The sequence below is a fragment of the Ruditapes philippinarum genome, unplaced genomic scaffold (assembly GCF_026571515.1).
Source record: "Ruditapes philippinarum isolate M1 unplaced genomic scaffold, ASM2657151v2 ctg5347_1_1_1_1, whole genome shotgun sequence".
Taxonomy (NCBI): Eukaryota; Metazoa; Mollusca; class Bivalvia; order Venerida; family Veneridae; genus Ruditapes; species Ruditapes philippinarum.
The window spans coordinates 13,612-67,456 of NW_026853221.1; the positions used below are offsets into that span (position 1 = coordinate 13,612).

At 33.0% G+C, this 53,845-nt stretch overlaps 2 protein-coding genes and 1 long non-coding RNA gene across 4 annotated transcripts; 2 read left to right on the top strand and 1 right to left on the bottom strand.

Annotated features, from left to right (window-relative positions):
• The first annotated feature begins 11,149 nt into the window (after nt 1–11,149).
• Nucleotides 11,150–15,283, top strand: LOC132736149 (cell adhesion molecule DSCAML1-like). The gene is made up of 3 exons (XM_060723231.1): nt 11,150–11,396; nt 13,961–14,302; nt 14,979–15,283. The coding sequence occupies exons 1-3, from the start codon at nt 11,237–11,239 to the stop codon at nt 15,281–15,283; spliced, it is 807 nt and encodes a 268-aa protein (XP_060579214.1). The 5' UTR covers nt 11,150–11,236.
• A 7,744-nt stretch (nt 15,284–23,027) lies between these two features.
• LOC132736153 (uncharacterized) lies at nt 23,028–44,641 on the top strand. 2 transcript variants are annotated; one of them, XR_009626555.1, is made up of 6 exons: nt 23,028–23,549; nt 33,343–33,434; nt 35,803–35,885; nt 37,059–37,137; nt 42,475–42,655; nt 44,019–44,641. It is a non-coding gene; the product is annotated as an uncharacterized LOC132736153 (long non-coding RNA). The 2 variants fall into 2 exon arrangements; XR_009626554.1 differs by lacking the exon at nt 42,475–42,655 and having other exon boundaries at nt 23,069–23,549.
• LOC132736152 (uncharacterized) lies at nt 33,444–44,459 on the bottom strand. Its single transcript, XM_060723234.1, has 7 exons — nt 44,319–44,459; nt 44,027–44,163; nt 42,494–42,596; nt 40,974–41,833; nt 39,322–39,405; nt 37,196–37,325; nt 33,444–33,760 (listed from the first exon to the last, which is right to left on the bottom strand). Exons 4-7 carry the CDS (start codon nt 41,175–41,177, stop codon nt 33,549–33,551), a joined length of 630 nt encoding a protein of 209 aa, XP_060579217.1. The 5' UTR covers nt 41,178–41,833; nt 42,494–42,596; nt 44,027–44,163; nt 44,319–44,459; the 3' UTR covers nt 33,444–33,548.
• Nucleotides 44,642–53,845: the final 9,204 nt, after the last annotated feature.

Below are 53,845 nucleotides of genomic sequence, written 5' to 3' on the forward strand. Positions count from 1 at the left end.
CGTTATGTACCAATACTCCGCATTGGTTATGGGTTATTCGTGCTCTCCTAGAATATGGACAAAATTAATGAAACCAGTTTTCTCTTACCTGCGGTCAATTGGTCACACGAGCACATATTTTATTGATGACTCATGGCTACATGCAGATACGTATCGTTCGTGTTTAGAGTAAAAATGTCCGAGATACTGTACAGTTATCAATAAATTAGGTTTAACAGTTAGTCTTTCAAAATCGGTACTCGAGCCATGCAATACAATAGTTTTCTTAGGTTTCATCTTGTGTAGCGCTTCATTGACGGTCCGATTAACAAGAGATAAAGTAGAGACTATAATTCAAGATTGCATTGATATGTTACACACTAAACGTACAACAATACGTAAATTTGCAAAACTCATTGGAAAATTAAATGCCGCGGAACCCGGGGTACAATAATTCACATAAAACCGCTCGAAAAAGTGAAAGACCGTTACCTGAAACGTCATAGGGGGAACTTTGACAGATTTATGACAGTTCCACATGCAATTTAACCATCATTAAAATGGTGGATAACAAATTTAAGGGACAGCTACAAACCAATTATTATCAAAGAACCTGATGTTATAATCTTTACCGAAAGCCATGTTCGGCATCTATAATAAAACCAAATAATCTGAAACTAAAGGATATTGGTCAATTGATGAACAAAAATCGCACATTAATGTTCTTGAATTAAGGTCATGCGAAATCGGTATATACACGTTCTTTAAACATTTAACGAACGTGCATGTCAAAATTTTCTCTGACAACACTACAAGCTGCGCGTAATTTTTAACAAATATTGGGGGGGGGAATTGACAACTTAGATAGCATAGCTAGACGTCTGTGGTATTAGTGCATTCATAAACAAATTAATATCTCGGCTTGTCATATCGCAGGAGTTTCAAATGTACATGCTGATAAACTGAGTAGATCGGGCAATGATGGCACAGAGTGGTCAATAGATCAAGATCTTTTTAATGAATTATTTAAATATTTTCCGAATATGAGTATAGATCTATTCGCTTCTAAACTAAACGCAAAAATTAAAAAGTACGTTTCTAGATATCCTGACCCTGATGCTTGGGCTACAGATGCTTTTTCATTTAAATGGTGTGATCATTAATTATATATTTTTGCTCCTTTCAGCTTACTGGGGAAAAAATTAGAAACAATAGAAGAAGATTCGACACATGCGATAATATTAGCTCCAGTATGGCCATCTCAAACATGGTTGCGAACTCTTATATCGCTGATCAAAGGTCCGTGTTATTTACTACCGAAGCCACAAAAAGTCCTATAATTAGAAGACAAAAAAGGAAAATAGTATCCTCTCACAAAAACAAGGTTGATTGCTTTCAATATATCCGAAAATCTTACGAAAACAGGGACTACCTGAATACGCTCAAGAACTTATTATTAACTCCTTGAGAGCCAGCACACGTAAGCAATATAACACGTATATTACGCAATGGTTATCTTATTGCAAGAAACAAGCAAATCCCTTTCACCCGCTTACAGTATAGTTGTACAAATCTCTAACCGATTTGTATCAACGAGGATTAAGTTACACGGCTATTAATACTGCTCGTTCAGCAATTAGCACTTTTGTAAAAATAACGGGGAAAATAAATATTCATAACGACACGATGATAAGCAGATTCATGAAAGGATTATTTAATTTAAGACCATCATTACCGAGATATAAACCAACATGGGATGTACGACCGGTATTAGAATACTTAGAAAAATTAGACACCTCTTTTTTAATGGCTTTAACCTGTAAATTGTGTATGTTATTTTTATTTTTAACTGCTCAACGCTCTCAAACTATACATGTTATCAATTTGAGTGATATTTGCTTCACTGAAAACTGTATTGTTACCAACGTTTCTCAAGTTATAAAACAAACTCGACCAGGTGTACATATTGAACCAATGAAACTTCAAATGTACAAAAATAACAAATTATGCATCGTTGAATCTATCAGACGATACATAGAACGTACAAAAACGTTAAGAAATAATGAGAGATTATTGATATCTACGATTCCACCTTATAAATCGGTTTCAAAACAAACTCTTGTCACTGTGGATAAAACTGACAATGCTTAGAGCAGGCATTCCAAATCAATTGAAACTTCATAGTACTAGAGCTGCTTCGTCTTCCTGTGCATTTCGAAAAGGAATGATATTGACAAATAAAATAAAATATGCAGGATGGAGTAATGTATCAGTATTTGCAAAATTTTATAATAAGCCATTGGTAAACAGGGAGGCAAATACATTTCAGAACAATGTTCTAGAGAGCTACTGTGCAGATTAACCAATAGACTTATGAGCATTATATTATCATATTCAAAAATGTTGTTATATATTTTCGATTGTCATAAATATATTACTACCGAGAAACAATAATTTATATTCCAGAAAAGTATGCATTATATTATTTTTTGTTCACAATATATGACAAGAAATATACTCTGAATTATCTGTGGGGCCCATAAGGGAGTTGATAAATCGAGACTTACCTTTGGAAAAGGGAAGGCGAAGGTTGATCATAATTTTATCCGTCACAAAACTCCCTTAGGGCTCACACACCCACCCACAGCCATCCCGTACTTTTCAATTTCTTATCAATATTGTGACATTATGTCTTTAAAATATGAATAAACCCTAGTCGCTGCTAGCTGCGTCCGTAATCTGTGTGAGCCCTAAGGGAGTTTTGTGTCGGATAAAATTATGATCAACCTTCGCCTTCCCATTTCCAAAGGTTAGTCTCGATTAATCAATAAATTTTTGCATCTTTGATACCAATACCTTTGGTGTTTAGGAATATTTATCACTGACGTAGATTGTATGGGTTGAAGTGATTTTTCTTATAACCAGACTTAATCAAACCGAATTGCAATGTTCCTTTATACTTTGGTTTTCATTCCAATCGAGTGATCAATATTACCAGATAACTTGCTATTTAATATTTGATTTAAAAAATAATAACGGATTATAAATCCAGAAATGTAGATGATTGGCTTTGGCTCTTAACCCATTACCCGATAAACCGGTACACGCCTTTAACGCCTTTTTCATCCCCCCTTGTCTCAAATGGTAAAAAATGCCTTATTTAGGCACCCAACACTTGTTTTTGTTTGAGAAATGTTGTTAAAAAAGTGACCATTTTGTCGGCGCCGTCCCCTATCCAAAAGATACATCAGGGGGTTGCCTTCTGTTCGGTGGTTTGAAGGGGCGGCAGTCCCCCTCATCGCCAAAAAAAAAAATTGGACCTGTGAGAGGCTAAAAAAAAGTAAAAATGACCCCAGGTTGATCATAAGGTAACGTGTGACCAACGCTAAAAAGCCTTTGTCTTTATGTCAATCCTCTGAGAAGTTGCAGAAATTTAAAATCAATTATGATGGAAAAAATCAACGCAAAATAGTGATTTTTGGCAATTTTGAGATGTTCCCTCGTTGCCATAGTAACAGGAAATTTGAGACTGAGCATATTGTTGTCCAGTCAACATCTGTGCCAACTTTGATTAGTTTTGAAGCAGATTTTATAGTTTTATAGCAATTTGAAGTTGTAACGGCAGACATTTCAATGAAAACAGACATTACAAAATGCTCATGCAGTAATGGGTTACATATGTCACAATTATAGTTTTCTGTCTTGAGAAATTCATCAAGTGCAAGAAATGAGAAATTTATTTATTTAGATTTATTTTTATTTGCTACTTATTAAACTATTCAAGTGATATTGTACGTTTATACTTTAGTCTTTTTCAAAAATAATCTTTTTTATGTCCCCACTTCAAAGAAGAGGGGGTATATTGCTTTGCATTTGTCTGTCTGTCGGTCGGTCCGTCGGTTCAAAGACCAAATGGTTTCCGAGTGATAACTAAAGAACCCTTAGGCCAAGGAACGTCAAACTTCGTATGGTGATTGGTCATGACCAGTAGATGACCCCTATTGATTTTGGAGTCAAAGGTCAATGTCACATTGACTTTGTAGGTAAAAACTGTTTCCGATCATTAACTAAAGAACGCTTGGGCCTAGGAACTTCAAACTTGGTATAATGATTGGCCATGACCAGTAGATGACTCCTATTGATTTTGGGGTCAAGGGTCAAAGGTCAAGGTCACATTGACCTTGTAGGTAAAAACGGTTTCCGATCAATAACTAAAGAACGCTTAGGTATAGGACCGCCAAACTTCGTATTGTGATTGGTCATGACCAGTAGATGACGCCAATTGATTTTGGGGTCAATGGGTCAAAGGTCAAGGTCAAATTGACCTTGTAGGTAAAAACAGTTTCCGATCAATAACTAAAGACAATTAGGCCCAGGAACTTCAAACTGGTTACGATGATTGGTCATGACCAGTAGATGACCTCTATTGTTTTTGGGGGTCAAAGGTCAAGGTCACATTGACCTTGTAGGTAAAACGGTTTCCGATCAATAAGAAAAGAACGCTTTGACCTAGGAACTGCAAACTTGGTATGGTGATTTGTCATGACTAGTAAATGACCCCTATTAATTTTGGGGTCAAGGGGTCAAAGGTCAAGTCAAATTGCCCTTGTAGGTAAAAAACGGTTTCCGATCAATTACTAAAGAACGCTTAGGCCTAGGAACTTCAAACTTGATATGGGGATTGGTTATGACCAGTAAATAAACCCGATTGATTTTGGGGTCAAGGGGTCAAAGTTCATGTCACATTGACCTTGTAGGTAAAAACTGTTTCCGATCAATTACTAAATAACGTGTATGCCTAGGAACTTCAAACTTCTTACGATGATTGGTCATGACCAGTAGAAAACCTCAATTAATTTTGGGGTCAAGGGGTCAAAGGACAAGGTCACATTGTCCTTGAAGGTAAAAACGGTTTCCGATCAATAACTAAAGAACGCTAAGGCCTTAGTACTTCAAACTTGATATAGGGATTTGCCATGACCAGTAGATAAACCCTATTGATTTTGGGGTCAAGGGTCAAAGTTCAAGGTCACATTGACCTTGTAGGTAAAAACTATTTCCGATCAATAACGAAAGAAAGCTTAATCCTAAAACCTTCAAACTTGGTATAATGATTGCTCATGACCAGTTGATGACCCCTATTGATTTTGGGGTCAAGGGGTCAAAGGTCAAGGTCACATTGACCTTGAAGGTAAAAACGGTTTCCGATCAATACCTAAAGAACGCTTAGACATAGGAACTTCAAACTTGGCATGGTGATTTGCCATGACCAGTAGATGACCCCTATTGATTTTGGGGTCAAGTGGTCAAAGTTCAAGGTCACATTGACCTTGTAGGTAAAAACGGTTTCCGATCAATAACTAAAGAACGCTTATGCCTAGGAACTTCAAACTTGTTATGGTGATTGGTCATGACCAGTAGATGACTCTACTGATTTTGGGGTTAAAGGTCAAGGTCACATTGACCTTGTAGGTAAAAACGGTTTCCGATCAATAACGAAAGAACGATTAGGCCTAGGAACTTCAAACTTGGTATGATGATTGGTCATGACCAGCAGATGATTTCTATTGATTTTGAAGTCAAGGGGCAAAGGTCAAGGTCACATTGACATTGTAAATTAAAAAGGTTTCCGATCAATTACTAATGAACGCTTAGGCCTAGGAACTTCCAACTTGTTTCGTTAATTGGACATGACCAGTAGATGACCTCTATTGATTTTGGGGTTAAGGGGTCAAAGGACAAGGTCACATTGACCTTGTAGGTAAAAACGGTTTCCGATCAAAAACTATAGAGCCGTTAGGCCTAGGAACTGCAAACTTGGTATGGTGATTGGTCATGACCAGTAGATGACTTCTATTGATTTTGAAGTCAAGGGGTCAAAGGTCAAGGTCACATTGACATTGTTGGTTAAAAAGGTTTACGATCAATTACTAATGAACGCTTAGGCCTAGGAACTTCAAACTTGATGTGGGGATTGATCATGACCAGTAGATAAACCCTATTGATTTTGAGATCAAGGGGTCAAAGTTCAAGGTCACATTGACTTTGTAGGTTAAAACTGTTTCCGATCAATAACTAAAGAACGCTAAGGCCTAAGAACTTCAAACTTGATATGGGGACTGGTCATGACCAGTAGATAAACCATATTGATTTTGGGGTCAAGGGGTCAAAGTTCAAGGTCAAATTGACCATTTAGGTAAAAAAAATTTCCGATCAATAACGAAAGAAGGCTTAATCCTAAGAACCTCAAACTTGGTATGATGATTGGACATGACCAGTTGATGACCCCGATTGATTTTGGGGTCAAGGGGTCAAAGGTCAAGGTCACATTGACCTTGAAGGTAAAAACGGTTTCCGATCAAAACCTAAAGAACGCTTAGACCTAGGAACATCAAACTTGGCATGGTGATTTGCCATGACCAGTAGATGACGCCTATTGATTTTGGGGTCAAGTGGTCAAAGTTCAAGGTCACATTGACCTTGTAGGTAAAAACGGTTTCCGATCAATAACTAAAGAACGCTTATGCCTAGTAACTTCAAACTTGTTATGGTGATTGGTCATGACCAGTAGATGACTCTACTGATTTTGGGGTTAAAGGTCAAGGTCACATTGACCTTGTAGGTAAAAAGGGTTTCCGATAAATACGAAAGAACGCTTTGGCCTAGGAACTTCAAACTTGGTATGATGATTGGTCATGACCAGCAGATGCACCCTATTGATTTTGGGGTCAAGGGTTCAAAGGTCAAGGTCACATTGACCTTGTAGGTAAAATCGGTTTCCGATCCATTATTAAAAACGCTTAGGCCTAGGAACTTCAAACTTGTTACGATGATTTGTCATGACCAGTAGATGACCTCTATTGATTTTGGGGTAAAGGGGTCAAAGTTCAAGGTCACATTGACCTTGCAGGTAAAAACGGTTTCCGATCAATAACTATAGAGCGCTTAGGCCTAGGAACTGCATACTTGGTATGGTTAATGGTCATGACCAGTAGATGACTTCTATTGATTTTGAAGTCAAGGGGTCAAAGGTCAAGGTCACATTGACATTGTAGGTAAAAAAGGTTTCCGATCAATTACTAATGAACGCTTAGGCCCAGGACTTTCAAGCTTGGCATGGTGATGTGCCATGACCAGTAGATGACCCCTATTGATTTTGGGGTCAAGTGGTCAAAGTTCAAGGTCACATTGACCTTGTAGGTAAAAACGGTTTCCGATCAATAACTAAAGAACGCTTAGGCCTAGTAACTTCAAACTTGTTATGGTGATTGGTCATGACCAGTAGATGACTCTATTGATTTTGGGGTTAAAGGTCAAGGTCACATTGACCTTGTAGGTAAATACGGTTTCCGATAAATACGAAAGAACGCTTTGGCCTAGGAACTTCAAACTTGGTATGATGATTTGTCATGACCAGCAGATGCACCCTATTGATTTTGGGGTCAAGGGTTCAAATGTCAAAGTCACATTGACCTTGTAGGTAAAAAATGTTTCCGATCCATTACTAAAGAACGCTTAGGCCTAGGAACTTCAAACTTCTTACGATGATTGGTCATGACCAGTAGATGACCTCTATTGATTTTGGGGTCAAGGGATCAAAGGACAAGGTCACATTGAACTTGTAGGTAAAAACGGTTTCCGATCAATAACTTAAGAACCCTCAGGCTTATGAACTGCAAACTTCGTATGGTGATTGGTCATGACCAGTAGATGACCTCTATTGATTTTGAAGTCAAGGGGTCAAAGGTCAAGGTCACATTGACATTGTAGGTAAAAACGGTTTACGATCAATTACTAAAGAAAGTTTAGGCCTAGGAACTTCGAACTGATATGGGGATTGGTCATGACCAGTAGATAAACCCTACTGATTGTGGGGTCAAGGGGTCAAAGTTCAAGGTCACATTGACCTAGCAGGTAAAAACTGTTTCCGATCAATAACGAAAGAACGCTTAATCCTAGGACCTTGTATCTTGGTATGATGATTGGTCATGACCAGTTGATGACCCCTATTGATTTTGGGGTCAAGGGGTCAAAGGTCAAGGTCACATTGACCTTGTAGGTAAAAACGGTTTCCGATCATAACGAAAGAACGCTTAGGCCTAGGAACTTCAAACTTGGTATGATGATTGGTCATGACCAGCAGATGAATCCTATTGATTTTGGGATCAAGGGTTCAAAGGTCAAGGTCACATTGACCTTGTAGGTAAAAACTGTTTCCGATCCATTACTAAAGAACGCTAAGGCCTAGGAACTTCCAACTTGTTTCGTTAATTGGTCATGACCAGTAGATGACCTCTATTGATTTTGGGGTTAAGGGGTCAAAGGACAAGGTCACATTGACCTTGTAGGTAAAAATGGTTTCCGATCAATAACTATAGAACGCTAAGGCCTAGGAACTGCAACTTTGGTATGGTGATTAGTCATGACCAGTAGATGACGTCTATTGATTTTGAAGTCAAGGGGTCAAAGGTCAAGGTCACATTGACATTGTAGGTAAAAAAGGTTTCCGATCAATTACTAATGAACGCTCAGGCCTAGGAACTTCAAACTTGATGTGGGGATTGATCATGACCAGTAGAAAAACCCTATTGATTTTGGGATCAAGGGGTCAAAGTTCAAGGTCACATTGACCTTGTAGGTAAAAACTGTTTCCGATCAATAATGTAAGAACGCTTAGACCTAGGAACTTCAAACTTGGTATGATGATTGGTCATGACCAGTAGATGACCCCTATTGATTTTGGGGTCAAGGGTCAAAGGTCAAGGTCACATTGACCTTGAAGATAAAAACGGTTTCCGATCAATACCTTAAGAACGCTTAGACCTAGGAACTTCAAACTTGGCATGGTGATTGGTCATGACCATTAGATGGCCCCTTTTGATTTTTGGGTCAAGTGGTCAAAGGTCAAGGTCAAATTGACCTTGTACGTAAAAACGGTTTCCGATCAATAACTAAAGAACGCTTAGGCCTAGGAACTTCAAACTTGTTATGGTGATTGGTCATGACCAGTAGATGATTCTATTGATTTTGGGGTTAAAGGTCAATGTCACATTGACTTTGTAGGTAAAAACGGTTTCCGATGAATAACTAAAGAACGCTTAGGCCTAGGAACTTCAAACTTGGTATGATGATTGGTCATGACCAGCAGATGCACCATATTGTTTTTGGGGTCAAGGGTTCAAATGTCAAGGTCACATTGACCTTGTAGGTAAAAACTGTTTCCGATCCATTACTAAAGAACGCTTAGGCCTAGGAACTTCAAACTTGTTACGATGATTGGGCATGACCAGTAGATGACCTCTATTGATTTTGGGGTCAAGGGATCAAAGGACAAGGTCATATTGAACTTGTAGGCAAAAACGGTTTCCGATCAATAACTAAAGAACCCTCAGGCCTAGGACCTGCAAACTTGGTATGGTGATTGGTCATGACCAGTAGATGACCTCTATTGATTTTGAAGTCAAGGGTTCAAAGGTCAAGGTCACATTGACCTTGTAGGTAAAAACGGTTTCCGATCAATAACTAAAGAACGTTTAGGCCTAGGAACTTCAAACTTAATATGGGGATTGGTCATGACCAGCAGATGAACCCTATTAATTTTGGGGTCAAGGGTTCAAAGGTCAAGGTCACATTTACTTGAAGTTCAAAATGGTTTCCACTCTATACCTAAAGGACGCTTAGGCGTAGGAACTTCAAATTTGGTATGATGATTGGTCATGACCAGTAGATGACCCCTGTTGATTTTGGGATCAAAGGTCAAGGTCACATTGACTTGTAAGTAAAAACGGTTTCCATTAAATAACTAAAGAGCGCTTAGGTCTACGAACTTCAAACTTTATATGATGATTGGTTATGACCAGTAGATGACCCCTATTGATTTTTGGGTCAAAGGTGAAGGTCACATTGATCTTGTAGGTAAAAACGGTTTCCGATCAATAACTAAAGAACACTTAGGCCTAGGAACTTCACACTTTATATGATGATTGGTCATGACCAGAAGATTACCCTTATTGATTTTGGGGTCAAGGGGTCAGTGTCAAATTGACCTTGTACTTTAAGGTGGTATCTGACCAATAACTCAACAAGTCAAGTTGCCTTGGTTGATATTTTTATGTTAAACTAAAAATGCTTTTGGTATACACATTTGAAGGTCTTATGTAATATTACAACTTGGCTGTCATTAATGAGGCCTACATGATTCATAAAATTGATGCATATTTTATTTGATAAGATTTGTAATAACTCAAATTGCTGCACACAACCTATGGAGTCACAATAATTATTACCTTGTGACTAGTCATGACCAGAAAATAACCCTTATTATTTTTTTGTTCACTGGGTCAGAAGTCATGCATAATAACCTGATCACATGACTAATTGGCTGCCCATAGGGGGCATACATGTTTTACAAACATATCTTGTTTTATTAGAGTGACATTTATACACGTAAAAAATATATAAAAACATATACAATACAAACATTAAATTCTAAGACTGTTGGCAAGTCCCCAGCCCAAAACACCGAAGTTTACTGTTTTATGCACTGAAGATTAATCTCCCTTAGCTAACCCCTTTCCAACACAACAAAATACAGGTGTTTCACTTTACATGTAAAATCACCAAAAGTATCCATGTAAATCATGTTAAAACTTAAAATGAGATGTAAAAGGATTAAAGTAAAATTATAATCCAAAATGCCTCACAGTCAATTACTAGTATCCTTTACCGATATTGAGACGGAGTTAGCCTATGTTTCATTCTTAAAGAAAGTTCAATATGATTTTTTTGTCTTCTTCAACAATCAACTAATGCAATTCTTCTAGCCCGTTTCATAACTTATTTTAGTACGGTGCATTTGTTTTGTTCGGTTAAGCTTATCAAATTTGTACGAACATTGTTTGAAATCAGTATTGAATTCAACAATATGTATCTGATGTCATCTCCGTGAAATATATTTCAAACGTCCAATGTGAAGGTTATAAAGCACGATATAATGAAATTGTTTCCGACCAGGAACCAATATTTTTTACATAGAATAAACAAAAGTCAGCTTTATTTTATCCGTTTCTTAAACTTGTCACATTCTTGTGCATTAATATTTTAATACTAATTTTGAATATATTTAGATGCACCAGATATCGTTGTAAACGTTAGTAGCCGGAATCCAACTGAGAACAACATCTAAACAGTTAAATGTGAACCTAAAGGAAGGCCTACAGATTACCATTTCTCGTTGCTTGTACATAAATGGGGAGATATGGTTATATCTAAAGTACTTAATTCAACCAATGGTGTCATAGAAGTACAAAATGTTCAACTTCAAGATAGTGGTACTTATATTTGTGTTGCAAATAATGGCATCCTAGACAGGAAACAGAAGCTTGATCAAAGTGGAAACAACACTGTTAATGTTAAAGGTTAGTGATTATCAAATTTAGCGCAAACATTGATTATTATTTCATGCTTGTTGCTCTGTTTGCACTGAGTTTGTTTTATGATATAGTAACAGAGATCAATATTAATAAAGAAGAAAAGAGTAAAAATGTAGAAAAAGAAATGAATTTTAATATTACTAACGAAAATATCAAGATACTATTTAGCGATTTACGAGTGGTTATTCAAAACACGTTTGTTATATTTTTGCAATGATGTTTAACTGCGTGGACTATTGTAAATGACTGTTTAAGATAACAGGTTGATACCTGCATAAATAAAGATTGACATGATTTCAAATAATTATATAACGGTACCTGGCGCACGCCAGGATAAACAAGAGCTGTCGGTAGGACAGCAACGCTCGACTATTCTTAGTGCTTGATAGTAAAAAAAGCCTTGATAATGTAAAATTTTCGAAGTTAACAAAAGGGCAACTTTTTTCTTTCAATCTATGTTACAGTTATAGGCCTTGAAGAGAGTCCTATTATGCTTTCAAAGAAGAGTATAAAATTTCTGCTTGTTTCAAAGCCATATGTCAATGGACTTTGAAAATATTTGAGGTATTACAAAAACTTTAACGTAAATACTAAGTCGAAAAGGGAGTATAATTCTGTCAAAATGCTTGATACAGTTACCTCCTCCTGTCTACAGGTTCGGGTCATAATGGTGAATAAGTGTGCAAAGTTTCAAAGCCATATGTCAATGGACTTTGAAAATATTTGAGGTATTACAAAAACTTTAACATAAGTGGTTACGCCGACGCCGACGCTCGGGTGACTACAATAGCTCTACTTATTCTTATCGAATAGTCGAGCTAAAAAGTAAGAAGTCATGCCTGTTTAAAAATATGTCAAAAAGATTTGACACATGACGTCAAATTATCAATGACTGAAAATACTTTTATTTTTCTAGATATTGCTTCCAAAATAAGACGCCGCTTTAACTAGGACTCAATTAATGACGAATATGGGGAAATTGAAAATCGCAGAATTATCAAATGTAATATGAACTAAAGAACACAGACTAAAGAAAGAAATTCTCATACAAATTCAGGAAAGGCAGTATCGCGTTCTTCAGTTTTTAAATGCCACACAAGGCACAGTATGAAGGAAGTGAAGATGTTAAAAACAATCTTCAACGCGGGCGAAAATACATCACTTCGGCAAAGTAACACTCATGTAACAATTATGTTGAAAACAATTAACTATTTCTTTATACATGGAACTTTGGATACTAACTGACAAGTCATAATATGTAAATAAAACATTTTACTGGTAAACATCTTAACATGTTAGTAACAAGTTAAGGAACAACTAAGGGATCGTCAGTAATATTCGTTGCGCTATTCTGACGTTGACCTCAGATTATTTTCAAAGTGCGCAGATTATGCCAAAATCTGTTTAATCTGATACAGATGTCAAATAATTAAGAAGATAAAAAAATCAATGTATCTGTGGATAGTCCCTTGTACTATTGTACATATCGCGAGGTGCATTTTATATAGCCTAGGCTGATATGACGCCAGATGATAACAACCTATATAATCTTTTTATTAATGTCTCGTTTCAACCCCCTGACATTACCGACCCTTTGCAAACACCGGATGACAGATTTTACTAATTATTCCTTTTAAAATGTTTACCTTCAAAATTGTTTGGTCTGTTGTAATAAATAAAAATTCACATCCCATTGAGGGTGAAAGAACCTTGAAAAAATCAAAAGAACAAACAATGTTGTTACACTAAACCAAAGCTTTGATTGATATCACTTGTCTCGGGGAAAATCCGTTCTATCTCTGTCAGTGGGTTGTAATATTTATAGAAATAAAGGCTTAGACTAATAAAGGTACTATTTAATACCTAATGTATCTAAACTTAAAAATAGAAATGTAATAAACATCAATATACATGCCTTTTAAATGTGAGAATGTGAGCTTTGACGTTGTGTAAAAACAATCGAGTGGAAAATCAAAATGCTATGGACAACTAGGCATGGTGACAAATACTCCTATGAAGTTTCACTGAATTTTCTCAGCGGTTTTGGATATGAGATTAACGTAGACAAGCTTATTCTACAAAAAAAAGACCATAAAGGAGCCATAGCTGTGCAAAAAAAATCAAGCAGAATATCAATAGAGTATGCACAATAAGTCTTGGTGACAAAGAATCCTGTGATGTTTAGTTTCACTGAAATCCCCAGCAGTTTTGTAGATGAAGCGCGGATAAGAGAATAGGACGGACGGACAGTATGATTACTATATGCCCCCCTTCGAGGTAAAAAAATATTAAAGAAATTTTAGTTAAAAATTATTCAATGACGAGATGAGATAATCGCAATAAGGAGTTTATACGAAAAACGATACGAATAGAGAAAATCATTTTCAAATGTTCAAAGCTTCATAAAATACTGAAATTGGTCAGTTCCTTATCAGATATATTGTGCAGTAAACTCTCAAGTGAGTCAACCTGTGTCTCATAATTTAAAATACGTTCATAATCTTTGCTTATATGTATAGATTGTGTGCCCCTTCTATGGAATATTTCAGTGTCACCTAAGATACTTTTAAAGGTAGATGACAGGAAATTCTTCGGGAAACTGGGATTTGCGGCCAATATTACAGCACCATTTTACAGTAACCCACCACCTCAAACTCTACAATTCAAATTCCAAAATGGCACTGTGATAACAAATTCTAACAAATATACAGTGTCATTCTTTAAAGGTATCGTCAAGGATACATTTTATGGAAAAGAAGTGGAGCTAGACAGTCACTTTGCTCAGCTTCAAATAAAGAATGAGGAAGAATCAGATTTTGTTAACTACACTTTGATCATTGATAACGGGATTGGATCTTTTAAATCATGGATTTTGGAACATGTCTATGAAAGTAAGAATATGTATGAATTATAGTGATTTATCTTGCTTTACTAAACGACAACTGAAATATCTTCTTTAATTTGTATCACATTAAATTACTTTTGTGCTACAATTCTGAAATGATACCTACAAGAAATGATTTTAGACATTTTAGAGAGTTTTGGGTTTTTCTTTACATTTGTTTAAATATTTATTAAAATATTATATTAAAACATTTTGAAAAATATGCACTTACGTGTCGTATTAGAGGTTCCATAATAACCGCCATATGAAAACATCTGCGCATATTTCAAAATTTAAATTTTTACTTATTCATGTTAAATTATGAATTCTGCTAAAATCCGTAGAGGTTGCTCTAAATTACCACTGGAAGCCATTAACATGCTCAATTAAACCGAGCATGAAACATCTTCAAAATTGATGTGGCTTTTATTATGGAGTCCTTTTTTTCTCTAATTTAAATGTTATTCCTTTAAACTTCATCAAATGAATTTTTCTTTATAATTCGAGGTTTTAGCAATACTATAATGAACAAAACAGAAGTAATGATGAATTTTCATTAAATCTCATACAGGATTATTTTATTTATACAACTAAATAGTTTAATCGTGATCAAAACCAATAAGAAATTGTTCACACGTATAGAAAAGCACAAATGAAATATGTTTCATCGATACTGATTACAGATACACCGAACGTACCTAGAAATGTCTCACTTACAAAGGAACTGAGTACTGATAATTCCTTAACTGTGCAGTGGAATCCTGGTAACGATAATGGACATAAACAGACTTTTATATTAAAGTATAGAAAAGTATCAGACATGGTTTGGAGTGTCATTTCCATCTTAGACATGGGTTATTTGATTAACTATACCATTTCCGGTTTAACAAGCGGAACCTATTACGAGATTATTTTGTATGCTTCGAACACGGTTGGAAATTCTAAAGAATCTCACCTAATCGGAAAAACGACAGGTTTGCTTTTCTAATAAGAAGTGATCTGTTAGTTTATCGCAGTATCTTTATATTGAGTAACGTCACCTACAGCTCGAATTCGCTATTCTTTTCATTATCTGTTTATATCAATATTGACCAAAAGGGGTGTCGATAATTCTTAAATAAAAGGATACGATTTATCGCCTAAATATTTAATCACCTAAACAATTACTCATACTGCGTAATAGCGTAGTGGTTGAGTGTTGGCTTCGTCAGTGTTGAGACCCTACTTCGATTCCTGGAAAAGGCATTTTTTCTTTACTGATATGTTTTTGTTTTTAGATATTTTTAGTTTTTTCTTGAATTTCTTTCACACAATACTATTAGAGAACTTTTATTAAGTTAGAAACAACAAAGTTTTAAATTGACAATATTATTCAATCTGTTCAATGAATTTTGCAATAAAATACATTCAATTTTTCTAAATCATAATAAGTTTAACTTTAAATTGTACATAATATGAAATAAATCACAGGTTTATTAAAGATAATATGAAAATGTTTTCTGAAAGTAAAAACCATACAGACACAAAAAATATTGCACAATTGCAGGTTTGAAAATAAATTGTTTTTATTCCACATGAACTCTTGATAAACTCAACTCTCTAACCACTACGCTACTCGAATGTGCATGTCCATATCCACTTTTATTTACTATATTGCAATAACAATGCAAAATTAAATAACTGAATAACTTGCACAACCCATTATGTCATAATGGTACGACCAATTAATGTAAACGTTATCGTGTTCGACTTATACTCCTTGTACGATAGGTTATACAAATAATAAAACTCCAATTTCAAAATTATATATTCGGAATATTTTTTCCTGAAGTAAAGTATAATTTTTTGAAATAGATCTTTGTAATGGTGAAAGAGAAGATCAAAATATAATGCTACAAGTTTTGCAGCATTAATATTAATGTAGATTATTTTTGTTCTTCTTCATTAAAATCTGATTAGCACTCATCTGTAAGTTTACCGATCGCCGTTTTATCTTTCATTTGCTTTATGTTCGGTAACGCCATTTTTATCCTTGTGCAATAGATGATAAAAGATAATGAATCTCCAATTCAAAAGGATATATAAGTATTCTCTATTCCTAACATAAAGTATTATTCTTTGAAATGGATCTTTGCCATGATGAATCAGATGGTCACAATGAAATGATCACAAGTTCTGCAGCAGATACGCATTAAATAATAGCATTTATGTTGTTAGAGATTTTTGTTCTTCTTTATTTAAATCGAAATAATAAGGAATTCTAAATTAATGAAAGTTTTGAAAATTATGAAACAATAAGAATAAAGTGCGTTAATCTTCATTTTTTAAACGCTGTTTTTTTCTAGGTAAACCAGCAGAATGTGATTCAAGCTGCGTTAGTACTACTAACATTCAAGCCATAGTCGTAGGACTTGTTCTTGGATTCATTATCCTGTTACTACTGGTATATGCTGGTTACGTTACATTGTTGCTAAAACGGAAAGGCGGACGAAAAAGTGAGAAGATTATATTGATTAACAATAGTTTGCTTCAAAGTAATATATTGTTCAAATTGTAAATTTGTTTTTTATGTTACAGCATAATATAGCGATTCACATGTGCGTACGTGTGTGCGCGCGTGCGTGCGTGTGTGTTTTTATAAAAATTATATAGTGAGCTAAAAATCCTCGTAAAAAAACACTAGTCTTATTTAAACTACTGAACTTGGATTGTCTATTTGGTTGTTCAAAGAAATTGATTACATACATATCTGGTAGCGATGGCAACCAAAAGGAATAATAAGAAGAAAATACATTTCTTTTTAAGAATCACAACGCCTAAAGCATAGATATTTTGCCTAAGGCATTGTCTGGTGGACCTTCATTTATAGCGCTTAGGTCAAAATTGGCCCATCCCCGCGGTCATGTTTTTTTCTTTTGTGTGTATAGTTACATTTTGAAAAAATCTTATTATTCATTTTAATCAGTGCTTGAGCTTAGATATATAGCATGAAATGTTGTTTAGTTGACCTCAAGCAATTTTTCAAGCTATAACTGGCCCCGTACCGGGAGTAATGGTTTGTTTTTGTATAAATATCGTTATTACTTCAAATTTCTTCTCTTGGAAAACTGCAAGAGTTAGATCTTAGATATATAGCATGTAAATTTCCTAGCGAACCTGTAGCCCTAGTCGAAATGGCCATGGCCTGGGGAATAATGGGTTTTCCTTAAATACATTTAGTAAATCACTTTAAAGCCTATCTCCAAAACTTCAAAAGTTAAGATTACGATTTTTGGCCTTAAACATTTTCTTATTGACAATAACCATTTTTTTTATATAATGTTCTTGCCATCAAAATTGACCCGCCTCAGTGCAGAGGTGGAGGTGTGGTGGGGTTGGAGTCATGGGTTTTCTTTATACACATTTAGAAAATACTTTAATAATGTTTTAAATCACCTTGGATAAGAGCTTTGATATTTAGCATGACACATTATCTAGTGGACCTCTACACAAATTTATAATTAGATCGGCATTGTCTTCACCCCGGAGGTGATGGGTTTTCCCTATATACAGATAAGAATTATTTTTTGAAATCTTGTTCTGTACAATGAAAGGCAAGAGCGTATATATTTTGAATGAAACAATGTCTGGTGGACAGCTTCTTTAAATCTGAACATTCTATACATCTGCGCCTTGTCTTCGGTATATCATCCTAAAATATGGCCGTGACCTCCAAATTCCACACAAAGTTCTACTTCATATTACAAAGTTTCAATGTTTAGAAACAAAGAATGGTCTACTTCTGTTCCTACTATTAAGTGTTGTAATAATCCGGTGGGATAATATTATTAACAGATGCTATCTTGTTGGTTAACTCACTTTTGAAAGGTACTCGTATTAATGTCACAGATTGAAATTATTTGGTAATGGCAGCCGTGGCTTTCCATAGTTAGTTTAAGCGGAAACATCGTGCACGCGCGTTTTTATTCGGTTGCGTTTAGTTTTTATCGTATATAATACATTTAACTTCCGGTATTGAATCGGTGAAAATCGACAATTTTCGTCAATGACGTACATTGTCGATCTCACCCGTGCAATATCGTTAACACTGGTCACTCGTTCTTTGTTGTACTTGTTCAATTGTTTTGTTTGTTGTAAATTTTTCTATGTGAGAGAGATATCCATTTGTTCCTTAAATATTTTTTACTTCTGCGCACTGTTTGCTTTTCCTGTCCCGCTCACTCTTTACAGTCATCTCTTACGAGTCAGACCTTTAGTAACTAGTTAAATTTATTTAACATTAGATCTACTTCTTACTTTATATTTCAATTCTTATTGAAATAATTTGATAAGTAGAAATAGTATTAAGATTAAGATATTGATTGTATATCTTATTTATGTATTTTTGTATTTTCTTATTCCGCGTCGATTGTGTATAAATTGTTAATTCATGGTATTTTGCTTTTATATGATATGTATTGTATATGATATATAATTATTTTATAATCATTTTAGACCATTTTATTTGGATTCATTAAAATACCGAACCTACGTCCAGAGTTTGTTTCTGTGATCCCCAAAGCCAGAAATATTTTACCCTGCGACATTAATATTGATAATTTCATTTCAGATGAATATGCTTCATGCAGAGAAGTTAAGTAAGTTTCCGTTTGACATATAACTTCATTTTTAAAATGTTCTGTTTTAGTAGATGCATTTTTTAAAACCGATGGGCATATCACTTCGAGATAATTTTCTACCGACCTTCATGTATTTAGCACGTTTTCTAAATTGCATTACAAAGTTGTAAGGGGGGTTTATTGGAATCACTGAAAAAGTCGGCCAAGATGTAACATAAATTATTTAGAATAGCGGCAAATCGCACGACCATGGGGATGGTTAAAACAATGTAGCTGTCTATTATATCAATAGTGTGTGAAATAATAATTTGTTTGTCCCGTAATCTGATTGACATATTACATGTAATAGTAAGAGCATCGAAACACGAGGCTATCTGATTTGTACGAGAAGGGCGTAGCCCATGAGTATAAATCAGATTGCCGAGTGTTTTGATGTTCTTTCTCTTTTGTATCATTGACAAAAATAAAAACACGTTCCCTGTTGTCCCAGTATGAAACCCCAGAAAAAGAAACTAATGGACGAACATCTATAGTAGTATAGGGGCCGGTTTACCCCCACGACTGCGCATGCGCGGCGCCATATTGGATTCTATTTTTAGAATGACATCATCGTTCTATTTTTAGAATGACATTATCTGTCTATTTTTAGAATGACATCATCGTTTTATTTTTAATCTCCCGGAAGTATACGGAGCTGACTTGTATACCCGATCTAGGGCGTGAATCGCGGACATTGAGGGTCAGGTCCTCGGCCCCAAGACGCGGGAGATAAAATTAGTATCCAAGCTTTTAAAATTGAATGGCAAAAATAATGATTCCCTTTGTTTTATATTTCCCACACTGCGTACAGTGTACTTGATAACTGATTTAATTATTACTTTAATCAATGTTCTCTATAATACACGTTTAATTCAACTCAAATAACTAACATTTAAATGTATTTCTTCATATTTTAAATATTCACCCTTAATACATAATTTATCTTAACATTTTCAAAAATAAGGTTATTAACATTTATTTTTAAGTATTTCTTTATAAACATTTAATAAAAATATTACCTCTTTACCCCTTAAGCTCCAGCAACGAAATGACTCCAATATTAAAAGTACTAATCCCTTAACGGCGCATGCTTGGATCTGATGACGTCACCAATGCAATAAAACAAGCTCCAACATGTCGCCGCGTCTATTTATTTATGGCCGACTGGGCGGACAATTCAAAAGTAAAACATGTCAAATTTGATCCTTTTAAGTCGCCGCACTGTCTGGCGAGTGTTTTATTTTAGGGACGATACATTAACAATGGTCTATTCAAGTGCCAAGGCTAGCTTGTTTACATTATTTGGCGTGTGTAGATTTAAGAGCAGATGTGCGGACAAAGGCCCATTCAACTGTCAAAATTAATCCCATTGAAGTCACCACAAGGTTTGGCGTCTTATTTATTTAGAGAAGAATACTTTAATAATGGTCTATTCATGTGCCAAGGCTAGCTTGTTTACATTATTTGGCATGTGTTGATTTAAATTCGGAAGAGTTAACAAAGGTCCATTTAACTATTAAAATGAATCTCTTTAAAGTTGCCACTTGGTCTGGCGTATGTTTATTTAGGAACGGATATGCGGACAATGCTCCATTCAAAAGTTTATCCGTCTAAAGTAAAAGCGGGTTAGCAATAAGCTATTGTAGTGTCAGTTTACCACTGGGGTATAATTTTAAACTCATTTTGGAAAAGAAATGCCAACATGTTTTTAAAACTGATCACCACATAAAAAAAACAACTTTTATCAATGGTCACTAAAACCGAACAAAAATACAACAGAAAAAGCGTTTTTCGTCTTTTGTGCAACATTTTACGATATACATTTTGATTTTTTTCGCATAAAATGGTAGACCTGACAGAATGCTTCGAAATAAACCCAAGAATCTCGATTCGATTTTTAGGCGTTCTCGAGTTATGGCCCTTTATCGATTTTTAAACTATTTTTTAAAAGTCCATAAAACCGTTAGATTTATATGCCGTTTGAAAGATCTCTGCGAGTAGATACAGAAAATGTATTATTATATGGATCTATCTCTTACCGTTTTTGAGATAGGAGAGTTTGAATATGGCAAACAAAATCACTCATGCGGAAAAACGCGCATAACTTTTTCGTTTATGAACGAAACATAGTCGTGTTTGGTATCAAACGAAAGGTCTTGACAAATGCTACGAGCTCGTACTGTTAAACCGAGAGTGAAATCACTCATGCGTAAAAAACATTAAAATAATTAAATAAGCTTACCCCAGTCTTTACTCCTCGCCTATCAAACTATTTATGACAATTTACGACAGGTTTAAACCGGTATTGCTATTTTTGATCAGCCAATGAAATTGAAAAACGATGACGTCTAACAATAGACAGCCTCGTTTTGAACCCACTCTTTTTCATTAACCAATGAAAAGTGGAGAAGGATAACTGGATAAATTTTGACATAAAAAACGCCTTTTTTGTCTTTTATGCAACACTTTACGATATCGATTTTCAAGATATTTGTGTCATTTGATAGACCTTACCAAATGCTTCAAAATAAACCCTAGGTTCTCGATTCTATTTTAAGCCGTTCTCGAGTTATGGCCCTTTAGCGATTTTTAAACCAATTTTTCAAAGTCCATAAAACCGTGAAATGTATATACCGTTTGAAAGATCTCTGCGAGTAGATACAGAAAATGTATTATTATATGGATCTATTTCTTACCGTTTCTGAGATAGGAGAGTTTGAATATGGCAGACAAAATCACTCATGCGGAAAAACGCGCATAACTTTTTCGTTTATGAACGAAACATAGTCGTGTTTGGTATCAAATTGAAGGTCTTGACGAGTACATTTTACTTACGCGATCAAACCGGATGTTAAGTCACTCGTGCGTGAAATTCATTTATTCTCCCCAACCAACGGACCGATCTTATCAATACCTGTATCGAACGAAAGGTATTACTCACTAAATTCAGAAAATGTATATTTTTGTATCGCTGACTCGGATAGGACACGAGATATGAAGTAAAATCACTCAAGAACAGGGTATTATTTGAAACCGGACAAATTATTTAACCTGGAATTCAAGTTTTTTCCCCTTTTCTTTCACTATAGTTCATATGTCTCATATAAATATGGTAAATGCTCATAAGTATTGCAGTTCTTGTTGTTCAGTGGAATATATACATTTTAATAGAAATATTTTTATTTTCTATCCAAGTGCTCTGTTATTCTTTTTAAGGCAAAATTTTTTATATAGCCGGAACGAGTGAAATATGTTAAACTAAGGTGTTTGCCAAACATGTTACACTTACATGTATGAGTCAAACACGTTTCACTAACCTGGATGAGTCAGGCCTGTTTTCTAAAATGTTGCACTTACATGTGTGAGTCAAACACGTTTCACTAACCTGGATGAGTCAGGCCTGTTTTCTAAAATGTTGCACTAACATGTGTGAGTCAAACACGTTTCACTAACCTGGTTGAGACATTCTTGTTTTCTAAAATGTTGCACTAACATGTGTGAGTCAAACACGTTTCACTAACCCGGTCGAGACAGGCATGTTTTCATACATTTTGCACTAACCTGTGTGAGTCAGGCATGTTTTCATACATGTTGCACTAACCTGTGTGAGTCAAACACGTTTCACTAACCTGTTTAGTAAGACATTTTCGCTCACTTTGATTAGTTAACAAGGCTTTAGTCTAAGCTTCTGTATGAACACTTCATATATTGTTTATTCGAATGTTTCAGCAAACTGGTATAACAAATTTCGTCTAACTTTATAATTATGACCAGAACAATACCTGTATGACATCTAATTGTTATACACATGACCTAAAAAAATCATAAACAATCATCTGTCACAACTCATGATTGACACCTTTTTGACATGTATTCTCATATATGTTAACAATTCATCTGATAAATATGAGACTTGTCATGACAAAACCAACGTAATGCGTTTGCAACCAGCATGGATCCAGACCAGCCTGCGCATCCACGCAGTCTGATCAGGATCCATGCTGTTCGCTTACAAACCCTATAACAAGTAGAGAAACTTATAGTGAACAGCAGATGCGCAGGCTGGTCTGGATTCATGCTGGTCTCAAACCCACTATGTTGGTATTGTCATGACGTGGCTCATATACTGTAACGGGTCGCAAATATATAACACTCTAAACGAACTGGATTTCCCTATCGGGAACCCCATTGAGATCTACCGTTAAGACCCAATGACGTTTTATAAATTTCCAGTAATTTACGATTACGCCCAGAAAATAGTTCCTTCACATCATGATGTTTTATTTTACATAAAGGTTTTTTTCCGCCTCATAATTGTTGCTTTCAGAAACATTACATTAAATTGCAAATAGAGATTTAAATAATTAATATAGTATCAATAATTAATAATAAGAACAGAATTCAAATTTATTTACTGGTTACACTCTTCATGTAACCAATCTAAGCATAATCCATTAACGGAAGTGGAACCAGTTCCAACGGAAAGAGGATGCGATCAGGACGAATGGCGGGTTTAAAAAATATCAAAAAGATCCGTGTAATCTAATAACAAATTGCATGAATGGAAGTTTTAAAAGGATTTAAATCAACATAAAGGTAACAAGCTTCATTTCTTCCTTATTATTTTTTAACTATTTACTCATGTTCAGATTTTTCGTCGAATGGTCCGATTTGCATGATATTGTAAAAATTATTGTATTTTTTTTTATTATTTCAATAAGACACAAGCAAAGCTAACTGTGAACGCTCATTATTATATTTTTACTATCACATTCATGAAAATTAAATGCGCTTAAAATGCACCTGAAGCGACAATTTATTCAACACGTACATTTCATTTTTTCCTTGGAAGTTTGAGAGGAACCCCAGATCCCAAAGTCAAAAAATGACTATCAGCTTAGTTTAGTATAAAATGTCAACAAGTTACTGCCGGATTTTCCATTCCAAAGTATCAACAACAAAACAATGTAACTTTCCACATTAATTTTATTGTGGAAAAATATTCATTGCAATATTTCTTTCATATGCAATTGTTGATCATTAAACAGTTTAACACATTTCAACATGTTGGAATTAAATAATGTAATTACATTATCAAAATATACTTAATCAGGTGTAGGATTTCATGATATTTACGGACAGTTTTTAAATATTTGAACCAAACCATAATTTTATATTATTATTTTATCTGTAAATTTAAAGACATAAGATAAGACATTATTAGAGTTGGCATTAAAATACAAAACAGCAGGTTTAAATGAATAAGTCTACGTATTATTTGATTAAATGTATCAATATACTATGGAAAATTCAGAACAATAATTTTATGATTTTCAATATTTAACAAAAATTTCAAAATCATCATACAAAGGTGTAACTCACTCGATTACCTTTGTAGATATAATAAATCAATAAAGCATCTTGTTTTAAGCTGCGGATTTTAGTATGAAAATAAAGCACCAAATTCCACATTGAATGTCTGTAAATTTATGGATTGAAAAATCTTAAAATTTCTACTCTGTCTATAAATTTGCGGACAGTCCATAAATATCATGAAATCCTAGACCTGTTAATCATGATAAATTGAATATATGGCTGTTGTCATGATGGAGAAAGTTCTATGAGAATCTATCTGGTTTGCTCCAAAAGATAATAAATAAAAACAAACTTTTCTTAATTTTCGATGTAAAAATGTTCATAATTATAAATAGAATGATAGAAAATGTTACAAACTCAACTGTAATAAATTCAATACTATCAAACGATAATAAACAAAGAAAAGTGCAAATAATCAGTATGCAACAGACATTAACACTGATTAATTTACTTTGCAAGCTAGCATCACATTACATTCATTTCTTTATAACTTCATTTGATAAGACAATCTTTGTTTATAGTTGGTTACTAAAAAACATAATATTAAAAACATTAGCTAAATAAGCTATTTTCTGACATAACAGACTATCCTTTTAAGTTTAACAATGCAAACAAACAAACTATATAAATGAAAAATTATAATATTAAAGGATTAAGAAGGTCAATGTATATTTATGAGTGAATCTGTCAAACAAATTAGATGTTTATAATAGGGCTGCCATTGGAAATCGTATCATCAATATTCATCATCCGATATAATATCGGTACACATTTTCTGATATCGATACAAGCTAAATTTATTTATTCCTTTTAGTAAATATGTTACTCTAAATTTTGCCTAATATTTACAGTTTTATAGGCTAACTTGAACTTTAAACTCTGTTTTTAAATGTCATTTACAAAACAACACAAAAAAGAAACTTTCTGTTAGTTTGTAGTATTTGTAGTCTTAATACAATCATGCATAACTCCATGATCCCAATTTATAACACATATTTAAAAAAATTTCATTGTATCTACTGTTAAAGTTCATATATCGATGTATGGTCGATACTTGTCTCTCGATATATCTATACAAAATTGTCTGTCAATGGCAGCCCTAATTTATAATAACATATTCAGTAGTAAGGATAAGATAATATTAAAAGCAAATATCACACTACAAGCACAGGGCTGCAGATAACATTTTGTGTATATTGAGTTATTACCCCTTGTTTTGTGATTTCTTTGGGTTTTTTTTTCTATTTTCTTAAGAGTTATTTCTGTATTTTTCACCATACCTTCTTAAACCAATTTGGGTTATAAAGCACGAGTTCATGTATTTTACCCAAAACTTTCTGACCTTCATTGTAGACCAATTTGCATTGTAGACTGTTGTAGGTAATAAAAAAGCTACCTCCTAATATGCTTTATTGTTTATTTGCTTAGGAGATTTCCAAGCTGCCTGATATAATTTAAAGGTTGAAACAGTATGATCTGCCTGATGTATGGCTTTAACCTTTTCCCTTATAGAAGCGAGAATCGCCGTCTTTTACCATTCCCTGATAGAAGCGAGAATCGACGGCTTTATCGATTACCGCATGTAAGCGAGAATCGCCGACATGCGTGATCTCAATGGAAGCGGCTTTCGCCGACTTCAATATTTACCTGTCCAAAAATCAACAATTTTCCCGGAAATCAGACCTGTAAATTGTGTTATCGTAAAGATCAACATTTCATGAGGGGATTCCGTGCATAAAATTATGGTGTTACTATTTAAAGTTTTTGTATAATTAGCGACCAACCAGGTGAGGGGTTTTCCTTACGTCACGCAGTTAATGAGTGCGCGGGTCAATGAAATTAATATATAGAAGGAATCGTAAGATCATGAACAAAAGTGTCTAAAAATAGCAACTAATGAATAAATAGTATTTATATGATCACGGGTCGTTCACGTGCCAGCATGGTGTGATGAATTTGATGTTTGTTTTGGTTTATGACAGCTGACGTGTGTATATACACGGATTAACTAACACCCTGACTAGGGGTATCTCTCTGGCCCCTGCAATAAAATATTTCCGGGAGCGGCGGCGATTTTTTTAAGAAAATGACCGACAAAGAAATATTTCAAAGTTTAAATTCTTTCATGTGCGCTATTGTTTTCATAACAGACGCAGCATGGGGCCGTGTATTACACGATATGATAAAATCATATCCCATATATCATCTTTGAAGTCGGCAACATGAAAATGCCGAAAAAGGCCGTGGAACTGCAGGATGTCTTTCCCTTATCATCATTTGATCTAAATTAGATCTATAAATAATAAAATTTAATTAAAATTGACCAGTTCGTTCGAGAACATCAGCGCTATTATATCGTTAATTAGTCTCATTAGTACGCTAATTACACTTATTAGATTATGTCTTCGATGGCTGATTTTAATTTTGATTCTGATGATGACTCTGATTTTTCTGGATTTGGGCCGTCTGATATTGATTTAAGTTCGTCTGATTCGTCGTCCGACGACGACGATAATGTTGCCGATGCTGGAGCCTCAACTTGGACAAATCGTCTGCTACCGCCTAGGGTACATATATACTTATATTTGACAGCCATATAATAAAGTATATTGCCAAAATACAAAAAACAAAAACTTCTCTCATTGTCAGAATTTTATTTCTAATTACAATAGAATAAAAAAGAGACAACAATACAAATATACAGAAGCATTTATTTTATTACAAAAAAAAACATAAGTAAAAATAAATAAAAATAAAATAATAATAAACAAACAACACCCCCCCCCCCCAAAAAAAAAAAGAAAAAAAAGAAAAGAAAAAAAAGAAATTGTGTTGAAAAAAAACTAATTTTTTTTTAATTATTTTCCAGGTTGAAGACTTTGTTGGAGAGCCTGGGCCGAACCTCCCTGATGATTTTGATGTCAGCACAGCCTCACCGTTAGACTTCTTCAAGTTGGTTTTTCCCGTGAGCTTGATCACCTACCTGGTAGACATGACCAGCCTGTATGCCAACTGGAGGCAGGCCCAACCTGGGGTTGACCTGGATGACAGATGGGAAGAGACCACTGAGGCAGAGATGCGAGCATTCCTAGCCATCAACATCCTACCAACTTTGGAGATGTATTGGTCTAAGAAGATGCTCATCGGGAATGTAGGTGTCCAGCAGATCATGACATGCAACCGGTTCCAGAAGCTTTCCAAGTACTTCCATGCATCAGACAGAACCGGTGACCGTCCACGTGGCCATCCAGACTACGACCGCCTCTACAAGGTACGGCATGTCATGAGGACCCTGTCAACAACCTTCCGAGAAATGTGGACACTGTCACGAGAAGCCACGGTAGATGAGGCCATGATCGCATTCACTGGTAGGTTGTCCTACAAGCAGTACATGCCAGCCAAGCCGATCAAGCGGGGGATCAAGCTCTGGATGCTGTGCGACGCCAGAACTGCCTATGTCCATCGTTTCGAGGTGTACCTTGGCAGACAGGAGAACAGGCCAGAACATGGACTTGGGTTCAACGTAGTCACCACTCTTACAGATCATCTCCAGCACACCCACAGGTGGATCTTCTTTGACAACTTTTTCACGTCTATTGAGTTGATGAAGCGTCTCCTTGAAGATGGCCTCTACGCCTGTGGGACTGTGAGGGTGAACAGGAAAGGTTTTCCGTCCGAGCTGAAGAAACCTACAGACATGCGTGACAGGGGATCCTACAAGTCGCTTCAGTGCCAGGGCTTGACAGCAACTGTTTGGAAGGACAAGCGACTGGTCCACCATCTTTCAACAGTTGGGGATCCAACCACAGTGGTTATGGCTACACGACATGCTGGACCTCGTGCAGAACAGTACACGCAGCCAGAGCCGACTTCCCTCTACAACAAGTTTATGGGAGGAGTTGATCGCCATGATGCTCGACGTGCCAAGTATGGTGTAGGTCGACCTGGGAAGAAAGCCTGGAGGTACTTGTTCTGGTTCCTTCTGAACAGTGCCATCGTCAACGCTTATGTCATCTACAAGAAAGCGTCCACCAGATCGCACTCCAAGAAGAGGTTTGAGCACCTGGACTTCCGAATTGAATTGATCGAGGAGCTTATTGCCGGATTTGCCAAGCGAAAGCGAGGACCTGGGGATCGGGCAGCTTTGGTAGGACTGGTTGACCAGGAAAACCAGCACCTACATAGGAACGAGCGGATGCCAGGTGATAAGGGTGCCAGGTGCCGATACCACAGGGCGTATCTCAACAAGAGGAAAGAGACTGTATATGGATGCCGCATCTGTAATGTCCACCTCTGCAAAGATGGCTGCCATGCGAGGTACCACGAACTCAGCCAAGATCAGTGAGATGGTTTTTTATAGTGAGATATCGACTGGAACTGTTTTATGGACTATGATAATGATTATGGATAAATTTCAGGATTTTGATCAGTGATAACAACTTGAACTGTTTTATGGACATCGATTATGATTACGGACAATTTTGTGGGGGGTGGGGCGGGCCATGATAAGAGCGCCTCCTCGTGGTGTGGCCTGGATATGGCTGGATAATTTCCTTTATTCTTTCATCTTTGCTTTTCATCTGAAAAAAATAAAAATAAATAAATAAAAATAAATTGATAAATAAACATTACAAATTATCCAGCCATAACTGAACGCTCTTACTTTTGTATGTTTATAAATAATAAAATGAAAAATAGATAAATAAATGTGAAAAAAAATGTTTTTTACAAAATTGTTTAAGTTATTTTCAGGGAATGAATACATACCATATTATATTCATGAAGAAAATATATGACCATGACAGCAGAAATTCTGAAACATTTCATTCAACAGTTATATACATGTATTACAGAAATGACAGTTACTTTTATGAAATAAATTATAAAAAAAATAATAATAAAATGAATAAAAAAAAGCATGAGATTTCTTTTTACTGGTATAAAAAAAGGAACTTGTTGTTATTTATTTCACTAATAATTAATGCTGCATAAACCAAAACAAACAAAAACTCATCATTTTTGGGGGAAAAAAAATAAAAACCTGTACCCTTACACAAAAAAAGTCAAGATGGGTATCCTATAAGCCTTTTTTGCCAAGTTATGAAACATAAAAAATTAATAATAAATTAGCCATATTTCCCTAACCCCTTTAAAAGAGACAGAAAAATTATACATCATTTTATTGTTTATAACTACTGTAATTATACTGTTATAAAGCCCATAAATATAAAATTTATACCACTGGAAAGATAATTCAATTTTCTACAAATCTTACATTGACATATATATTGTCAAAGTTGTTATTAAACCACTTTACATCAGTTAAAACACACAAGTAGCCTACTTTTTCTGAAAAATGGAGAAAAAAGCACCATCAATTATATAGTTTATTACTTTATAACTCATGTTGACATATTTGTATAAATCCAACAAATATGATATTTATACCATTGGAAAGGTATTTCAATTCTCTACAAACTTTTTATTGATACAAAAATTGTCAAAACACAACTTAATGCTTTATTTTCCAGTTAAAGTATATAGGTATCTAATTTGACCAATTTTACCTATATTTTATCATACCCTATATGGAGATAGTGTGTGACTCCTTATCAGTAGGATATTGATTATTGATTATCTATCTGGCTACTGTATTATGGGATGTAAAGCAGTAAATTAAGGGGGCTGTATAAGGGAAAAGGTTAAGTATAATTTACCTCATTACACACTAGTTCTGCTTCAAATGTAGTTTGCATAAGTAAGAATTTATTTACATTTTCTTACCTTTAGATATTATTTCTATTACGTTTTTTGACATTTTAATTGCGTAATAAAGCAAATACGCACGTTATATGCAGCCCTGCAAGCAAATATCACACTACAAGCAAATATCACACTACAAGCAAATATCACAGAATATTACATCTAGAATTCAGTATACTGCTTGAGCATACATGAGTAGCCGCATCTGATACATACTTGACCATGATAATATATATAAATAAAAATGTACATTCATAAAAATAGAATGTAGCAGTTACTGATTTTAGCTGGCCTAAGCCACCGGAGATTGACATTCCATCAATAATTAAAAAATATTTTATATAAGCAAATAATTAAAAAATAACGGCAAATATACCCCATATACTATAAATAAACACAATTAATGCAACGCCTTTTGCACACTTGATACACATTTTATCTAATTTCACACATGGAAAATCAATGTAAACAAACTAGTTTAACAATTTTGATACACAGTGCAAAGTTATTCCTTTTACGGTAAAATGTCAACAAACTGGTTTAACAATTTTGATACACAATGCAAAATTATTCCTTTTACGACCGCTGATATTTCAAATCAAAGCATTTTATATTAATAAATTACTGAAAATTAATAAATTTACTAAAATGTCAACTAAATTTTTTGTCTGGCACTGAAAAATACGGGTACTGATTTGATATGGGAACTGCTGACATGCCAGTAGACATCTAAAGTTTTATTAAATAAATACAAAGTATATAGATTATTTTGTCTGACAGAGCTCCAGTTAATTTTTTGGCTTATGACTTTTTACCCTTCAAAATTTAGAATAAAAACCAAGTTTAACTACATGAGTGGTATTGTAACAGAGCTCCAGATAACTAGCTAGTTCGCCTTGGTACAACCACTGACATTCTGTAATCTAGATAATTCACCTTGGTGCAGCCATTGACATTCTGTGGTATTGTAACCAGTTCATTTTGTTCTTTTAGTGTTTCGCACCTAAACATTAGTTATGTACAATTATGATAATCAATTTTTTCAACCTTAAGTAGCAAAAATAATAAAATTAAATAATACATGTTTTTTTAAAGTTTATATTATGCATAAGTTTCATGTAAAGAAATTCCTGGAATGAATTCTTTTGCATTGTATGTTATTTAAAATTCCAAATTTGAGATAAACCATTCTCCAATCCGTATGTTACACGTAACCGGTTCCTTAAACTAAGGCAAAAACCAGGTTACCTCCCTTCTTTACTTCCTGCTACTTTCATTTTAAACCTGCGTTGACAACAGAATATTATAATTTACTTTTAAATGCAATAACATACAAATGTATTGTATATTTATGTTTAAAAAATCCCCTATTTAAAAATCAAATGTTTAACTTTATACTTCATTCCTTCATGCTTGTGTATTGATATACATGAATATTTTTATTTTGTTCAGCATAACTTTGACACATGAGCTCTGAAAGTGATGCTTATTTCAGATTTTCTGTGTGTACACAATAGCCATATTATTTGCAATTAACAATAAGGAAGTCTAAATAATTTGATTAAATTTTCAACGTCAATCTATTTTCAAGTTTTTCTTGTAAATAAAGTTCTAAATCCTCCCTAAATAGGAGATTATAATAATCTTACACTGGCTGCCGGTACAGACAGGAATATCTAGCTCGATGATAACTGTTTACGGCTGTAACAATGCTTTGTTGAGTTTCCCCTAAACAGTTACCCGAGAGCTAGATTTTCTTTTCAGTACCGACAACCAGTGTTTGTTTCTTTTATCTTGCATAATAAATGCCATTTAATTTCGGAACAGAAATTACGAAAAACTGATATTTTCAGTTATGTTTATTTCATTATGAATGCGTATGAACTGACAAACTTCATTTATAACGTTAAAATGATGTCATCCTTTGAACGCTTTACATTCATAAAAGGCGTTTGACAATGATGTCAATAAAAGCACGCGATTTGTCCTACGTGTACAGCGTTTTTTCTCTACTTTGGGAATGGTGCCGGTACCAGACTGATTGGGAAAAAATGCGTTATTTTGACTAAAATTGGGAATTTTTTTTAATGCATTTTTTCAGCTACAAATGAGATTAACATCATTAATAAAGATAGCTAACAGCTTCTACTATTGAGTGGTGATTTATATGAATATGTTGGATTTAAATGATCTTAGAAAAATCACTTGGCCTTGTGGGCATTTTGAACAGCCATTTTGGGAATTTAACATTGGAAATTGGGAATTTTAATGTCTATTTTTTGTTGGGAATGGTACCGTTTTAGGGTAGTAGTTGTATAAAGAAAAAAAACACTGGTGTAAGTCAGGGTATTCTAGCAGTACCCAAATGGTACACAATCCTGTCTGATATGGAAAAAAAATAACCCCCCTAAAAGAATGCTATTGGCATATTCGTGTAAATAATGTAAATAGCAATAAGAAAAAGAAATGATTTTACATTTTTGGTAATTTTCTGTAATTATTTCCAACATTTCACATTGAATACCTTTTTTAAATAGTTTGAGACACAATGGTTTTCTGCATGAATATAGGCCAGGAGGACATTCGAGTTTTTTTATTTGTCCCAGTATAGGATTTATTTTCCTCAAGTGGTTTGAAAATAAATAGTGCATTTGTGGTTGTAGCCACGAGATTGATGATTTCTATACCACAAGATGAAAATTTATCCTATATTTATAAAACAAACTTTTTTACTTTATACTTTTATCACATATAACTGTGGCCCAGGAGTGTAATAAAGCCATTTATTATATTACGATATTACGCTAGTACATATTATAGCACTGGCATGACATCATTGCGCTATATATATACATTGCGTGAGAGCACCCTAATGTTATCGTTACACTGTAGGTGCATCATGGGAATATGAATCTTTTTAACCGTTTACTGTTATTTTATATATGTAATGAATAGTATATTATATTCATGTAGATTCAATATTAAATTTATTAAACTCGTTAAATAAAACAATATTATGCTCGCCAGATAATCACATATGATTTAATTCGAACTCTTTCAATAAATTTAGTATTAAATCTACACTCATTTCACATCCTTTATTTTTTATTTTTATTTTTTATTACATTTTGAAAGAAATACCCTTAAATTTTGGCAGAATTTGAAAGAAAGTAGTCAGGCAAGTAACCATTAAAAATACACAATATATGCAATTTAATATAATAAATAACTATTGCTGTTCTGAATTTAGGCAACTGATGTAGCAATGAGACATGTGAATGCTGCAACATGATGATAAGGATTCAAGGAAGGAAACAAATCAGGCACATTTTAGGATATCAGGTAAGACATGATGTAAAAAAAAATTTAATTTTTTAAAAAAATGGAAGTTTTATATCCTGATCGCCAATACACAAAATTTAAGGGAATTTCTTTCAAAATACATATTCATATTTTTTATTCTTCCGATAAAGTTTCTTTTTTCATAGTAATTCTTATTTTCTCCTTTGTGCTTGTGATTATTTTTTCGATTTTACTGTTATTGACTTCTTTTCCGTTGATGGTTACTCTTACATCAATCTGTATATCCTCTATTGTCTTGTTAGCAATGATGTCTTTGATCATTAAAAAAATTCTGTTCGGCACTTTTCCCATTGATATGTTCTCATCTGAAAAGTAATTTTTCCCTTTAATAGTGAAATCAGAAAAATGAAAATAAATCAATTAAAGAACCTTTAAAGCTAGGTGAGAATCGTTCAGTAAGAAAATGATACATTGTTTATCAATTAGGCCATCCTAAAAAAATTTATGTTTGCAGTAACGCGACCGACTCACTAAATTTGCCCCTGCTCAAATTTCTTTTCATGGTTTTGAAAAAAAAAATTTTTTTTTTGAATCACAAAATTATGCCTTCTGCTTTGTTTTAGTTCTTTTAAAAGTTAATAGAAGAAATAAAATGTAGTTCTTATTAAATAAGAATTCAGTTATCAATTTATTAATTGTTATCAGATTATCAAAGCATATTTTGTCCAACATTTTGAAATTCCATGTTTATTGGGAGAGTACAGTTCAATAAAAAAATAATAAAAAAAAACCGACCTACCTACCCACCTTGAAAATTCTTGGTTGGGTTACTGCAAACAAGCATTTTTTTAAGGATGGCCTTATATTTGCTTTTTAGCTCATCTCAGTATGAGTTTTTACATTGATTGGTCATCTTGGATGTAAAATTAGGTCATATGAGCTAAAAATAGATAAATAGAGGATATTGTTTAGTTCAGTGTAAGATCAGAATATATTTCACCGAATGAGCACCAAAAGGTATATTTCACGAGTGGCGCAGCCAGGAGTGAAATATGAACTTTTGGTGTTCACAAGTGATTGTTTGCATTCATTTAATCACTGCAAAATTTCAGTCATGTATTTTTTCCCCAATTTTTAACAAAACACTGAAATTCCCAATTCCATGGGTATGGGTCATGTTCCCAAAATCCTGGAAAATTTCAGATTAAAGTTTTGGTGCAGTAAAATATTTTTCACTATAACTTTGTCATTTCTTAAGGTATCAACTTCAAACTTCAAATATATGTTCCTTATCATCAACCACATCTTATGTGACAAGGTTCATAACTCTAGCACCAATATTTTTAGATTTATCTCTCCTTGAACTTAGAATTTTCCTTAAAAAATGCTATTTTTTACTGTTACTTCTTTATTTCTTAAGGGATCAACCTCATACTTCACATATATGTACCTTATCATCATCCCCATCTTATGTGACAAGGTTCATAACTCTAGCACCAATATCTTTAGATTTATCTCCCTTTGAACTTAGAATTTTCCTCAAAAAGTACTATTTCTTACTGTTTCTTCTTTATTTGTTAAGGGATCAACCTCATACTTCAAATATATTTACGTTATCATCATCCCCATCTTATGTGACAAGGTTCATAACTCTAGCACAAATATTTTCAGATTTATCTCCCTTTGAACTTAGAATTTTCCATAAAAATTTTTATTTTTTACTGTTACTTATTTATTTCTTAAGGGATCAACTTCATACTTCAAATATATTTACATTATCATCATCCACATCTTATGTGACAAGGTTCATAACACTAGCACCAATATTGCAAGAATTATCTCCCCATAAACTTAGATTTTTTTACTAGAAAAATGTTATTTTTTGATTATAACTTTTTTATTTTTAAAGGTATCTGCCTCAAACTTCAAATACTCATTCCTTATCATCAATTACATTTTATGTGACAATGTTCATAACTCTTGAAGCAATAGTTACACATTTATCTCTCTTTGAACTTAGGATTATTTTTAAGAAATATAATAACTTCTTTACTTTTTAAGGTATCTACTTCAAACTTCAAATATATATTTCTTATCATTACTCAAATGTTGTGTGACATGGTCCATAACTCTAGCATTATTTCTAGAATTTTTCCCCTTGATCTTGGAATTTATGTTAACAAATATTATTTTTTACTATAACTTAATACATAATTATACATAATTGATTTTTCTTTCATAGTTTTGTCCTCCTTACTGCGTCCAGTATTTTATTAGTCGAGCTTAGCTGTCTCCTGTGACAGCTCTTGTTTTGTTTACTGCCTGCATATTGCATTTGGGATAATTTCATTGTAGATATGCAATCTTCTGTCATATTTGTAATCTTCAATAGTGTTTTTTTTTCCAGGATGTGTAGTTTGTTATCATAATTGCTTGTAGGACATTGGAGGATTAACTGTGGAGTGTAACATTATTGCTGTGATTCGTCAGGTGAGGTATCTAGGGCTAATATGGCCCTCTTGTATGTAGAAGAAATTGTTTGAAAATGTCATGAACTTACAAGTCGGTAACCGTGGTTGACAATTCCATGATCTGAATAAATGCAATGGAACATTGTTCTTTTGAATTAAATTTATTATATGTATGCCAATTATACTGGATTTTTTGGATCAATTCTGTTCCTAACATTTTAATTTTGAAGTATTGACTTTTAGTCTGTCTGTCCGTACAAGGTTAACCTAGAAAGGCAAGTTGGATTTTTCTTAAGTTCTACCTGTACCAATGGCTTCTTAGTTTACACACTTGCTAATCAATACAAAGTCAAGTTACTCAACTATGGCTTCGATATTTACCAAGTTATTGCTCTTTTCAGCACTTAGGAAATGAATAATGGTTAACATTAAACGGCAAGTTGGAAATATCTTAAGTTCTATCTATACTAATGGCTTTATAATTTCCACACTTACTTATCAATACAAACTTGAAAAGTACATGATATGCAACTGTGTCATCCATATTTCCTACAGCCGTTATTTATTGACAGATATATTTTATATTTAGTAGGAAGATAACTTGCATGTTATTCTTACTTTGGATGGAGTTAGGGGTCAGTTGGGTCAAGTTCACAAGTGCTAAAAATATATTGTTACACTTTTGCCCATTCAGCCTTTATTTATTGACAGATTTATTTCATATTTTGTTGGAAGATAACTTGCATTGTATTCTTCCTTTTGGTGGAGTTAGGGGTCATTTTTATCAAGGTCATCAATGCTCAAAATAGATTTTAACATTTTTGCGCATACAGGCTTTATTTATTGACAGGTGTATTTCATATTTGGTAGGAAGATAACTTGCATGATATTCTATAGGTGTCAGTGGGTCAAGGTCAAGGGTGCCAAGTATAGATTTCTTACATTTGTATATATTTGATAAACTTGAATATTTATCACTTCATAAGTCATAGCAATGACTTGGCAACTTATATATTTCACAATAACAAATGCCATGACTCTGTCAAGCTATATATCTTGTATTTACAATGATTTGGCGAAGTTTCTGTCCAAAACTGAGTGAATTGGTAATGACTTTTTGAAATATTGCTACTTACAAGAATCGGAGCCGGGGGCATTTGTGTTTAACAAACAAGTTTTTGTTTATATATAGGAATACACCTGTAGATGGAAAGGCTTGTTTGTACCTGGAAGAATTGGATGAAAGATTCAAATATTTAAGAAAAATCACAGTAAGCTAAAATTATTTTCTTTTTTTAATGGTTCGACTCTGCATATTGTAAAACATACCTGCATATTCATTAAGTTTTGCACACTCCTCCTCATATAAATTGTATACCTCCTCTATTGTAATCCCTGCTTCCTGCGCCAATAATTGATGTAAAACTCGCTGTCTCTTTTTTATTGTTGCAATCTTTGCCTTATAAACAGAAGAATACATTGAAATATTTTTTTTTGAGAAATAGTGTGAAAACTTTTGGTTATAAATTTGACCGAGGTATTTTAATTAGACATAATTGGAAAGCTTGGACACACAAAAAAAATAATAAATTATTTCATGTTTTTTTAGCTCCACTATACAAAGTATATAAAGAGCTGTCCTACTCGTCCCCGGCGTCCGCGTCCAGATTTCAGATTAAAGTTTGGTGCAGTTAAATATTTTTCACTATAACTTTGTCATTTCTTAAGGTATCAACTTCAAATATATGTTCCTTATCATCAACCACATCTTATGTGACAAGGTTCATAACTCTAGCACCAATATTTTCAAATTTATCTCCCCTTGAACTTAGAATTTTCCTCAAAAAAATACTATTTTTTACTGTTACTTCTTTATTTGTTAAGGGATCAACCTCATACTTCAAATATATGTACCTTATCATCATCCCCATCTTATGTGACAAGGTTCATAACTTTAACACCAATATTTTCAGATTTATCTCCCCTTTAACTTAGAATTTTCATTAGAAAATATTATTTTTTACTGTAACTTTTTTAGATTTAAAGGTATCTACATCAAACTTCAAATAATTATTCCCTATCATCAATTACATTTTATGTGACAAAGTTCATAACTCTTGATGCAATATTTACAGATTTATCTCTCTTTGAACTTAGGATTTTCTTTAAGAAATATTGTAACTTCTTTACTTTTTAAGGTATCTACTTCAAACTTCAAATATAAATTTCTTATCATTACACACATGTTGTGTGACAAGGTTCATCACTATAGTGTGACTATTTCCAGAATTATTCCCCTTGATCTTGGAATTTATGTTAACAAATGTTTTTTTTTTTACTATAACTTAATACATAATTATTCATAATTGATTTTTCTTTCATAGTTTTGTCCTCCTTACTGTGCCCAGTATTTTATTAGTCAATCTTCGCTGTCTCCTGTGACAGCTCTTGTTATACACCCGGGCATATAGTAATTGAACCATCCATCTGTCTGTACAATGTTAACAGAAAACAGCAAGTTGGATATTTCTTAAATAATACCTGTAACAATGGCTTGTATACTTAACCTATTCCGGCAAGTTTGATTTATCTTATTTCTCCTAATTACATCAATTATTAGTCCCCTACCGGTTTAACTTGAGGGGATTTTAGGTTTTCCGTCAGTCTGTCATGTCAGTCCGTCCGTCCACAAAACCGGATCCCGCAATAACTCAAAAAGTACTAAAAATATTTTTATGAAACTTGATATATGGAAAGATGGCAGTATGGAGATTATACACGTTTTTCTTTTTCTTTTTTTTTGTTCCTATGTTGAAAATTCTGGTTGCTATGGCCACAGTCTGAAAATATGGCAAATTTAACACATAAACTGGATCCAGTGATAACTTAAAAAGTACTGAAAATATTTTTTATGAAACTTGATATATGGATAGATGGCAGTCTGTAGATTATGCACATCTTTTTCTGTTCTTCCTATGTTGAAAATTCTGGTTGCTGTGGCAACATATAGTCTGAATTTCAAGATTTCTGATTTAAATTTTTCAGCTTTTTCACTATAAGTTCTTTATTTCTTAAGTTGTTTATTTCAAACTTTAAATACTGTATAAGTTTCTGGTCATCAACCACGTCATATGTGACAAGATTTACAAATCTAGCACAAAAATTATCAGTATTACCTCCCTTAAACTTAGAATTTTTATGGGTAAAAAAAATGTTGTCTTTTTAGCTCACCTGTCACAAAGTTACAGGGTGAGCTTTTGTGATTGCTTTCCGTCCGGCCCGGCGTCTGTAAAATTTTACTTTAAATGACATCTCCTCGTAAACCACAGAGCCAATTTCATCCAAACTTCACAGGAATGTTACTGACAGTATTAATTATGAAATGAAAATTAATGACTTAGCTTTATAATTATTAAAGTTTTTCGATGTTTTAATTGCATGACATTTTATTGTACCTGCTTAAGTCCATTAGTCCCTACTGCACCAATCAAAAATGGTGTTTTGTCCTTGTCTGCCATTCCCTCTAAACTTCTGAATAACTGAAATACAGTATGCAATTTATATATATTTTTTACTAAATATTCACAAAATGTTATAATTATATGCAGAACTATTTTTTTTACATTATTAATTAATAAGTTTTTAACTTAAATTTAAATGAATTTTTATGCTCCGGGGAGCATATAGTCGGCGCCTTGTCCGTCCGTCCGTTGTCTTGTCCGGAGCATAACTTGAAAACCCTTGGAGATAATTTGTTTAAACTTCATACAGTGGTAGAGGGCATTGAGGGGGAGTGCAGTGTCAAAGAACAATAACTCTATTTTGCCCGGTTTTTGAATTATCTCCCCTTATAGAAAAATCTTGTCCGGGACATAACTCTAAAACTATAAGAGATATCAATATGAAACTTTGTAGGTGAATAGATCTCAATGGGTAGATGTGCAGTGCATAAGAACAATAACTCTTTTAGTCCTTATTTTGGAGTTATTGCCCTTTGTTAATTTTAACACTTTGAACTTTGTCCGGAACATAATTCTAAAACTATAAGAGATATCATATTCATGTAGGCAGATAGATCTCATTGAGTAGAAGTGCAGTGCAAAAGAAACATAAATCTGTTAAGCCTCATTTTTTAATTATCTCCCCTTTTAGAAAAATCTTGTCCAGGACATAGCTGTAAAACTATAAGAGATATCAACATGAAACTTTGTAGGTAAATATATCTCAATGGGTAGATGTGCAGTGCACAAGAATCATAACTCTGCCTTTCCTAATTCTGGAGTTATTGCCCTTTGTTTATTTTTCCTTTTTGAAGTTGTCAGGGAAATAACTCGGAAACCAATAGAGATTTCAACAAGAAACTTTGTAGGTTGATAGATCACATTGATTAGAAGTGCAGTGCAAAGAACAGTAACTCTGCCTTGCCTAATTTTGGAATTATTGCACTTTGAACTTTTTCCAGGGACATAACTCTGAAACTACAAGAGGTGTTCTTTCCTGTGTCCAAAACCTATTCGGGGAGCATCACCCGGCTTAAACCGGGCTCTTGTTTGATAAATGTAATTGAACTGAAGACATAATTTTGCTCTATATAATTACCAGGCATGATAAATCTGATTAAACTTGGGGGAAAAAAAGTGATCATATATTCCATTACAGTTCAGTGTTTAAATTCCCAAATTTGATGTTCAAAATTTCCCAAAGGCCAAGTGATTTAAATCCAACATATTCATATAAATCATCACTCAAAAGTTCTACTTGGACAGTGGAAACTGTTACCTATCTTCATTCATGATGACTAATCGTATTTGTAGCTGAAAAAATTCATTAAAAAAATCCCAAATTAAGTCAAAATAACGCATTTTTTCCCAATCAGTCTGGTACCAGCACCATTTCCAAAGAAGAAAAAAAAATGCTGCAGTTACTGGAATTTGATTTCTGGTTTACAGCTCAGTATCTTAAATCATTTCCGGTAGACACCTTACTAAAGAGAAAAATAATGCTTGAAATTTTGAAAAAAATAAAATAAAATCAGCTTCAAACAGTTCAATATTTAAAAGCAGTACATGTAAAGTGAAATTTCTAAATGTGAAAGATAAACGCTTACATTCTGCGGGAAACTTCCTCCGCTTTTCGTTGTATATATGCTGAAAATTTCCTGCACTATTTTGAAATTTTCATCTGAGTATGCAGCAACGCTCAACTCGTGATGGAGGTTCCTCCTCTGTATTTCATGTAATTTAATTAATACATGTAAAATTACCAATATCAGGATAAGTCGTGCAAATAATAAGTACACAGAAAGTCTCATAGAAATCAATTGATTTTTACTTCTTTAGAAAAGGCAGTCACAAACATTAGATAAATAATGTTTAAATGAAAGTTTTAGTGATAATTACAAACCATTTATATACAAAAGAAAAATTTTTAAACTGTAAATGTTAAAAGTTTGTAATTCTATTAAAATCTAAACAATAACATGAACGTATACAAAGAGGTGTATTATGTTACTAACTCTTCTTCATGGCATACTGCGTAAGATGAACAGATCATTCATTCAATTCCCCAATGAAATATTTTCTTGAAAATATAGGCATCAACAGAGCACCAAACAATACATTTAACTGAATCTTGTTGTCCCCCGCCTTTTCGAAGAAAATAGGGGGATATAGAAATATGCTCCATATGTCTGTTCATCTGTTCTATTAAAATTTCCCATTGAATGAAAAAGTATTTGAAAATCATGGGAAATTCTCACCCCATCCCAATTCCCAAACCTTCCCCCACCCCGTGCCTGGACCCCGTCCAAAATGCTGATGAGAGCCCTGTTTTTAAATATCTTATATTTGCATGGACACCCACCTTTGAGCATAAAATTCCAAGCGAGGTTGCCGCAATGTCACGCCAATCACTATCACTCTCTTCACTGAATTTAGTGAAAACCTCCCGGCAGCACATCACTCTTTCCTTTCAAGATTAATATGAACATTTTTTTGTTAATTAAATCTTCTAACTATAGTATCCTTGTTAACAGATCTTTATAAGATGTACTATGCTCATCATGCATATAATTATGCAATAAGTTTAACCTTAGTGTCTAAATTTTGCTTGCTTTTAGCTGACTTTTTGTTTTTAATGGCTATAACCTGGTTATTTTAGAATGGTTTGTCTTCAAAATTTAACATGATGATCTTTAAGGATAGACCTTTAAGCATGGCCGGCAAAATCAATTGTCCGTATTGCCCAGGTTGTCTCTCAGCCTGTACGGACAAGTGAAAATTTTCAAAAATTAACTATTTAAATATCATACGGACAAATTAAAAAATGCTTCACATAAAAACGGACAAGTAAGTAAAAATCAGATTTTGCCGGCCCTGCTTTAAGTTGACCAGACCCACCTTTACATTCATTTATAAAAGACGTCGACTTTGAAGTTCAAGATATTGAAATTTTCCATGTTTTGCTGTAACGGGCTAGAACATTTAATATTTAGGATAAGACCTACATGTAATTCAAACTCCAAATGTTAAATTAAATTAGGTTGTGTAAATGAATATATGAAAAAGAATGATTATATTAAAAAATACACATAATTTTGTATTTTACAGAGTGGACAAAACCTCTTACCTGAAATGTAAACTCTTTTGTTTTACAAATTCTGTTGTGTGTGTTGGCCACAAATTTCCCTTCAACCTCTGTAAGTCCAACGTAGATTTCTACGTCTATGTTGCTTTAAGGAAGAGGAACAAATGAATGTGTATTTAAGTTGAAGAAAAAAGACAGCTTTAGGTATTCTTCTCTTATTTTATAATGCGTTAAAACAAGTGTGTTCAATTATTTTTTTAAGTCAGGGCACTTGTTTGGGTGATTTTGGTGCCATATATATATGGATATCATTCACCTCTTAAAGTCATTTGTCTTTTTCCCATATCTCAAAAAAAAAAGAAAAATCCCCACAAAATGTTATAATAAACTTTTGTTTTATTTGTAAGTGTACATTAAAAAAAAAATATATTATTCACGACTTTAATGGTAGGAACTTAAAAAATCTTCTTTGAAAAAAAAACAAATAGCTAGAGTTTAGATACTAAGCATGAAACAACTTCTAGTGAGTGTCTACCAAGTTTCTTCAAATAAAAGCCCTGGGGTCAAAATTGGCCCCGCCCTGGGGGTCATTGATTTTCCTTATATGTGTATAACAAAAACTTAAAAAATCTTCTTTGAAAAAACTCAAATAGCTAGAGTTAAGATATTAAGCACGAAACATCTTCTAGTGAGTGTCTACAAAGTTTGTTCAAATAAAAGCCCTGGGGTCAAAATTTGCCCCGCCCCAGGGGACATTGATTTTCCTTATATGTGTATAGCAAAAACTTAAAAATCTTCTTCCAAAAATCTAAATAGCTAGAGTTCAGATATTAAGCATGAAACATTTTCTAGTTAGTGTCTACAAAGATTGTTATGCCCCCGCCATGTAATGGCCGGGGCATATAGTGTTACCCTGTTCCGTCATTCCGTCCTTCCATCCTTCTGTCATTCCGTCATCATCAGTTTCCGTTCATTATCTTAAGAACGGTTGCACGTATTCAACTCAAATTTGACATATAAATATGTCATGAGAAAATACAGGTCAAGTTCGAATTTGGTCATGGTTCGATGATTTTTGGCAGAGTTATGCATCTTTTACTTTGAAAATAATATGAAATTTTCAGTTTCCGTTCATTATCTCCCCAAAGATACAACACATTCAACTCAAACTTGACATATGGATGCATCAAAGGAATGCGCAGGTCAAGTTCACATTTGGTCATGGTTCAATGATTTTTGGCAGAGTTATGCCCCTTTCACTTTGAAACTAACATGAAATTTTCAGTTTCCGATTATTATCTCCCCAATGGATACAACACATTCAACTCAAATTTGACATATGGATATGTTTTTGGAATGCCCAGGCCAAGTTCGAATTTGGTCATGGTTCAATGATTTTTGGTAGAGTTATGCCCCTTTCACTTTGAAAATAATATGAAATTTACAGTTTCTGTTCATTATCTACCCAACAGTGAATAATGTTGTATGTTTTTGACATTGTTAGATTGCTTGCAATATTATGATATTGATTGCTTGTTTATTATGTTATTTAAATTTTATGTTTCAGTAACTTACCGGAAACAATTGTAGTCATCATTTAGAGGAAATTCGGCCAACACCCTTTTCATTGCTGCCAGGAGGTGATTTCCCCCCAAGGCATACATGTTGTATGATGTTATTTCATCTTCTTCGAATTGTTCAGGGCCGCAAACCTTTATATGAAAGAAATGTTGATGTTGAGATTTATATCTTTTTTAAGTGAATTTCGACTAATAACTAAGGAACTTGTAAAATAAGTTATTTTCAGATACAAACATTTTGTTTTGTTTTAAACAATCACTAAGTTTCATTTAGATTTTATACACACCTTTTCATCAGCCAAAAGAATTGGGATCCTTGTTATTGGTCTGATAGGACATTTTTTCATGTTTTTGTGTAATGATTCAATCCATTTCTTGTTTAGTTCTCTCACTAAGAGGTTACTTGGTGTTGGTTTAATAATACTAGTCGGTATGGTATATTGTCCTGAAACGGAATAATGATTTAATTTTTTATAATTGATATACCCAATTCAGTTATTCATACAATGCTTTATAAATGTGTCCGATGAACACGCAATTACAGTAGCACAATGTTTAATGATTTATGCTTGATTATATTAATAAATTAAATGATATTAGTTTGTTTATACGGAATGTCGGTTGTTCTACTTGGGTGCCCATTCGTGCCTGAAAAAATATTACATTTTATCATTAAAATTAATAATACATATTATTCACAATTTTCATTGTCTCCCTGGAGAAAAGAAATTCTCAACAATTTACATTTTGCTTATAAATTCAATAATAGAATATCATTAATTAAATAAGCTATTCATTGCCTATTAAGAATTAATAAAAATTAATTCAAAACATTCAATCAATATCCTCTATTTAATAAATCATAATACACTTACTGCAAATGAACTGTTCAATAAATTTTACAATTCAGATATGTACTAGGCTTTGTTGTAAAGTTGGTGGAAGCAAACATTTTCAAGAAAGTGAAAGTTTCTTGTTTAATGGTTGGACATACACATGAGGATATAGACCAACTTTTCAGCAGGTAATATGGATTTTATATACTACTAAATCAAAAAACAAAAACATTTTAAATGTTTTTTTGTTTTTTTTTAAATCTTATTACCTGAATATGCTTTCAGATGTAATTTCTGTGCAAATCGCGCAGCCTATATGCAACACTGCGTACATAAATTGTGTAGTTAATACTAGTGTCTTAGTCTTTCCTATCTATTTAATTATGAAGAAGACACGGATCTAGACATGTAACTGTCACATTGTGAAAAGAACTGCCTCAAATCTTTATTACTGTAAAAATTTTATTGTACAATTGACCAACCTGTTGCAACATATTCCCACAATGATGGCAGTAGTAAATGTCATGTTCATTGAACGCCGCCCTTCCTTGTCGATCTTGCTCATCTTACATACTATAAGTAGTAACCCGAAATTCATAACTTCAAACAAAACCTGCAATATAGCATTTCAAATATATTATATACATAAAATGGTGCATTGAATTAAACAAGGAATTTTAGTGTATGCTCAAGTGGAAATCCAATTTAATTAGATGTGGCCAGATCAATTTATTTATTGATATAATTATCCCAAAGTTAGGGTAATCTATCAGTAATGTTTAGTCACTAATACACTAATGTACATATTTTACAACATAGGTGAGCATCAGTGACAATGAATTTCAGTTCAAACAAATAAAACCTTATAGATAAAAAATATATATATTCTATATTACTATAATATTAGTCACAAAAATAATTTGAAAATCAATGTTTTAATTCACAAGTGACAACAATTTATACAAAATAAATACTTGTCCAATTGATAGTTTAAAAAACATTAATACAAAATTCAAGATATGCAGACCATTAGACAAATGCACTCGACGTCCACTAGAATTTGCCATCAAAAGATTCTCCAGATCCAAATAAATATTACATACTTTAAAATAATTGAAATATTTGCATAATTATATTGATGAAATAAAATGTTTGTTTTCATTTTCTATATTTTCAACGTAAAAAAATATTTTTCAATTACAGTGAAATGTACTTTCTGTATAAGTAGATCTATAATGTAAAAAAAGTTTTTCAATTGTTTAAAGTTATTTAGCAGAACTAAAAGTAGACATTTAAAAATGAAATGATTTTTTTTTAACATTTGACCTTTAAGTGTGACCTAGATACCGGAGCAAGCAACCCTATTATTACGCTCATGTGATTATTTAGAGATTAATAGACGGCAGACAAGGGCCGGAAGGTGATAACCGGCTCGCAAAATGAATAATGGCCCCGGCTTTAGAAGGGAAATATGTGCTTAGGACTTCATTTAGCCGTTGCTATTCAAGTTGCAAGTTCATACGCTACTGTAAGAAATTAGTTATGAATGAAATAACTAATTTCCATAAATATATATCATACCGAGATAAACCATTTCAAATATGAAATAATATGGCAGAATATGCAAGAACAAATATCTGACATATGTTTACGGTTAGGATCGGAATATCCAACCTGCGGGAACCCGCCATTGGGCAGTTAATCAGCAAGCAATGTTGCCGCCCAATGGGCAGCTCCACTCCCGATGGATATTCCCATTCAAAATAAAAATTTATAATATATACAAAAATGAATAAAGATATTGGAAGAAAATAGTGATTTAGTGTCGGAGTTAACTCTCCAACCAGTAGTGATACAAAATAAAACTGAATGGTTTAGGAATAAGTAATATAATATATTCTAGAACACATTTTTAAATTATATGGCTTGTGTCAGTCTATCAATACATATATAAGTAAATAGAATAGCAAAAATGAATTAAACCAAAAATGTTTAATTAGTTAACAAAATGCAAGTCCTTTGAAAATTAATGGAATGAAAAGGGTGAATAAAAATCAAGGATTTATGTTGGCACAGGATGTATCTCAGATGAATTCCAAGGACAAACAATAGACAAGCAATCTTGTAATGTAGTTTCAGTACTCACCAAAACTACACTCTGAAAATACATAATAAAGTTAAATTAACACATTCTAAATAAATAGTACATTTTATGATTTAACATTCATGAATTGCACAATTCATTCATACATCTTTCCAGTTTCTTTTAATTAAACATTTTATCACACGATTATTGCATTACATCATAAAAAAACTTATACATGTACAACAATATATCAGACTTACCAATTCATGGAACCATTAAAGTGCACAACAAATAGTCAATAGTTATACACTTTTCACTGTATCCAGTGTGCTGTTATTTCTGGAAATTACAAATGAATAATGTACAAAGAGTTTGAATAGAATGTGAGATTATTTGTTAATATTTAAATAAGAAAATAACGATATGAAACTGCTATATCAAACCAATCCATAAAGTGGTCCAAAAATACGACACAGACACCATTTACATTACTTATTAAATTCTCTATCATAATTCAATTAAAGACAAAATTAAGTTAAACAAAGCTTAAGGCTCTGGAAGCAATTTGATTTAAAAATACATTTTTAATAACAATAATATTCCATAAATGACAAATAATTAAAAACATGATTCTCAAAAACACACTGACCCATAGAAGAACAATGGTCCAGGGGAAACAACTCTCTAATGACAATTAATAAAGAATTACTGATTATGTCACTGTTAAACAAATACATTATGAAAATAATTATTAAATCTTAAACCAACACATTTTTCACTTGAAAGATCTGCCCAGTTTTTTGGCAAATATTTATCCAAAGACCAGCACTGACCGGCAAGCCAGTACTGACTTCATAATATTTAAGTCCGGGAGTGACCGGATACCGAAGAACAGTATCCAAATGTTTAATACACTTGTTGCTATATATACATAATGAAATAAAGCGATTTGTGCAGACAACCTACTTTCACTTTTACAGTTAACCATTTGATGACATAATATATGACGTCATTGTTTCAGTTTGTGCACGTGCATATGTTCTACGGGCTGTTAACTAGTTCTCTGCCCCGGGCCGCAAACTCATAATAGGTCAGGTGACACTCATAATCAGTTGAAATCAGAGGCAATTTTGTTACTCTATATAGTAACAAGTGTATTAATCAAATATAATGGACGTATCTCTACCTGAAACCTGATTTGTGAAAATAGAGTTTTCTTACAGATATGGAGACTAATAATATCTGTCATATGTTGCGGTTCGGACCGGAATATCCGCCCAAGGGGACCCGCCCATTGGGCGGTAACGAGGCTTGCCGAGTTACCGCCCATGGGCGGGTTCCCGAGGGACGGATATTCCGATCCGAACCGCAAACATATGTTAGATATTTTTTCTTGCATATTCTGCCATATTATTTCATATTTAAAATGGTTTACCTCAATATGATAAATGTTCATGGAAATTAAAGTCATTTCATCCATAACTATTTTCTAACAATAGCGTATGAACTTACAACTTAAATAACAACGGCGAAATGACGTCATCCTTAGCACATATTTCCCTTCTAAAACGACGTCATTTTAACGCGGTTCATTCATAAAGCGCGCTAAAATGACGTTGTTGTTTGGCACGCGACTCATCTGGCACCCCCATGCCAGATGAAATTTCCGGCATTGGTAAAACTCACGGAAACCTCAGCCTGATATGCAAGAAATTTTAATAAAAAAAATATAAATGTTCTTAAGAAAAAGATTTAAGCAATGACTTAAATAAACTAATTTGACGAACATATATAGAGGATATTGAATGAGTGTAAGTTCAATACTGTATTTATTGCACGAGTTGAATAAAATTATATTATGTGAGCCTCTGGCAAGAATAATATTTTTTTATTCAACGAGTGCAATAAATTCAGTTATGAACTTACACGAATTTAATATTGTATTTATCAAATACCAAAAATAAAGACCGTTTCAAGTGAAATAAGAGTCAGTTTTCATTGACGCGCCTATAGTATAACGCTAACATTTAGCGCGTCTTTACACAATGTTTGTATAACGCTAATGACGTCACGTCAAAATATATGCACGGCCATGCAATACCATATTTACCGAGTCGCAAAATCGGCACGGGTGTTTGATCAACCTTTTTTAATGGCATTCAAAGTTTAAACTTCAAATGGTGAAAGTATTCATCGCACTACATATGAAGGTAATATTTCAGTGATTGATGTTTTATTTTTTTACTATTTCAGGTGTGTATTTAGAAAACATCAATGACGGTTGTACAGGCAAGGAAAGCACATGTCAGAAACAGAAGTAAAATTTTGTAAGATGTACCATCAATTTAAGTAATAAAGGTATTATTTTGATTCCTAAATCAACTAGATACACTGGCAATAAGTTTTTCTTCTTTGCCAACTTTTAGAGTAAATCTTATAGCTTCATAACTGTCCAGGTGCTTACCATTTTTTCCTCTCTATAGATAACAAGCGAAAAATGAAATTAACTATTCCTCAATGTACAGGCTTGTACGATCAAGTGCGTAATGGCAATCTTTATGCTTAGTATATAAAAAAGAAAGGCAAATGATACACATTACTTTGACGTCAGATATTGCGCTATATTAATCTAAGACATTAGTAAAACAACTTCTTTCCCCTAAAGTTATTCAACATATATTTTTAAATTCTCTTTCTTTCTTGGCATGTTATAAGAATCATGAATGGAAATAGATATCAATTTTTCTTGCCAGATATAGAGAATATTAGATGAGTGTACTGTAGGTTTAATACTAAATATATATTGAACCAGTTGAATAGAATCATATGCGAGCCTTTTGCGAGCATAATAATTTTTTATTCAAAGTTCAAAAAATTTAGTATTGAATCTACGCTAATACAATATTCTTTTTATCACATATAACATAAATACGGTAAACTGTTAAGAAAAGTCATTTTTCAAAACAACGTTTCCTATATGAATTATAACATAAATAACATTGAAAAAAATTTCAATACAAACTATGAGATTATTGATCAATTAAATTCAATGAATTAACCAATTTTCTATATGCTTGAATAATAATTATTATTTACTTCAACTGGTTATATATATATAAAGTACATTTAATAAAATTAAATGCCCACTACGAGATGTCGTTTAAGTTTCATTGACCAACAACTTTATTACAATGTCTTGGTATTAGTAATAAACATTACTATAATTAACATTAATATGATTAATTTTTAGTGAAAGAAAAACTCTAAAATGAATTTTAAGTTTAAATTAATGCATTACACTTAACTGTAAGAGACATTTTTTTTCTCTAATTTACAGGTTGTCAGAATACAGATTACAGACAGAAGAAAAAACAACAACAAAAAACATAAGATTTAAAGACAGAAAAGGGACCAGCATGTTCTGACACAGTAAGTATTTGAGCATAAAAGTAATTTTCCTGCTATTGTCTATAACAATTATCATCTTGATTATGATAAATGCTTGCTTATCTCTCTCTAGTCCTTAAATTACATGATAACTTTAATTGATGATGTCACAAAGTTAGGCTAGCTACAATGAAAAATAGATGTACATGCTGTTTTATTGTGGAAAAGTAATAAAAGAAATTGAATTAGATAATCTAAAAATCATCATTAAACTAAACAAAACCGGGATAAGTCATAAACATGGTTGATGTCGAAATGGAGAAGGTTTATCCATTTTGCTAGGATAAACTTCCTGTATTCAAACATCAACCATGTATTATATATGTTTATTGTGCTTAGCATATATCATATAATAATGTACCTTACAGCGCTATCTGCTTGATAGGGGATTAGCTTGAAGTTTGTTACAATAAATGCTACTTTCTGGATACCTTAATGTTAACATTCAACTGTAGTGTTTTCGCTCTTTGAGCAAGACAAACAATAGAGCATACAAATAATAGACATTGAGTCTAGGGGTCGTTAGTCTATGATGGCTGAATCCACTCAATCCATTGACTTTTCACTTTATACAAAATAACAGAGCCCTAAAAAGGCCTTTTCCTAATAGAAATTTTCCTTACAACCGTTTTGTTTATCTGAAGATACAATTCATTTTTTGGTCGACTTTCAGTCAGTAAGTAGAGCTATCATGGTAAATTAGACAAGCATTCAACAAAAGGACGTAAGACTATGAAACATTCAGACAGAATTATGCCACTTTTCGAGTTATAATTTACTTTAAAGATTGCGTATCAGCTCAAATATTTTCATAGTTCATTGATATATGGATTTTTGTTCAGGATGAAATCATTTTGAAAAAAATATTCCCCATTTATCGACTTGTATTTCATGTTAAATTTTGGTCATAACGTCAAAAATATGTTCATTGTCCATTGAGATATGGCTTTCAGTTTTTGCATATTAGTTGACCATTATGCCTGTAGACAGGAGAAGGTAACTATCAAGCATTTTGACATAATTATGGCCTTTGTTAACGTAGAAATTACGTTAACGTTAGCGTACCACATCAAAGTCCAATGACATAATATTATGTCTTTGAAAGTTTGTAAACTTTTAACCATACTAGCCACATCTTGTTGAGAGTATGAGTAAAAAACATTTTGACAAAATTATTCCCTTTTTTTTACTTAATATTAATGTTTCGTTTCAAACACCATAAACTTATAGCTTTGAAACTTTGCAAACTTGATTACCATTACGCACCAAACCTGAGGACAGAAGGAGGTAACTCTATCAAGCATTTTGACAGAAATATCACCCTACTTATAGATAGAATTCGTGTTAAAGTAACACATCAAACATTTTCATAGTCCATTGACATAAGGTTTTGAAACTTTGTAGACTTGTTCACCATCATGCCAACCACCTATTGACAGAACTAGATAAATCTATCAAACATTAAGACAAAATTTTATCCTGCTAATGCCTATATCATCAGCTGCAAAAAGCCTTGCCGTATAAACTTATATATCTCTAGTCGTTACGTCACACGATGACGTCACATGTTTAGCAGCAAAACAAAATTGCATTTAGATGCTATTTTATCGGGGGAAAAAGAAGAATGAAACAATTTAATTATTCTAAAATCACCTTCTCCATCCCGGCATCCATCATGTATTTCCTATATTCCCCTTTTTAGACTTATAATTTAGGTTAATGTTTCCTTAACACCTCAAAATTATTTTTGAAATTTTGCAGAATTGTTAATAAACGTGCCCACAACCTGTAGACAGAAAGAAGAATTAGCCCTATCATGCATTATGGACAGAATTATGCCCCTTTCTTGACTCATATTAATAATAGGTCATAACATAACTGTAACCTGGATTTGGAAATAAATATCTGCCCTTTTTGTCCTTACATTTTTTTATTGTCAATGCTAATTTTATTATCAAGCAATGAGAATAGTCAAGCATGCTATCCCATCAAGAGCTGTATTTTAAATCCAATTCAGCAATGTAAATGATAACTGTTATAATAATGAACAGGACGTTAGACAATTAAAGTTACGAAAATCAAAGTAATCAGATAAGATTTAACATTATTGGTCTGTAACTTGCAAGGTTGTTTCTTCACTAACCAGGAAAATTTAAGAACCTTTGTGTAGCAGATTCTATGAGCATTATCAACTAAAAATATTAATTGCTACAAAGTTACATTATTAAAAAAAGCTATTTAAAACTAAAAAAAATATGTTTGAAAGTAGGTTTATTCAAGGTTCAATAGAATAATAAAAAATCATTTCGATTTTGTTTCTATTACAACATTACTTAAAATTTAAATATAACAGAAATTTTTAGATTTAAATGTTATTCTATTAATAAAAACAGAAAAATAATATTTCATTAACTAGTATTTGAATTGCTTTTTAAATAAGGTTTACAAATTTAATATATGTTCCATATATAATTTGGTTATAAAGCTCATTTGGAAATTACTATAAATGTGATTAAATATGCTTAAATATTCTGGATATTTTCAACAATTTTTAGTGATTTGAGGTTTATGACGTGAGAATTTTACTGGAATTTTAATAATTATGTTCATTTATGTGTTTATTTAAGAAAAAATTATCTTGTATACTTACAGAAACATGTATTCAACTTTAAATAAGAGGAGGAAAAATCAATGGCAACGACACAGATGTTGAAGAAAGAATATTTATCAGAACACTAATGCAAGAACTGTCAACAGCACTTGATTTTTAAAAAATTATTTCCAATAGTTAGAATCATTAATTTCTAATTAAAGTTATGCCATACAGAATACAGGCAGTTAAACTGTATCAATTAATGTGAAAAATACTTGATATCTGACATTTGAGTGGAGTGCTTTAATAAAATGAAAACTAAAAGACAAGTTTTAATCGCCTGATAAAAATTTTCAATATGACAAATTTTTAATGGGTTCAGTGCAGTAATAAAAAGATAAATGAATTGTGCATGAATGAAAACATAAACAATTTTATAGAAAAAAATATGTTAAGTCAATTTGGAAACAAAGTCACAAGCACGTTTGAAATGAAATGTATTTATGCATATGGAATAAATTAAAAAAAGGTGTTTGTGTGTATGTCTTCCCATGAGACTGTATTAAGATTTTCCTCTGACATTTTATCTGTTAAAATATTGTATAATCACTTAAATCATGATATACCATAACATTCTCTGAAAAAATTTACTTAATTTATTTATAATAGATTAATCTATTAATCTACAAATTTGAGCATTTATTTCAAGTTGGCAAAGAAATAGTATAATTATGTAAATGGAAATACCAGTTAAGCCTGTAGCAACCTTTACTACGCTGGAATTAAAATAAGTCTTTTACATCCTTTAAACTTTTATTTCTTTAATTTTCAACATAACAATTCTTTACTTTT

Excerpts from the sequence above, each read along its gene's own strand:
- LOC132736149 (XM_060723231.1), top strand. The coding sequence starts at position 11,237 with ATGGTTATATCTAAAGTACTTAATTCAACCAATGGTGTCATAGAAGTA. Across the intron at positions 11,397-13,960 it reads CAACACTGTTAATGTTAAAG|TGTCACCTAAGATACTTTTA; the intron begins GTTAGTGATTAT and ends GGAATATTTCAG. Across the intron at positions 14,303-14,978 it reads TTTGGAACATGTCTATGAAA|ATACACCGAACGTACCTAGA; the intron begins GTAAGAATATGT and ends TACTGATTACAG.
- LOC132736152 (XM_060723234.1), bottom strand. The coding sequence starts at position 41,177 with ATGAGACTTTCTGTGTACTTATTATTTGCACGACTTATCCTGATATTG. Across the intron at positions 39,406-40,973 it reads GAGGAAGTTTCCCGCAGAAT|TTATTCAGAAGTTTAGAGGG; the intron begins GTAAGCGTTTAT and ends ACTGTATTTCAG. Across the intron at positions 33,761-37,195 it reads AAAACTTAATGAATATGCAG|ATGAGAACATATCAATGGGA; the intron begins GTATGTTTTACA and ends ATTACTTTTCAG.